The following is a 72,089-nucleotide window of genomic DNA, read 5'->3' on the forward strand; positions in this document are numbered from 1 at the left end:
AATAATTGTTTCTTTCCTATTCTTTGACAAATATTAATTCTTGAATTCCTGCAATAATTGTTACATGCTATTATATTTATGTGTATTAATTGCTACTTGACATTTAATATATTTAACATTAAACTGCCTATTTTCTTCCTGATTTCCTTAATAAATTGCTATTTGTCATTGTTTGTTTCATAATTAAATCATAATTATTGTATGCTTGTTGTCTTAAAAACTTTATATTAATAGTTGCATTCATTGGGGTAATTTATTCTATAAGAATTGGTTAATGAATATATTGGAGGATCGGGTTGCACGCCGCAATATAGTTGATTAAAATGAATATATTGGAGGATCGGGTTGCACGCCGCAATGGGGTATCGGGTTACACGCCGCAACAGACTTGATTGAAATAAATATATTGGAGGAGCGGGTTGCACGCCGCAATAGAATTGAATATGAATATATTGTGAGAGTGGGTTGCACGCTGCAACGGAAATTAATGAAAATGATAATTGGTTATGACTGTTGAGTTGGCTTCAATTATTATAAATGAGTTACCTGATTTATTTCTATTATTTGTTGTTGTTACTAATATTGCGTACAGGTTAATATAAGTGACCCTCCTTAGCCTCATCACTACTTCGTCGAGGTTAGGCTCAGCACTTACCAGTACATGGGGTCGGTTGTACTGATACTACACTCTGCACTTCTTGTGCAGATTTCAGAGTTGGTCCCAGTGGCGTATCATAGACTTGCTCGGATTTTAGCTACTCAGAGGAGACTTGAGGAATAACTGCACGGCGTCCGCAGTTCTGAAGTCCCCGTCTAATTTACTTTAGTTGTGTGTTTGTTTTTAGACAACTATATTTTATTCAAACCTTATTTGTATTATTCTAGAAGCGCGTGCACTTGTAAAAATAATTCTAGGATGGTATTTAGACACCGTTATTTTTTATGGATTATTCACTATATTTCAGACCTTACTTCCGCATTTGTTCCTTTGTTATTAATAAATTTAAAAATTGTTTTAAAATGGTTAATATTATACTAACGTTGGCTTGCCTAGCAAGTGAAATGTTAGGCTCCATCACGGTCCGAAGGTGGGAATTTCGGGTCGTGGCAGTTGGTATCAGAGCACTAGGTTACATAGATCTCATGAGTCACGAGCAAGCTTAGTAGAGTCTAAAGGATCGGTACAGAGACGTCTGTACTTATCTCTCAGAGACTATGAAGTTTAGGAACAATATCACTTCTTTCTTATTATGTCGTGCGATTTTATTCTATCATCGATGATTGAACCATTCTACTATTATTCTCTCGCAGATGGTGAGAACACGTAATACCTCTACCAATGGACAAGGACCAGAGCCCCCGGTGGCAACTATGGCCAGGGGTAGAGGTCGAGGTCATGCTAGAGGTCGAGGCAGAGGCAGGGGTAGAGCTCAGTCTAGAACTCGAGCAGCAACTCCTATTGTAGAACCTCAGGTGGACCTTCAGGAGGAGGTTCCAGTTCAGAATGTACCAGTTGGACCAGTTCCGGTCCCGGAGGGATTCATAGCCACTCCAGTGCTTCAGGATGCTCTAGTCCGGTTGGTGAGTCTTATGCAGGGCGTGGCCCAGAATGGTACATTTCCAGTGGCGCCAGCCGTCTCACAGATTGGGGGAGGAGCACAAACTCCCACTACTTCCGCTCCGCAGCAGATAGCTCCCCAGAATCAGGCTCCAGTAGCCCCGCCAGTTGGGGTAGTTCAGCCAGTTGTTTCAGCACAGACCGGTGATATACCCGCCATGTCTTTTGAGGCCTTATTGAGACTGGATAAGTTTATCAAGCTCTTTCCAGTTCACTTCAGTGGTACACCTTCTTAGGATCCATAGGAGTATTTAGAATGTTGCCATGAGGTGTTACAAGACATGGGTATAGTTGAGACCAATGGGGTTGATTTTGCTGTATTTCAGATGACGGGTTCCGCCAGGAGATGGTGGAGGGATTATACATTGACTAGACCAGTTGGATCGCCTGCACTTACTTGGGAGCAGTTCTCTCAGCTATTTATGGAGAAGTTCCTTCCTATCACACTGAGGGGGGATTACCGAAAGCAATTTGAGCGTCTACAGCAGGGCAATATAACTGTTACTCAGTATGAGTCTCGTTTTGTAGATTTGGCCTGTCATGCTCTCCTTTTACTACCTACGTAGGGAGAGAGAGTGAGGAGGTTTATTGAGGGACTCACTCACCCTATCATGCTTCAGATGGACAAGGAGACCGGAAGTGAGATTTCTTTTCAGGCGGCTGCTAATATCGCGAGGAGGATCGAGATAGTTCTTGCACAGGAGAGAGGGCAGAGGCTGATAAGAGGCCTCGTCAGTTCGGTGGTTTCAGTAGTGCCTCGTCTGGAGGCAGGGGTAATTTTGGTAGGGGTCATCCTCCCAGACCATTTCATTCAGCACTTCATGCATCTCACGATGCTTCAGGGAGTCACGGTCCTATTATGCCTTACTATGGGCAGCCAATATTTAGTGCACATTCAGCTCCTATCAGTGCACCGCCACTCCAGAGTTACTACAGCAGTTATCCGGCCCATTTGGGTCATCTTCAGCTTCAGCAGCTACGGCATCAGGATGGGTGTTATGAGTATAGGAACATTGGTCACATCAGGAGGTATTGCCCTAGGTTGTCGAGTAATAGATCTCGGCAGAATTCTCGTGCCATCATACCGGTACCGGTTGCTTCACCGACTGCTCAGCCAGCTAAAGATAGGGGTCAGGCAGCTAGAGGTGGAGGTCAGACCATTAGAGGTGGAGTTCAGACCATTAGAGGTGGAGGCCTGCTAGTTAGAGGCCGTTCTAGAGACGCAGTTCAGAGTGGTGGGGATCAGCCCCGATTTTATGCTTTTTAGCTAGGCCTGAGGCCGAGTCATCTGATGCTGTGATCACAGGTATTATTCCAGTTTGCCATAGAGATGCTTCAATTCTATTTGATCTATGATCTACTTATTCCTACGTGTCCTCCTATTTTCCTTCATATTTGGTTATGCCTTGTGATTCTCTGAGTGCTTCTGTGTATGTATCTACACCGGTGGGAGACTCTGTTATAGTAGATCATGCCTATCTTTCGTGTGTGGTTACTATTGGTAGTCTTGAGACTAGTGTGGATCTTCTACTTTTTGATATGGTAGATTTTGATGTCATCTTGGGTATGGATTGGTTGTCACCTTATCATGCTATATTGGATTGTCATGCCAAGACAGTGACTCTAGCCATGCCGGGGTTACCTCGGTTAGAGTGGAAAGGAACTCCTGGTCATTCTGCCAGCAGGGTTATTTCTTATATGAAAGCTCGTCGTATATTAGAGAAAGGGTGTCTAGCCTATTTGTCTTATATTCGTGATCCCAGTGCGAATGTTCCTTCTATGGACTCAGTACCAGTTGTTCGTGAATTTTCAGAAGTATTTCCTGCAGATTTGCCGGGGATGCCACCCGACAGAGATATTGACTTATGTATTGATTTGGCTCCGGGCACTCAACCCATTTCTATTCCACCATACCGTATGGCCCCACCAGAGTTGAAAGAATTGAAGGAGCAGTTACAAGACTTACTTGATCAGTGATTCATTAGACCTAGTGTCTCGCCCTGGGGTGCCAGTATTATTTGTAAAGAAGAAAGATGGTTCTATGCGAATATGTATAGATTATCGGCACCTGAACAAAGCTACTATTAAGAACAAATATCCGCTGCCAAGAATTGATGACTTCTTCGATCAGCTTCAGGGTGCCAAGGTATTTTCGAAGATCGATTTGAGGTCTGGTTACCATCAGTTGAAGATTAGGGCATCTGATGTCCCTAAGACAGCTTTTCGAACTCGGTATGGGCATTACGAATTCCTAGTGATGTCATTTGGGTTGACAAATGCCCCAGCAGCATTTATGGATTTGATGAATCGGGTGTTTAAGCCCTATTTGGATTCTTTTGTAGTTTTATTCATTGATGATATCTTGATTTACTCTAGCAGTCGAGAGGAGCATGAGCAACATCTTCGGAGTGTGCTTCAAACTTTGAAGAATAATCAGTTATATGCCAAATTTTCAAAATGTGAATTTTGGTTAGACTCAGTTACCTTTTTGGGGCATGTTGTATCGGCAGAAGGCATAAAGGTGGATCCTAAGAAGATTGAGGCTGTTCAGAATTGGCCTAGACCTACTTCAGTTATAGAGATCCGGAGTTTCCTGGGTATAAGAGGTTATTATCGTCGGTTCGTGGAAGGATTTTCATATACAACAAGCCCATTGACCAGACTGACCCAGAAAGGTATCCCATTCAGATGGTCATACGAGTGTGGGTTGAGCTTTCAGAAGCTCAAGAATTCTTTGACTACAGTGCCAGTGTTGGTATTACCCACAGGTTAAGGATCGTATACGGTATATTGTGATGTATCTCACATTGGGCTTGGTGTAGTATTAATGCAAGATGGCAGGTTGGTTGCATATGTGTCACGGCAGTTGAAAGTTCACAAGAAGAATTATACTGTTCATGACTTAAAACTGGCAGTCATTGTTCATGCGCTGAAGATTTGGAGGCATTACCTCTACGGTGTCTCGTGTGAGGTATTTACTAATCATCGTAGCCTTCAGTATCTGTTCAAATAAAAAGATCTTAATTTGAGGCAGAGAAGATGGTTAGAGTTGCTAAAAGACTATGATATCACCATTTTGTATCACCCTGGAAAGGCCAATGTAGTGGCCGATGCTTTGAGTAGAAAGGCTATGAGTATGGGCAGTCTTGCGTATATTTCGGTTGGTGAGAGGCCATTAGTTGCAGATGTTCAGACTTTGGCTAATCAGTTCGTGAGGTTAGATATTTCAGAACCCAGTCGAGTTCTAGCTTGCACAATCGCTCGGTCTTCTTTATATGAGCGCATCAGAGAGAGACAGTATGATGATCCTCATTTACTTGAGTATGATGCTCTGGCTCCCCTACTCACGCGATCACGAACATCCGCACGCGTTCGCAATGAGCAAAGCACGTGATCCAGCTTTGGTACACTTAACCCTACGTGATCACGACCTTGTCTCCGTGTTCGTGAACAACCACCTCACATCACTACGCGATCTCGAATCACCCCACGCGATCGCATATAAGGAAACCAGAACTCAGACACCCGAAAACTTCGGCAACCTCCTAAGTCCAAAAATCGATTTGTTGGGCGTTCAAAACTCACCCGAGGCCCCCGGGACCTCGACCAAACATACCAACCAATCCTAAAATACCATACGAACTTAGTCAAGCTCTCAAATCACATCAAACAATGCTAAAATCATGAATTAACCTCCAATCCAAACTTAAATAACTTGAAACTTCAAAATTCTACAACCGATGCCGAAACCTATCAAATCACGTCTGATTGACCTCAAATTTTACGCACAAGTCATAATCAACATTACGGACCTACTCCAACTACCGGAATCGAAAAACGACCCCGATATCAAAAATTCCACTATCGGCCCAAAACTCCAAAAAATCAACTTTCGCCATTTCAAGCCTAAATGAGCTACGGATCTCCAAAATACAATCCGGACACGCCCCTAAACCCAAAATCACCTAACGGAGCTAACGGAACTGACGGAATTCCATTCTGTAGTCATCTTCACACAGTTTTGACTATGGTTAAAACCCTAAGGCTTAAGCTCTCATTTAGGGACTAAGTGTCCCAAAACACTCCGAAACTCAAAACCAATCATCCCGGCAAGTCACAATAGCAAAACTAGATATGGGGAAAGCAATTAATAGGGGTTCGGGGATCTAACTCTCAAAATGACCGGCCGGGTCGTTACATCCTCCTCCTCTAAAAACAATCGTTCGTCCTCGAACGAGCATAGAGACATACCTGAAGTGGTGAAAAGATGAGGATAAAGGCTGTACATATCCTGCTCGGTCTCCCAAGTCGCCTCCTCGACCGGCTGTCCCCTCCAATGAACCTTCACGGAACCAATGTTCTTTGATCTTAGCTTTCTGACCTGCCTGTCTAAAATAGCCACTGGCGCCTCAACATAAGATAGATCCTTGTCCAATTGAACTGAGCTGAAATCCAACACATGGGACGGATCGTCGTGATACTTCTGTAGCATAGAAACATGGAATACCGGATGAACTCCTGCTAGACTGGGAGGCAGGGCGAGCTCATAAGCAACCTCCCCAACTCGACGCAACACCTCAAATGGACCAATGAACCTTGGGCTCAACTTGCCCTTCTTTTCAAACCTCATAACGCCCTTCAAAGGCGAAACCCGGAGAAAGACTCGCTCTCCAATCATGAATGCCACATCACGAACCTTCCGATCCGCACAACTCTTCTGTCTGGACTGGGCTGTGCGAAGTCTATCCTGAATCACCTTCACCTTTTCCAAGGCATCCTGAACCAAGTCTGTACCCAATAATCTGGCCTCGTCGGGCTCGAACCAACCCACTGGGGACCGACACCGCCTACCATACAGAGCCTCATACGGTGCCATCTGAATGCTGGACTGATAACTGTTGTGTTAAGCAAACTCCGCAAGTGGCAAGAACTGGTCCCAAGCACCCCTCTATCACACACGCACGGAGCATATCCTCTAATATCTAAATAGTGCGCTCGGACTGCCCGTCCATCTGAGGGTGAAATGATGTGCTCAGCTCAACCTTAGTACCCAACTCATGCTATACAGCTCTCCAGAACCGTGATGTAAACTGCGTACCCCGGTCATAGATAATAGATACTGGTATGCCATGAAGCCTGACGATCTCACAGATGTAGATTCGAGCTAGCTGCTCGGAAGAATAGGTAGTTATCACTGGAATAAAATGAGCCAACCTGGTCAGCCTATCCACAATCACCCAAACTACATCAAACTTCCGCTGAGTCCGTGGGAGACCAACAACGAAATCCATAGTGATCCGCTCCCATTTCCACTCCGGAATCTCTATCTTCTGAAGCAACCCACCCGGTCGTTGATGCTCATACTTCACCTGCTGGCAATTTAGACATTTAGCCACATACTCTACTATGTCTTTCTTCATCCTACTCCACCAATAATGCTGCCTCAAGTCCTAATACATCTTCGCGGCAACCAGATGAATGGAGTACCGCGAGCTATGTGTCTTCTGAAGAATCAACTCACGCAAACCATCTATATTGGGAACACACAGCCTGCCATGTATCCTCAATGCACCATCATCTCAAATAGTGACCTCCTTAGCATCACCGTGCTGGACCATGTCCTTAAGGACAAGCAAATATGGGTCATCATACTGACGCTCCTTGATACGATCATAAAGAGAAGACCGAGAGACCACACAAGCCAATACTCGACTCGGCTCAGAAATATCCAATCTCACAAACTGGCTGGCCAAGGCCTGAACATCCAACGCCAATGGCCTCTCTACTGCTGGTAGATATGCTAAACTCTCTGCCCGATGACTCAAAGCACCGGCCACCACATTGGCCTTCCCAGGGTGGTACAAAATAGTGATATCATAATCCTTAAGCAGCTCCAACCACCTCCGCCGATGTAAGTTAAGATTTTTCTGCTTAAACAGATGCTGCAAACTCCGATGATCGGTGTAAATCTCACAAGGAACACCGTACAAATAATGTCGCCATATCTTCAAGGCATGAACAATAGCTGCTAACTCAAGGTCGTGGACAGGATAGTTCTTTTCGTGCACCTTCAGCTGTCTAGACGTGTAGGAAATCACCCTACCGTCCTGCATCAACACCGTGCCGAGACCAATCCGTGATGCATCATAATAGACAGTGTAGGACCCCGAACCTGTAGGGAATACTAATACTGGGGTTGTAGTCAAAGTTGTCTTGAGCTTCTGAAAGCTCTCCTCACACTCCTCGGTCCACCTGAACGGAGCACCCTTCTGGGTCAGCCTGGTCATAAGTGCTGCAATGGATGAAAATCCCTCCACAAAGCGACGGTAATACCCCGCCAAACCAAGGAAACTGTGGATCTCCGTAGCTGATGACGGTCTAGGACAACTCTACACTGCCTCCACCTTCTTCGGATCTACCTTGATCCCATTACAAGACACTATATGGCCCAAGAATACCACTGAATCAAGCCAGAATTCACACTTAGAAAATTTTGCATACAACCTCTCCCTCAAAGTCTGAAGCATGGTCCTCAGGTGTTGCTCATGATCTTCTCGAGACCGGGAATATACCAGGATGTCATCAATAAATACAATGACGAAGGAATCAAGATAAGGCTGGAACACACTGTGCATCAAATGCATAAAGGCTGCTGGGGCATTGGTCAGCCCAAATGACATGACAAGAAACTCATAGTGACCATATCTGGTCCTGAAAGTAGTCTTCGGGATATTCGGCTCCCGAATCTTCAACTGATGATAACCTGAACATAAGTCAACCTTGGAAAACACTCTGGCACCCTGTAACTGATCAAATAAGTCATCAATACGAGGCAATGGGTACATGTTCTTCACTGTGACTTTGTTCAACTGGCGGTAATCAACACACATCCGCATAGAACCATCCTTCTTCTTCATAAATAAGACAGGAGCACCCCAAGGTGACACACTGGGCCGAATGAAGCCTTTATCAAGTAATTCTTGTAACTGCTCTTTCAACTCCTTCAATTCAGGAGGAGCCATCCGATATGGAGGAATAGAGATGGGCTGAGTGCCCGACAATAAATCAATGCCAAAATCAATATCTCTGTCGGGCGGCATGCCTGGAAGATCAGCTGGAAACACATCTGGAAAGTCCCTCACTACTGGAACTGACTCAACTGTAGGGGTATCAATACTGACATCTCTCACATAAGCTAGATACGCATCACAACCCTTCTCAACCATTCGTTGAGCTTTAAGAAAAGAAATAACTCTGCTGGGAGTATACTCTAAGGTACCTCTCCACTCTAATCGTGGTAAACCTGGCATAGCCAGCGTCACGGTTTTAGCGTGACAATCAAGAATAGCATAATGAGGGCGACAACTAGTCTATGCCCAAAATAATATCAAAGTCCACCATGCTGAGCAATAATAAATCGGCTCTGGTCTCAAAACCACTAAGATCAATCAAATACGACCGATATACGCGGTCCACAATGAGAGAATCTCCCACGGGAGTAGATACATAAACATGGAAACTTAAAGAATCCCGAGATATCCCCAAATGTGGAGCAAAATAAAAAGACACATATGAATACATAGAGCCTAGGTCAAATAATACTGATGCATCCCTATGACAGACAGGGACGAAACATGTGATGACTGAATCTGAAGCAACGGCCTCTGAACGGGCTAGAAGGGCATAGTACCTGGCCTGGCCTCCCCCTCTAGGGTGACCTCGACCTCCCCGACATCCACCTCGAGTTGACTGAGGAGGTGGGGTGGCAGCTGGGGTTGGAAGAATGGTCGGAGGACCCGGTGGAGCACGTGGAGGCTGATAAGTCTGTGGAGGTGCACCCCTCCTGGCTCTGGGGAAATCTCTAACCATGTGATGAGTGTCACCATACTCAAAACAACCTCTCGGAGGACGCAACGGCTGAGACTGACTCAGACCTGGCCTGCTGGACTGGCCGGTAATAGCACCTCGAGTAGGAGGCATACTGGATACTGGCGGTGCATAATAGGGCTCCTAAGGTCTAGGAGGAGCTGGAACACCGCTGGCTGCTGGAAGAGCTGAATGAACAGGGCGACTCACAAAATCCCTACCATAGTGTGCTGCTGGTGCACGAGCTCCTGAATAATGACCAGTCTCTCAAGACCTCTTGGCCTCTCTATCCTCTCTGTCCCGGGAGAACATGCCCTCTACTTTCCAAGCAATGCTCACTGCCTGCTGATAAGTGATGTCCATCTCCAACTCCCTGGTCATACTGGTCCGGATACTGGGGTGGAGTCCCTCAATGAAGCGACGAACCCTCTCTCTGACTGTAGCAACCAGAGCCGGTGCATGGCGAGCTAACTCACTAAAACGGACTGCATACTCCGACACAATCATAGCACCCTGATGCAGTTTCTCAAACTCTGCGCGCCAAGCATCCCTGAGGCTCTGAGGAACATACTCACGCAAGAACATCTCTGAAAACTGAGTCCAAGTGAGTAAAGCTGCCTCGTCCGGACTACTCAGCTCATAGGCATGCCACCACTGATATGCCGCTCCCCTCAGATGGAAAGCGGTGAAAGAAACCCCACTCGTCTCCACAATGCCCAGAGTGCGAAGAACACAATAACACTCCTCAAGAAAACCCAAAGCATCATCTGAAGCTAGTCCGCTGAAAGTAGGTGGGTGGTACTTCTTGTACCTCTCAAGTCTGAGCTGCTCTACCTCAGAAGCAGCTACCCTGGTCTCATGCTGAACCGGAGCCACTGGGAGCATAGGAATATACTCTGGGACTTGATCAACCTGGACCCTCTGCTCAGGAGTGCGGGCTGCAGGAGTCTGTGCCCCTCCTCTAGCCTGAGATGTAGCAGGAGCTATCGGAAATATTCCAGCCTGAGCTAGAGTGCGGGCTGTAGGAGTCTGTGCCCCTCCTCCAGCCTGAGATGTAGCGGGAGCTATCGGAAATATTCCAGCCTGAGCCAGAGTGCTGAACATGCTCATGAACTGAGCTAAAGTCTCCTGGAGGACTGGAGTAGCAATAGGGATCTCCGGTGCTGGCCCTCCAGCTGGAGCTGCTGGGGGCTCCTCTGGCGCAGCTCTTGCAGGTCTTCGGGTTGCACCGCGTGGTCGTTCTCTACCCCGACCCCGGCCTCTGACGGCTCTGACAGGGGGCTCGGGTGCCTGATCATCGGTCCTCCCGGTACGGGTCCTCACCATCTATGAGAAAGAATAGAATAGAATTTTAGAATTTTTGATGTCAATAACTCGCACGACAAGGAGATCAAAGAAATATGATTCTTCTTAACAGTTACATAGCCTCCCGAAGATAAGTACGGACGTCTCTGCACCGATCCGCGAGACTCTAATAAACCGATTTGTGAATCACGACACCTATGAACCTAAAGCTATGATACCAAATTGTCACGACCCAATTTCCCCTCCGTGTGACGTCATGACGGCACCTAGTCTCTACAACTAGGTAAGCCTAACATTTTGCGGAATAATGAAATAAAAATATAAATTTAACCAACTATTCAAAAATACACAATAAATCCCAAAACCCGGAACATCGTGAATCACAAACTATAGAAGGGAAGATCTAGTGTCTCTATACGTCAGAGTCTAACAAGGAAAAAATACAGAAGATAATAGACATGAAAAATAGTAGAAGGGGACTCCGAGGTCTGCGGACGCGGCAGATATACCTTGAAGTCTCCAAAACTGTCCCGGCTCACTGATAGTGCGGCTGATAAGGTGCACCTGGATCTGCACACGAAAAACATGTGCAGAGAGTAGCATAAGTACACCACAATCGGTACACAGTAAGTGCCAAGCCTAATCTCGGTCGAGTAGTGACGAGGTCAGGTCAAGGCCCTACCAGAGTAAATATAATAAATTAAACAGTAAAAGATATAAATAAAATTTATAGTAACACAGTTAAAGAAATTCTCAAAAATTTAACAGTTAAGGGAGCCCTCGGCTCTGAACAAGGTAAACACAATAGGGAATCTCTCGGGATACCGTCCCGTAGTTTCGAATGAATATGCAGTACAGGGGGATCTCCCGAAATACGTCTGTAGTCCCAAAGTAAATATGCAGTGCTGGGGGATCTCCCGAAATACGTCCGTAGTCCCAAAGTAAATATGCAGTGCTGGAGAATCTCCCGAAATACGTTTGTAGTCCCAAAATAAATATGCAAGACAGGGGGATCTCCCGGAATACGTCTGTAGTTCCAATTTAAATATGAACCACAAGATGAAATGATAGGTAAGGCATCGGGTTATACAGTTTATGCAGAACACAGATAAGGAAAATAGGGACTTAACTAAGCATGGCGCACAGAATGTCAAATAGGCAGTTAAAACACGTAAGCATGCTTTTCTAATCTAAGCTAAACAATTAAACATATTAGTACAATTTAATAAGAAAAACGGTTTATGATTTAGAAAGGAAAGACGGGATTTTTGCAATAATAGCCCATGTACGTACTCGTCACCTCACGTACACGGCGCCTACACATCAATTAATATCAAACATCCTAAGGGAAAAGTCCCCAACACAAGGTTAGGCAAGCCACTTATCTCGAACCAAGCTCAATTAATCGGTCACAATGCCTTTTCCACGAATATCCGGCTCCGAATGGCCCAAATCTAGCCAAAAGAAATTACATATCATAAATACAACCATAATAGACTCATCTAATTAATGAAATCAACACTTTAACAAAAATTTTGAAATTAACTCAAAATTTGTCCGTGGGGCCCACGTCTCGAAATCGGGTAAAAGTCACAAAATACGAACACCTATTCACTCACAAGTCTAACCATATAAAAATTTCTCAAATCCGACCACAAATCCCCTTCAAGACTCGAAATCTTTGTTGAAGAAATTCTTCCAAATATTTTCCAATTTACAACCCCAAAATCCGAAATCAAAGAGGAAATTAATGATAGATTAGTGGGATATAACCATAAAGGAGTTAAGAATCGTTACCCAATCGATATCTCTGAAAATCCCTCAAAATCTCGTCCAAATCTGAGCTCCCTATCTCAAGTTTTTGGTAAAATGGCAAAATCCCCATTTTTTGGAAACTTTAACACTGCCCAGCGATTCCTTAATCGCGATCGCGGAAATAGTCTCGCGATCGCGAAGAACAACTTTGCTGTCCCAGAAATTACTCTACGCGATCGCGTAAAACACCACGCGAACGCGATGCTCTGGCTCCCCTACTCACGCGATTGCGAACATCCGCACGCATTCGCGATGAGCAAAGTGCGTGGTCCAGCTTTGGTACACTTAACCCTACGTGATCGTGACCTTATCTCTGCGTTCGCGAACCACCACCTCACATCACTACGCGATCGCGGATCACCCCACGCGATCGCGTATAAGGAAACTAGAACTCAGACACCAGAAAACTTCAGCAACCTCCTAAGTCCAAAAATCGATCCGTTGGGCGTCCGAAACTCACCCGAGGTCCCCGGGACCTCGACCAAATATACCAACCAATCCTAAAACACGATACGAACTTAGTCGAGCTCTCAAATCACATCAAATAATGCTAAAATCAAGTATCACCCTCCAATTCAAACTTAAAGTACTTGAAACTTTAAAATTCTACAACCGATGCTGAAACCTATCAAATCACGTCTGATTGACCTCAAATTTTGCACACAAGTCATAATAAATATTACGGACCTACTTCAACTTTCGGAATCAGAAAACGACCATGATATCAAAAATTCCACTACCGGCCCATACTCCAAAAATTTGACTTTCGTCATTTCAAGCCTAAATGAGCTACGGACCTCCAAAACACAATCCGGACATGCCCCTAAACCCAAAATCACCTAACGGAGCTAACAGAACCGACGTAATTCTATTCCGGAGTTATTTTCACACAGTTCCGACTACGGTCCAAATCCGAAGGTTTAAGCTCTCATTTAGGGACTAAGTGTCCCAAAACACTCCGAAACTCAAAACCAATCATCCCGACAAGTCACAATAGCAGAAATAGATATGGGAAAAGCAGTTAATAGGGGTTCGGGGCTCTAACTCTCAAAACGACCGGCCGGGTCATTACAATTCTAGGTAGAGTTGTTTGGTCGTCGCAGTCCCTTGGAGTCTTTCTATTTTATTGTACTGTCAACTCTTATTCGAACAGTATTTTATATTTGATCTTTGAGATCATTGCATATATTCAGTTAGAGTTCGTGACTCAGTATTACCAGTCTTGGGAAGGTATTATAATTATTTCCGTTGTTGGTTTCGAAAAAAAATAACTTGAATTGTAATTGTAATCGGCTTATCTAGTCTTAGAGACTAAATTCCATCACGACACATGTGGTGGGATTTCGGGTCGTGACATAAACTGACTCGAAAGTTAGATGTCGAACCCACAGAGACTTAAACTAACCATTAACTAAGCAAACTAAAATCAATTTACTGTCCAAGATGATCAAAAGTTTAACTTTTTTATTACAACTACTATTGCGAAATTTAAACACGTAACCAAGGGAGATATAAATTCCAAGGTTGTGGTCGGTTTACCAATCCTATTGAGTTCATAATTACACCTGTTAATCCAAATTATCTATGATTGCTAGTTGACCGAATTGTTTATATAAATAGCATGTTCCCACAATACTATTCGTCTATCCATAATATATCAACCATATATTTCTATGGTCTTAAATCTATCATGAACGAATAAAATACGGTATTCAACTAAGCAAGACTGTTAGGTATATTCCTATCCTAACCGCGAAATCTTTCCCCGAGCCACGGGTTCAGAAATAAGCTTTCTCCAATTCTACTCTAATCTAAATACGGCTTTCCCAAGCATAGCATAGATAGTAAATAGAACTCAACTGTTGGCCAAATAATTAAGCAATTATGCACAGAATTAGAGAAACAACCAAAGATGATAACTCGAATTAACGGTAATATAATTAATAAACTTCAATATTCATGACAACCACAACCCTAGAACGTGAAATTTAGTTCCACATAGACATGGTAGCAAAATAACAAATCATCAAGAAAAAGTAAAGATTACTAAGTTTGATGGAAGAAAGATGGAATCTGATGAATTTTGGCCTCCACGGCGGCTCCGTGCTCTCCCTTCGTCTAAAGTCTGTCCAAAGTCGGTCTCCCCATAAAAATGGTGTTTAATGACTATTTATAAGTGTATGATACAAGTCTAGGTAAAATAACCCAATCCAAAATAAAAAAGGAGACAAAATAAGCTCGAAACTGGACCCGTGCGTCGCCGCGCGACACACCTCGCGTCAGGCCGCGCCTCGCGAGCTTAAACGCGAGATGAGAGACTCGCGTCGCCTAGCTACTTCATCAAATCAAATTCGTTGCCTGCCTCTTTATTCCTTGTAGTGTTAGACTGTTAGGCTACGTAACTTTTCTTTCCAAGCTTCTTATAATATCAAAACCAAAGGTGTTGTTTTTCCAGGTAAGTTCTCCCTTGATTCTTTTTGTTAATGCTTCAATAATTACATCTTCTTCAATTGTTTTGTGCATTTTGCTCCAAAATTTTATCTCCAAAGTATCTACACATAAAATAAACTCAATTAAGCACAATTATAGTACAATTTAGTATTAAAACCCCAAAATATAAGGTAAGTAATGCACTAAAAATATATAATTATAGCAAAACATCATCTAGTATGAAATTAAGTTTTAAAGGGTATACAAGACGAACGACATTTCGCAAAGGAGTTTCGTGATTTTAACATAGTATATAAATATATACTAGTAAGTTCTTTCACAATTACCTATTTTGCTCTCTCTCATAGGTTTAGTCATTATGTGGAATTACGTCTTGTATAAAAGTTAATAGCTTATTACTTCGATACATAATTCATAATGTTGCATTTCTTTCGAGATCGAGATCTTTTTATATGACTTATTCATGTTGCACTTGATTCATTAGCAACTTAGCGTATGGTTAGCATTTCCTGTTGTAGTTTGAGCGGAGGATATTTGCTAATGGGGTGAAAGGATCTTATTCTAAAGAGTAAGCTAGCATTTGTATATAGATTTAATTGAAATTTGAAGAAATTTTTTAAAAAAAAAATAAGATAAAAAATAATTTTTAGAAGTTGAAATTATTTTTGGACATTTATTTCACTTGAAAAAAAGTTGAAGTGAGTAGAAAACTTGAAAAACTAGTCTAAACCACTTTTTGAAACATAAAAAATTTATCTACAAAAACTGCCAAAAAATTAGTCACTTTTTATTACCATATAATATTATCAATTTTTTTTTGAAAAAAATAAAGAAATCTTATGACCAAACGGGAGCTAATTTGAATTTATACAGTGCTTGTGACCGTTTAAAGTTATAGGTTTTCTTTTGTTCTCAATGACAGGTAGTGGCAAAAAATCTGTCAATTTGTTTAACACTGTTAGGCCAAGCTTTTTTAAAGGTCAAAAGTATTTTTTTTCCCAAAAATACTTTTTTTTTTCAACTTACGGTGTTTGTCTAAGTTTTTTGGGAGAAAAGAAAAAATGATTTTGGAAAGAAGAAGAAGAAGAAGCAGTTTCTGAGAAGCAGAAAAAAGTACAAAATCATAAGTAGTATTGACTTTTCTTCTTATTAAAAATATCCTTAACAATATATAGTATATACCAAAATAACCTTACTTATTTTAAACCTAATACTTACGATATTAATATATGAGTATTTCTTCTTATTTTTAGGTTAGCTTTCTAATATATAGTGACTTCAGGGGTGAATATTTTTATATTTGTTGAATGATTTTATAATATATTTAAATCATCTAAAAAGAATTAAAGTAATTTTAAATTTTATTTTAATATTTTACTTCAATAAAATGAAAAGATTTCATTATTGTCTTTAATAACAAAATTTTGAGATTATTTATTTACTTATAATATTAACTATTAAGTAAATCTATTCATGTCCGTATTCATAATTTAATATTTAAAAGCACTTCTTGAAAAGCTTTGCCAAACACAAATTATTGTTCAAAAGTGCTTTTCAGATTGATTAGCCAAACACATATTGCTTCTCTCCAAAAATATTTTATCGAAAAGCATTTTGGAAAAAGTATTTTTCAAAATAAGCTGATTTTTTCAGCTTGGCCAAACAAGTTATGAGAACCTTTTTATCCAAGCTTCTAGAAAGCCAAAAGTACTTTTTTCTGTAAAAAAAAATAAAAATTTTGAGATGATTGGACAAAATAAAAAAGTACTTTTGAACAGCAGCATAAGCACTTTTTCTGCTTTTGGAGAAAAGCTAAAAATTCTAGCCTCTTCCAAGAAGCGGAAGCAAAAAATTATTTTATTGAGGACAAAAATATTCTTACAATAAATTTATATTTTTCAAATTATCTCTCATTAATTTAACTCTTTTTTTCCTTTTTTTTCCAATCGTACTGTTCTTCTCATTTCCGTCATATTTTTATTTTCTTTCTCTTATCCCGCTTTGGAATATTCTATCTACTATAAATAGATTTCTTCTTTTATTGTAATTTATAAGAGTATATTTTTAATTTATATTGAATAATATATTTTAATATATTTAAATTATTATGTACATAATAAGTAATACCAAATACTCAATGTTGCTTTAAAACAAGTATATTTTTCATTGATTAAAATTCTTAGTTTATATTTTTATTTTATGTTTATATTTGAATTGAAATCCTTTATAATAAATATTTAAATTTATTTATCTTTTTTAAATAATACTAATTGCAAGATGAACCTAAACTGTTCTTTTTCGTAATTTGATACTTAAAAATACTTTTTTAAAAGGTTAGCCAGATATATAATTTGCTTGCAAAAAATACTATTTAAATAAATTGGCCAAACACAAACTGTTACTTTGTAAAGTACTTTTTAAAAAAATACTTTTAAACAAAAGCATTTTTAAAAAAAGAGTAAATTTTGACAGCTTGGCCAAACGGGCTCTAACTATTAAACGAAGATCCATAATTTCATATGATTTGAATTATTTTCCTTGATATCTATACCGCTAGCCAAAGCAATAAAAATATGCCAATGGTCTAAAATTGCAAAGTAAAGTCTAAAAGTGTTATAAATAGAATTTTATTTAAGGTGAATGTCTATATTTTAGAGAGATCCTAGGGTTTGTTACTTTGTAGCTAAGTCATTTTTTCCCTATAAATAGAGCGGTTCTATTCCATTGTATTTCATTCCAAATCAATAAGAATTCTCTCTTCCTTTCTTTGTAATATTCTTTTTTATTGTTTTATTACACGTTATTTGCACGAGACTCTGCCATATCAAGAAACTCTTTGAAAATATTAAGTTATAATTTTTCTCCTCTTTTAATTATGACTGATATTATGAAAAGAAAGTTCGATACCCTCGAAATTTCGGGCAAGAACTATATGTCATGGGTGTTGGATGCTGAAATCCATTTAGATGCAATGGGTCTTGGAGACACCATTAAAGATAAAAATAAAGCATCCACCCAAGACTGTGCTAAGACCTTAATTTTCTTGCGCCATCACCTTGATGAAAGGTTAGAAATAGAATATCTCATAGTCAAAGATCCACTTGTTTTGTGGAATGACTTAAAGGAAAGATATGACAACTTAAAGTTGGCGACACTTCTACAAGCACGATATGATTGGGCTCATATGAGGCTCCAAGACTTTAAGTCTGATTCTGAATACAATTCTGCGATGTTCATAATTACTTCTAAATTGAAACTCTATGAAAATAGTATCACTGATTATGATATGCTTGAAAAACGTTCACAACGTTTCATGCCTCCAATATGATCTTGCAACAATAGTACCGAGAGAAAAGTTTCACGAAGTACTCTGAGTTGATTTCTCTTCTCCTTTCAGCTGAACGAAACAACGACTTGCTCATGAGAAATCACGATAATCGGCCCACTAAGTCTACACCATTGCTTGAAGTGAATAAGGTGTATTCCCGTTATGCTAAGCGTGGAAAGGTCGTGGCCCTATTTGTGACCGTGACCGTGTCCAAGGAAGAAATTTTTATGGTGTTAATCATCCTCCAAAGAAAAATAACCATCAAAAGTGGAAAGGGAAATATGAGAAACTAAAGGCAAAGGGTTCGGAAACTGAATGTTATCGTTGCGGTGGAAAAGGGTATTGGACAAATATTTATTGTACACCAAGACATTTGGTTGAGCTTTATCAAGTTTCTCTAAAGAATAAAGGCCCTGAAGCTAATTTTATCTCTTACAATGAATTTGACATCACTTACTTGGATGTGGCAGACTTCTTTGAGCACCCTGATGGAAAAATAAATCACTTAATCGGTGATGGATCAGTAGTTAAAGATAATTGAGTAGTTTAATTTTTAGTTTTATCTATTCGTAGTATTTAATGAATAAATATCATGTAATCATAATTCTTTACATGCGTAGTAGTCATTAGTATTAATTAGTATTTTCTTATTTTTATGTAATAGTGTTAGTTCGTTTTAATTAAATATAATTCTAGTATTCGTTTTAAATAATATTTCAGTTTGCTTAGACAGAAAATATTTTGTATTTATTTAAGTTAAACTGCCTTGTTTGTTATTATCATGTAACTACGTTACTTTTCAGAAGTCTGGCACTACTGGAAATACATAGGACAAAAGCAATTAGTAAGGAAATTTTGACATTAATTGAATAAGCAATTGAGTATATTGCATTAAAAGTTCATTATTGAATTATTGGTTTAATTTTATTTTCTATTCTCTTTCTCTGAAAATACTAATATTTATTCATATATTTCTTTTTATATGTCAAACCATGGGAAGCAAATATGGATATCCCACAAAGTAAATTTGGATCAAAGTTCAATTGTAAAAATATTTGTTTAATTGATTCATGTACGACACATATAATATTCAAAGAGAAGAAATATTTCTCTCATTTAAGTATGTGTAAGACAGATGTTACTATAATTTCTAGTAGTAGTAATCTAATTGAAGGCTCTGGAAGAGCTACTATAACTCTACCTAGGGGAATAATACTTGTCATAGATAATGCAATGTTCTCCTCCAAGTCCAAGAGGAACTTGTTGAGTTTTAAAGATATCCACCAAATTAGATACCATATTGAGACAATATATGAGAATAACTTTGAATATCTCATCATTACCAAGAATGTCTCCGGCCATAAAAGGGTTATTGAGAAGTTCCCATCTTTGTCTTGTGGACTATATTGGACAAGAATGAGTGCAATTGAGGCACATTCTATCGTAAACCAAAAGGTTACTGATTTCAATACTTTTGTACTTTGGCATGATCGATTGGGACATCCTGGATAAATTATGATGAGACGGATTATAGAAAACTCAGATGGGCATCCATTAAAGAATTTAAAGATTCTTTTAAATAATGAATTTTCTTGCACTTCTTGTTATCAAGGTAAGTTAATTATTAGACCATCACCAACAAAGATTAGGATTGAGTCCCCTGCGTTTTTGTACGTATACAAGAGGATATTTGTGGATCTATTCACCCACCGTATGGGTCGTTTAGATACTTTATGGTCTTAATATATGCATCTTCTAGATGGTATCATGTGTGCCTATTATCATATCGCAACCTGGCATTTGCAAAATTAATGGCACAAATAATTCAATTACGGGCATAATTTTCCGATAATCCAATTAAGTCTATCATACTTGATAATACTGCTAAGTTTTCATCCCAAATATTTAATGATTATTGTTTATCAATTGGGATAAAAGTGGAACATCCTGTAACTCATGTTCACTTAAAATGGCCTTGCAGAGTCTTTGATTAAACGTCTGCAATTGATAGCAAGACTGTTACTCATGAAAACGAGATTACTAACTTCTGTTTGGGGTCATGCCATTTTGCATGCAACAATGCTAGTTCGTCTCAGACCGAACAATTATCATAAATATTTCCCGTTGCAATTAGTTTTGGGTCATGAACCTAATATATCTCATTTAAGAATTTTTGGGTGCACAGTTTATGTGCCTGTAGTACAGCCGTATGGCACCAAGATGGGTCCCCAAATAAGGTTAGGAATATATGTTGAGTTTGAATCGCCCTCAATTATTCGCTACCTCGAAATATTAACGGGAGATTTATTCACTGCTCGATTTGTAAATTGTCGATTCGATGAGATATTTTTCCCAAAATTAGGGGGAGAAAATGGTGAAACCAAACGAGAAATTTTTGTCACGACCTAAAATCCACCTAGTCGTGATGGCACCTAACCCAACCCGTTAGGTAAGCCAATTAATAACTATCCAATTCAATTAATATTTAACTGACTCTAATACACTCCCCAAGGACTAGTAGTACAAATCATGAGCTTATAAGATTAGAATTTACAAAATTGGTATGAAATAAATACATCATCTGTTCGAAATGTTCATAAACAGATTCTTATAAATCTAAGGCTAACATTAACAAGAGGCAGCTACGACCGGAACACAGGTACGTCTTCAAATTCGGCTCCCATCGATCACAACAACATCAACATTCAATATATGTACGCAAGGTGCAGAAGTGTAGTATGAATACAACCGACCCCATTTACTCAATAAGTAACAAAACTAACCTTAGGTTGAAAGTAGTGACGAGCTTGCATCAAGGTCAGAGTCAACTCCAATAACCAATAACAACTCATAACAATACAATTTAAAGCAACACAAGTAATAACTCAATAATAGAATGCTCAGCTCGTATACAATTCCGTAAAATAAATATTTTCTTTTCAAGTATAACAGTAAAACTCAAATCCTTTGCCGAAAATCACCAAAAATACGAGTAAGTCTAAAAACTATGATTTTTCCCAAAAACTTTCAACGGGTAAATATTTTATTTTTAAATGGCATGAGGAAAAATGCATCTCTATGCATGTATGTCAAGTGTGCATGTCAATGCGATGTAACTCAGTGATAAAACCATATGCATACTCTTAGAGTATCATTTCACTCAGTCCTCCCAGTCACTCAGTCCTCCCAGTCACTCAATCCTCCCAATCGCTCGGCACTCGCACTTGGCACTCGCACTCAGTAGGTACATGTGCTCACTGGGGGTGTGTACAGACTCCGGAGGGGCTCTTTCAGCCCAAGCGCTATAATCTGCACGGACAACTCATGTGCTGCACGGACAATTCATGTGCTATAGTATCAATATCTGGATCCGCACAGACAACTCACGTGCTGCACAGACAACTTACGTGCTATAATAAGCCAATCTGGTCTGCTGTGGCATGCAGCCCGATCCCATAATTATCCTCACAATCAGGCCCTTGACCTCACTCAGTCATCAATCTCTCCAGTCTCTCGGGCTCAAAATGTCATGAAACTAGCCCAAAATAATAATATGATGTATCAATAAATAACAACAGAAAGTGAGATATGATATGCAATGAATGAATATGACTGAGTATGAAATTACAGTTTAAACATATAATTAGATAGTAGAAATGACCTCAATGGGTCCCAATAATACCAACATTTGCCAAAGCATGATTTCTAACATGAGTCACAGCTCAGTTTCTCTAACACATAAAAATACATAAAAAAAATACAAGTTAATTGACTATACAGCTCTACGGATTCAGCCGAGTCTCAATTTCTACGGTGCACGCCCATACGCCCGTCACCTAGCATGTGCATCACCTCCAAATAATTCACAAAACACGTATAATCATGGTTCATACCCTCAACTCCAAGATTAGAGATGTTACTTACCTCGAGCAAGCCAAATCCAATACCGAGCAAGTTGTACAATACTCCGAAAATTCCATTCCGCGCGTATCAACCTCCATACGCCTTCCTATATCCTCAATTCAAGCCAAACGATTCGTATCTATTCAAACAACGTGCAAATTAATCACAATTTACTCTAATGCTTACAATTTAACAATTTACAAAAATTTCTAACTCCGCTCGAAAAATTGACAGTGGGGCCCACATCTCGAAATCCGATGAAACTCACAATATTTGATAACCTATTCAATTACGAGTCCAACCATACTAATTTTACTCAAATCTGACTTCGAAACAATGTTCAAATCTCGAAAATTCATTTTATGGAATTGTAGAAAATTTCTCCGATTTCTCTTGAAAAATCAATAATCTAATGCCATAAATGAAGATTAATTCATGTAATATAATCACAAGGGAGTCAAGAACACTTACCCCAAGTTGTGTGGTAAAATTTGCCTCTGAAAATCGCTCAAACCGAGCTCCCCAACTCTGTTTTTGTCAAAAATGGCAAAAACTTCCAGTTTATAGGGATTTTTGATGTTTGAGCGCCACAGGTGGCGTGGGGCACTGCCTGTGAAATAGTTTACAGCATCCCAAAAATTTCAAGCGCCAGGGCTAGCGCCCCACGCTACCCTAGGCGCTGGCGGCGACGGAAAAACCTTTCTGACACGGAAATGGGCATAACTCTCTCATACGATGTCCGAATTCGACAATTCTTTTTGTTATGGCTCCATAATTTTAATACGGATCTAATGCTTCAATAAAAATTGAATTTAAAGTTCATTTGATTAATGTGATACCACTTATACTTGAAGAAACGACGTCGAAACATTTTGGAAATATCCAAATTAAATTTCGTTAACCATCTGAAATCCACCCGAGGCCCTCGGGACTTCAACAAAATATACCAACAAGTACTAAAATATCATACAAACTTAGTCGATGCCTCAAATCATATCAAACAATACTAAAACCACGAATCATACCCCAATTCAAGCTTAATGAACTTTAAATCTTTCAACTTTCAAATCTCGCGCCGAAACATATCAAATCAATCCGGAATGAACTCAAATTTTGCGTACAAGTCATAAATGACATAACTAAGTTATTCCAATTTCCATAATATGATTCTGACCCCAATATCAGAAAGTCAACTCCCCGGTCAAATTTTCAAACTTTAAATTTCCTATTTTCGCCATTTTAAGCCAAATTTAACTACTGACTTCAAAATAAATATCCAGACACACTCCTAAGTACAAAATACCATACAGAGCTATTGGAACCATCAAAACTCTATTCCAGAGTAGTTTGCACAAAAAGTCAAATCAGTCAACTCTTTTCATTTAAGCTTCTAAACAAGGATTGTTCTTTCAATTTAATTCTGAATCATCCGAAAACCAAAGCCGATAATTCACACAATTCATAATACATATTACAAAATTGCTCAAAACTTCAAATTGTAGAAAGGAGCGTAATTACTCAAAACGACAAGACTGGTCGTTATAATTTTGTAACGACCCTACCGGTCATTTTGAGATCTAGTGTGTTGTTCGGCGATTTGAGGCCTCGAGTAGCTTCACTTCATGTTTTATGACTTGTAAGTGTGGTCAGAATTTAATTTCGGGAAGTTTGGAGTTGTTTCGGAAGGAAAATTCTCAATTCGCAAGCTTTAAGTTGGGAGAGTTGAACGAGGTTTTACTTTTGAGCAAACGACTCAGGAATAGAATTTTTTTATGATTTCAATAGTTTCGTATGGCGATTTTGGATTTAGGCATATGTACGGATTTGGATTTGAAAGTTTGTAGGACAATTCGGCGCATTTTGGCGAAAAGTTGGAAAGTTAAAGTTTTAAAATATTCATAAATTTGACTGGAAGTTGACTTGGTTGATATCGAGCTAGGATTTCGATTTCGTAAATTGGAACATGTCCATTATGTCATTTATGACTTGTGTGCAAAATTCAAAGTCATTCCGGATTGATTTGATACGCTTTGGCGCAAATTATAGAATTTGAAAATTTCATAACTCATAATTCGATTCGAGGCGTGATTCATAGTTTCGGCATTGTTTGATGTGATTTGACACCTAGACTAAGTTTGTATCATGTTTTGGTACTTTTTGGTATGATTTGACGGGGTCCCGAGGGACTTGGGTGTATTTTAGAATATTGGTTGAGAGATTAGTAAAGTTAAGAAATTTGGAGTTTGACCATGGTGAATATCGGGTAAAGACGACCTCTTTTTAGTGTTTTGAGTGTGCGAGCAGGTTTGTAGCGTGTTTTATGATTGAAATTCATATATGGTTTGCGTCCGGGGGGTTCCGGATGAGTTTCGGGGTGGTTTCGGATCATTTCGGAGAAGTTTAGATTTGCTGGTTTCTGGCGAGGCACTGTTCATTCACAATTGCGAACACTGTTCATTCGCAAATGCGAAGTTTTTGTCCGCAAATGCGAACCTGGGCAATAGACTTAAGGATCGAAACTTGGTCATTTTTCCATTTTCGTTTTGGATTTTGGAGCTCGATTTTTGGGTGATTTTGAGGAGTTCTTCACGACTTTGATTTGGGTAAGTGTTCTATATCCGAAAATGATTATATTTCAGGATTCCATGGTTATATTCATCAACTATTAGTGAATCAATTGGAAGAAAATGAGATTTTTGGCAAAATCATTCAAAAATGAAAAAATGAAGATTTGGAGGTTGATTCGTTAACGGAATTCGATAAAATTGGTATGGTTGAACTCGTATCGAAATTGATTATCGGATTTTGTGAGTTTTATTGGGTTCCGGGGCACGTGGGCCCGGGACTTGACTTTATTAACTTTTCGAGCGGAGTTGGAAATTGTTATAAATTGATTTATTATGAGTATTAGAGTATATTTTTATTGGTTTGCACATTGTTTGACTAGTTTTAGAGCGGCGGGCATCGGTTTGAATTGTCAGAGTGGTGTTGGAGCCGGTTATGGAACTTCGGAGCGAGGTAAGTCTCATGTCTAACCATGTGAGAGGGAATTTACCCCGTAGGTGTTATATTTTTATGTGCTACATGTTGTGGGAGCTATGCACGTATGAGGTGATGACTGTACGTGCGTATGTTAGAATTCCTGATTATGTCCGTGTAGACTTAGGTTCACGCCATGCTATAATTGTACTATTTGAGTCATCTTTGCTCGTTTAATTCCTTTATTTCGAGTTACGACTTAGTACTAGACTTGCATAGAGTGATAGACTCGCTATTGTAGAGATGTGACAAGCTACTTGATAATCCGCAGAATAATTTGTGCTTCCCTTATGAATTCCTCCCATGTTGTGCGTTTTCATCGCAAAGCTTTCCTTAAAGTTCATAACTCACACGCTTATTCGTGAGTGGGGTCAAGGACCCGTTAAAAATTCTTACTCTAATGGGATCAGGCCGATTGCCTTGGCAGAATTTTTTACCACACTCTTATGGGAGCGGGTCGTTCGCCTCGGCAGTATAATAGATGCATCTATGGTTTGTGCCGCTCGACCCGAGGCAGTGTACATATTATTATGGGATCAGGCCATTCGCCTCGGCAGTATCATATTCCTTATGGGATCAGGTCGTACGACCTTGGCATAATCATACGTTATATCGCTAGCAGTTCGAATATTCACGAGATTTTTCCTTCGACTAATGCCTTGCATTTTATATGGTATTTCTTATTTATTTGATATTGGCACTCGATATTTTCCGAGCTGTTGAGATAGGATACGAGATTGAGAAGTTTATATCGTTAAAAGGAATTTTTAAAGATTATGCTAGTTACCGCTTCATCCCACTATTACTGTTGTGCTTCATATCTGTATAGGATTTAGTTGTAACGATCCGACCGGTCATTTTGAGCATTTGCACTTTATTTGGTAGTTTTAGGGCACGATTATCTCCGCATGATGTATTATGATTTGTGTGAATCATCAGTTTTGATTTTCAGGTTGTTCAGAATCGATTTGGAAGAATAAATTTTATGATTGAAGCTTTAAATTGGAAGAGTTGACCAAGTTTGACTTTTGTGTATTTGATCCCGGATCGGAGTTTTGCTGGTTTTGTTAGGTCCGGATGGTAATTTTGGACTTGGGCGTATGCCCGGATTTGCATTTGGATGTTTCTTGCATTTTGTGTTATGTGTTTGCTGTTGAGGTGACGCACACGCTAGGTGACTGGCGTGTGGGTGTGCATCATGTGAATTGTAACTCTGCTATTTCTGTGGTGCTGTGTATTTACCTGAACTTATCTGTATTGATGAAAACTCTACGTACTAGAGTTATTGAGCTGTGATCCATGTTAGAAACCATATCTAGGCTACATGCTTATTCTGTTGGGACCCACTGAGGTCATTACTGTTGTTGAGTCATTTGCTTACATTGCAATTTCATACTCAGTCATGTTCATTCATTTCATATCAAATCTCAGCCTCTGTTGTTATTTATTGATACATCATATCATCATTTTGGGCTAGTTTCATGACATAGTGAGCCCGAGAGACTAGAGAGATTGATGACTGAATAAGGCCGAGGGCCTAATAGTGAGGTTATTGATACTATAACATATGAGTTGTCCGTGCAGCACGTGAGTTATCCGTGCAGATTCAGATATTGATACTATAGCACGTGAGTTGTCTATGCGGATCCAAATATTTATATTATAGCACGTGAGTTGTCCGTGCAGCACGTGAGTTGTCTGTGCATATTATAGCGCTTGGGCTGAAGGAGCCCCTCCGGAGTCTGTTCACACCCCAATGAGCGCAGGTACCTATTGAGTGCGAGTGCCGAGTGATTGGGAGGACTGAGTGGATTGATACTCTGAGAGTATGCATATGGTTGTTCACTATGTTGTACTGCATTGACATGCACACTTGACATACAATCATAGAGACGCATTTTTCCTCATGTTGTACGGTATCACAACATTCATGACTTCTCATACACATTGACATGTAGGCATAGAGATATAATTTTCCTCATGCCATTTGATAATGAAGCATTTACCTGTTGAAAAGTTTTGAAAGGAAAAATCATGATTTTTACAAACTTACTCATATTTGTTTTGGTGTTTTCGGTAAAAGATTTGGGTTTTCACTGTTACACTTGAAAGGCATGCCTATTTTCTGGAACTGTGAACGAGCTGGACATTTATTTCTGAGTTATTTCCTGTACCACTTTTATTATATTGTTATGAGCTGTTGTTGGCTATTGGTGTTGGACTTTGACCTGTGTTCCAGCTCGTCACTACTTTCAACCTAAGGTTAGGTTTGTTACTTATTGAGTACATGGGGTCAGTTGTACTCATACTACACTTCTGCACCTTGCGTGCAGATGTTGGATGCTGATGATGCTGTGATCGATGGGAGCTGGATTTGAAGATGTACCTGAGTTCCGGTTGTAGCTGCCTCTTGTTCATGGTAGCCTTAGATTTATAAAAATATATTTATGTACATTTCGAATAGAGGATGTAATTTTATTTCTTTTCATAATAAATCTCATTTGGATTGGTTAGTTGTTAATTGGCTTACCTGATGGGTTGAGTTAGGTGACATCACGACTAGGTGGATTTTGGGTCGTGACATTAGCATACTGCTTTATTGGACCTCTAGTAAGTGTCGGCATTGACCCCTCGTCACTACTTCTCCGGAGTTAGGCTAGATACTTACTGGGTACGCATTGATTTACTTACTCATGCTGCACTTCTGCACTAAATGTGCAGGATCTGACAGGTTCATTTGGTGATCATCCTGGCGCGTAGGCGCAACTGTTAAGGAAACTTTATGTGAGTTGCATTCCAGGTTACGCACCGAAGTCCACAGAGTCCCCATCGTACTATTCACCTTGCCATGTCTTATTTACATTTCAGACAAATGTTTTATTATTATTATTGTACTCCTTAGTAAATTCTCATGCACTTGTGACACCGGGTTTTTGGATATACTAGTTGCTGCTTACGGTTCTGTATATTATCATCACCTTTAATTTCTTTTATAAACTACTAATTTTGTACGTTTTCGTGGATTTAAAAGTGTAAATTTTCTTCCTTATTAAATTTTATGATTTCGAAAGTAATAAAATGAACAATTAATGAGATAGTTCACCGTTGGCTTATCTAACGGCGACGTTGGGTGCCATCACGACCTATAGCGGGTTTTGGGTCGCGACAAATTTTGTGGAAAAATCCATCATTATCTCATCTTGATCCACATGCCTCTATTTGTGAAAAAGAAGTGTAAAAAATTATTCATTTGTAGAAAATTGCAAATCAAATGCTAGACCTATTTACGGATCTGAAAAAGATAATAAAATCACATATCCTTGCAGAGAATGTTCCAATCCGTATTGATGTCCCCGTTGGACAATCTTCTAGTGTCATAGCTAACGAGTCAAAAGCACGCCTAAAGTGTGGCAGACCATTGGGTTCTAAGGATCGAAATTCTAGAAAAATAAATAAATGATGAAGATGACACTACGAAAGAATCTCATAAAGAAACCTATGATTTAAACAATCTTGAGATTCATGAGGAAATCACCGAGCCTGAGACTCAAGAAAATAAGGAACTATCAATAAACCCAATCGATATTTAGATGAATTTGAATCGATTGGATATAATGGAGGATTATGTCTTTGCATATAGTGTTACATCTAGCATTATGCAAGATAATAAGGATCTTGAACCTCAATCTCTTGGAGAATGTCGATAAAGATGTGATTGTCCAAAATGGTAAGAAGCAATCCAATCTGCATTGGATTCATTTGCGAAACGTGAAGTTTTTGGGCTTGTAGTCCATATACCTCATGGTGTTAAGCCTAGTGGCTATAAATGGGTCTTTTTACGTAAGAGAAATGAGAAAAATGAGGTACAAAGATATAAGGCACGCTTTGTTGCACAAGAATTTTCACAAAGGCCTGGTGTCGATTATGAAGAGACATATTCACTTGTTATGAATGCAATAACATTTCGTTATCTCATTAGTTTTGCTGTCCACGAAAAGCTTGACATGCATTTAATGGATGTGGTTACCGCCTACCTTTATGGCTCACTTGATAATGAGATATACATAAAAAATTTCGAGGGATTTAAAATGCCTGACGCACATAATTCAAAGTCCCGGAAAATATTTTTAATAAAATTGCAAAGATCTTTGTATGGTCTAAAGCAATCAGGACGAATGTGGTATAACCGCCTTAGTGAGTATTTATTAAAGGAAGGTTATATAAATGATGCCATTTGTCCATGTGTGATTATAAAGAAAACAACGTCGAAATTTGTTGTACTTGCCATATATTTTGATGACATAAATCTTATTGGAACTCCTATAGAACTCCAAAAGGTAATTAATTATTTAAAGGAGGAATTCGAGATGAACGATCTCGGAAAGACAAAATAATGTCTCGGTTTGCAAATTCAACATTTGGCAAATGAGATTTTTGTTCATCAATCTGCTTGCAGAGAAAAGGTATTGAAACAGTTTTACATGGATGGAGCACATCCATTAAGTACTCCGATGGTTGTTCAATCATTTGATGTGAATAAGGACCCGTTCCGACCTCAAGAAAAGAATGAAGAGCTTCTTGGTCCTGAAGTATCATATCTTAGTGCAATTGGTTCACTAATATATCTTGCTAACACTACAAGGTCTGACATAACTTTTTCAGCTAATGTCTTAGAAAGATATAGCTCTGCTCCTACAAGGAGACATTGGAATGGAATCAAACACATATTGCGGTATCTAAAAGGGACTACCTATACGGGCTTATTTTATGAAAATAATTGCAGTCCTAATCTTGTTGGTTATGCTGATGTTGGGTATTTATCTGACCCACATATGGCTCGATCTCAAACATGCTATGTGTTTACATGTGGAGACACTGCCATATCTTGGCGATCGACTAAGCAATCAATCGTGGCTACTTCATCTGATCATGCGATAATTGCTATTCATGAAGAAAGTCAAGAATGTGTATGGTTGAGGTCTATAATACATCTTATTCGAGACAAATGTGGTTTGAAGTGTGACAAACTACCTACGATTTTGTATGAAAACAATGCAGTATGCATAGTCCAATTGAAAGGAGAATTCATAAAAAGGAGATAGGACAAAACACATTTCACCAAAGTTATTTTTCACACATGATCTTTAAAAGAATGGTGATATCAATGTATAACAGATTCGTTCAAGTGATAATATGGCTGATTTGTTTACCAAATCTCTACCGACGTCAACCTTCAAGAAGCTAGCGTACAAGATTGAGATGTGAAGGCTCAAAGATATCAATTGATGCTCCCATCAGGGAGAGTGAATACGCGTTGTACTCTTTTCTCCTTACATGGTTTTGCCCCATTGAGTTTTCCTTGCAAGGTTTTTAACGAGGCAACCAAAAGGTGTATTTCTAAATATGTGTACTCTTTTTACTTCTCTAGATTTTTTTCTCACTGAGTTTTATTTTAGTTAAGGTTTTAATGAGGCACATTATCTATTGAATAGACATTCAAGGGGAAGTGTTATAAATAGAATTTTATTTAAGGTTTATGTCTATATTTTAGAGAAATTCAAGGGTTTGTTGCTTTGTAGCTAAGTCACCTTTTCCCTATAAATAAATGGGTTCTATTCCATTATAATTCATCCCAAATCAATAAGAATTCTCTCTCCCTTCTTTTGCAATATTCTTCTTTATTATTTCATTACAAAAAGAAAATTATATCTAAAATTATAGTAGTACATCTTATTGGTTAGGTAGTTTTCATTTTTTTTGTTTAGCATCAAAATAATCCAAATATTATCCATTTTTTCCACTCTGTCTTTTACTAATATTTAGGTGCAGTAGGATCAACTGAATCTCAACTTATTCTGCAGTAGTATCAAATTTATTTGTCGAAAAAGAGATCATAAACCAAATTTAAAATTTTAAAAATAGAAGCAAAAAATAAATAAAATAGGCGCTACAGTGTTGAAGAAAAGGAACGGAAAAAACTAAAGGGAACGGAATCGTATATTAATCGTACCGGAGTTTCTCTTTTCTCCATAGTCCATTCCTCCGATTCCTTCTCATCGAATCTAATTCGCATAGCTTTATTATCCAATCCCCACCAAATAAATGTGGCATAGATCAGCTTCGTTCATTCTTGACGAACGAGAAAACGACGACGTTCTCAGTTCAGAGAGCCGCCGCATGTCTTCATTGTTAATGGCCGCCGAAACCCTTCAACAACCTAACCCTAATAATCCCAAAATTTCCGCATACTATCAGACTAGAGCCGCTCACCATGGAGTTGTCACCAGTGACTGGCTTGCTCAGGCTCAAGCCGCCGTCGGCCACAGCCCTGACGACGCTGTCCCCAAAAACTCATTGTCAAAAACTGTGGATTCTGGGAAGACGTTCAGTGTCATTGATGAGTTCAATAATTGGCGTAAACAGCCTGATTTGGCGGAAGCTGTGGCTGCTATTAGGGCTTTAGCTTCTGTTATTCGGTCAAGTGAAGCTACTACGATGATGGAGCTTGAGATTGAGCTCAAAAAGGCTTCTGATTCTCTCAAGGTTCATTTTTTGTTTTGTTTTCATCTACACTTCGATTGATTTTTGTAATTTCCTTTGGTCTTGCAGTGAATTGAATGTTATACTTTGTATTAGAACACTGGACAATATTTAGGCATCGAGGCGCGTAGAACACTTTCTTTAAGATATTAATTTCCCTGAACGGTTGTTGTTGGGGGATCAGCAATAAACCTTACAGGATACAACAATGCCTCCAAAACCTCCCGGCAGCAATTCCTGAAGATTTTCTTTCGGAACTTCTTTTAAGAACGTATAGGTTCGCGAGTAAAATTCTGAATGAATGGGAGAAAAATATTAGATAACCTTCAAAATTGATTTATAATTCTAAATAGAGAGGAAGTTAATACTGTTTGCTTTGCTCATGTTCTGACAGTTATTTGTGTCTTTTCTGAAAATGGCACTTGTTTGAACAAGCCATGACTGCTCCTGTCTTTTGATTTAACCTATCCCAGATGATGAGCTAGAGACGGTTATGTGTGGTTTTTCTGGTTCGAGCCTGGAATGAAGGTTTAAAAAACCAACTGACTATCACTTTGTTGGAACTTTGACAAGCTTATGCTGATAAAAGGTTCAAGGTTTAAACCTAACGATATCTTTCTTTATGCGTACAACCATGTCGTTCCCTTTTGTATTTCTAAAATTTGAAATTGTACTATCTTCCGCTTCGGTTTTCTAGTACCCTGTCGTGTTACTGCTTGTTGCTATTACTACTGCTTTCTTCCATTTGTTTTTCTCCGGTTCTTACATCGCTGGTATCATTTTCCTGGCCTTGTTGTTGTTATTTACTTGTTCCTATTCTTACTCTCGAGTCGAGGGTCTTTCGAAAACAACCTCTTTGCCCTCCAGGGTAGGGGTAAGGTTTGCGTACACATTACCCTCCCCAGACCCCACTTGTGGGATTCCACTATGTTGTTGTTGTTGTTATTGTTTTTGTTGAAACTACACATTTAATATTAGTCTCATGCCTTTTCGAAGTAGTTAGGTTCTTTCACGAAAGATATCAGAATGATGTGACTTTTCATGAAAGAACGCGTCTGTCGAAAAGTAACCGTTCATAAAGATAAGACTGGTGATGCATGAGTCTTTGTTGGTCTATAAATAAGAGGACAACTGAATTTTCAATGTTATAATGAAAAGTTTGCAGTAAATTATTTCCAGATATACAAAGTGAATTCAAACATAGAATAAGAGTTTTATGGAATTCTTCAGTGTTGCTAGTTACAGAATTCACAAGGCTTTATTGTATCTTGCGAGAATACTTGTCATTAAAGCGATAGTAAAATAGGGGTGGCAGTAAATCAAACTTACAAATCTGCATACTTTTTTGATTCATTTTCTTCTTTCCCAAAGACAACACATTATTGTTTTTAATGGAACTCTTTCATTGGTTTAATCATGTGGTTGGTGGTGCCACGTTTGTGCTGGAAAACCAAACCAGAAGATGAAAACCAGAGAGGATCAGGTTTTAGAAGAGAGGGCCATAATTTGAAATTGATGGGTGAAAGGTGTGGTATTGTCCGTTTGATACTTTGATTATATATAAGAGTGAATTTGTCTTCTAATTTCAATTCAGAAAGAAAGGTTGTTTGGAAACTAGATACCAACCAGTTATGCAACCATTTACACTCTTTCATTGCTTATGTGCTATGGCAGTCTTGGGACACGACTTCCATATCTTTGACAGCTGGTTGTGATTTGTTCATGCGATACGTAACAAGAACTTCAGCATTGGAATATGAGGACTTCAATTCAGCTAAGTCTCGCCTTCTCGAACGTGCAGAGAAGTTTGGAGAGATATCCTATAAGGTATACCTAAAAATGACAGTTTCACTTGTCCATGAAAGACTAGAAAGTATTAATGCATTGCTCATCACACTAATATAGATGTTCTCTGAACTTTGCATTGCAGGCAAGGAAAATTATTGCTATGCTCGGTCAGGATTTTATTTTTGATGGTTGCACCATCTTGGTACATGGTTTCTCACGAGTGGTTCTGGAGCTGCTGAAAACAGCAGCTCAGAACAGAAAGGTCTTTCGGGTTCTCTGCACTGGTGTGTACAGAAAAAGTTCCATTGCCGTTGATGGCAAATTGATTGTTTCTCTCTCTCTCTCTCCCCTTCACATCTTCTTTTGAGGTTTATTGTATCGTGTATGGCTTCTAAGAATGGAAAGAAACTAGAAAGAAGTTGACTCTCTTTGCCAGATAAAAAGTCAGTTAGGTTGATTGATTGAATTAAATTAAGAAAATGGGAAAGTAACTATGTTTTGCTCATTTATATCTTTCTGGCTATTTTAGAGGTTTCACATGGGTGGTAGAGGTCAAGCTTTTCTGTTATCTTGTGTCACAAATTTAATTTCTCTTTCTCCAAGTTCCACACTAGTATAGTCTGGTCAAACATTATTGCTTTCTTTTTAAACCTTACCATTTTGGTTGTTTTACTTATTGGCTGAGGATTGAATTAGCTTTAGATATGCTGACATTCATGCCCATTAGAGGAGACCCGATTCCATCTTGTGATTATTGGTATTTATTATTTTAAATGCAGAAGGAAGGCCTGATAGGAGTGGATTACGATTTTCCAATGAGCTAGCCAAGCTTGACGTTCCTGTGAAGCTCTTAATAGACTCTGCTGTAGCATATAGCATGGATGAAGTTGATATGATTTTTGTCGGGGCAGATGGTGTGGTTGAAAGTGGCGGTATTATCAACATGATGGGGACCTACCAGATTGCTTTGGTAGCCAAGAGCATGAATAAACCAGTCTATGTGGCAGCTGAAAGCTATAAGGTTGGTAGATACCAAATTTCTTCATCACATTGATGGTGATTGATTGAACTCCCTTACTGTATACATGATTTGAAAAAATGCTCCCACCTTCTTGATGTTGCTTTTTGTATAAACTGCTCCAAAGAGGATGTTTAGTGAGTGCAGTCCACCACATGATTGATTTGCCTGATAATTTCAAATTTCTTTGTACAGTTTGCTCGTCTCTATCCATTGGATCAAAAAGATATGGTGCCAGCTTTACGTCCAATTGATTTTGGGGTACCAATTCCATCCAAGGTGGAAGTTGAAACTTCTGCTCGTGATTATACACCACCTCAGTATCTTACACTACTATTTACAGATTTAGGTGTTCTGACTCCATCTGTTGTAAGTGATGAGCTCATACAGTTGTATTTATAGTGCGAATGAAGTCTAATTATTCGCTAGGTGTACCAAGCATTACATGTATGGATTTCTTTCTCCCAATTTTACCTACAACCTTACATTGTTGTGAAATTTTGCAGTATTATCTCTTTAATGTTTTATATGGTATGCACTCCTTGGGTTTCTCCATGTGGCCTATGGGGATATTTCTTTGCCTTGTTGGCATACAATGAACAACATTTATATGTTAATATTAATGGAAGAAGATACACTGAGGCATCCTTTCTTGGGGTGGGAAATTTGTGCATGTATCATTTTTTGAATAGCGAGTCCTCGGAAGCAAGAATTTTAGCCTGGCGTTTGACATTGGTATTACTCATGATCTTTCAGAGCCAGTACACGGGTCCCTAATTATGACTTATTAGCAGAGGAATGGAGCGCTAAGAGTATTTTGGTCACCAATGAAGCGTTACTGCTGTGGGTATGATCTTTTGTAAGGGTCAAGGTTGATTAATTGAATGTCTACTATTATCTTACAAGCTATATGAGACCCTGAATTTGGATGGTCAAAAGTTGGGGCAACTTGACTTGCATACAGATTAGAGTAAATCAAATTGATGACAAAATAAGCAGGCAGGTTCTGTGAAATGGTCTGATGGATCATTGATCATTCCCCTTCGCAACAAACATATAGAGGAGAGAAGATAGTAGAGAGGAATGTAATTTCAAGTCAATTAATGTTAGGAACAAACAGAGGGAAACCATAGAACTTCAGTTCCATTACCAAAAGTTGGGTAACCTTCCTAGTTCTTGCACTCTCTATTAAGTCAAGAAAGACACCACAATGAATTGGTAATGCTTTTTGTAAACCTGACATTACGAGTATCCTTTAGATTGAAATATCAAGTTATATTGCTCAACGTCAAGAATCCGAAATAGATTTAGGACAAAAATGAGATCAAGTTACATTGTTGTGCTAATGTAAAGTATGAGGAAATGGGTCTTCATGGCTTTTCACAATGTTGAAATTAAATGGGTGTTTGAACATAAGAATTTTAAAATTCCAAAAAAAAGTGAAAATGGTATTTGAAAATGAAAGTTGTGTTTGGACATGAATATAATTTTGGGTTATTTTTTATTTTTGTGAGTGATTTGAGTGAATTTTGAAAAACAGTTTTTTGGAGTTTTTCACATTTTCGAAAAATTCCAAAATTCATCTTCAAGTAAAAATTGGAAATTTTATGGCCAAACACTGATTTCAAAAAAAAGTGAAAAAATTCGCATGTCCAAACATGCTCTTATAGAAAGTATCTTTTTTAGATCTAAGAAAAGTATATGGAAGTACACATATATGATATAACTGCTGCGTCCCATTTTAGGAGAATTATGCTGATGAGTGATGAATGCATGGCATAATGTGGTCAAACTTTCTTATATGGCCATATTATTTTTGTGATCCCTTGCTACCTCATGTTTAGCTTAATGGATTTGTGCCCTTTCTGAACTAAAATTTTACTTATCCCACACAGAAAGAAATTTTAAAAAGGTTTTGTTGAATGGAGATGCGGGGGATCGAACCCCGTGCCTCTCGCATGCAAAGCGAGCGCTCTACCATTTGAGCTACATCCCCGTTTGCTAAACTACAACATCATGAGCAATTATGTACTCCCTCAGTTTCAATTTATACGAACCCATTTGTCTGGGAACGAAGTTTAAGAAAATATAGAAAACTTTTGAATTTGTGGTGTAAAATGAGTCATATATATTTTGTGTGGCTATAAATCATTGTATAAAGGTAAATTATTTCCAAATAAGAAAAGTGATCATTCTTTTTTGCACAGATTAAAAAGGAAATAGGTTCACATAAATGGAAACGGAGGGAGTATATATTTTCCTAAGACGTGAAATCTTATGCTAGACACTAGAGTATTGAGCTGGGTAGCATGATTAATTTAGCTTTACAAGCTCACTAAACTATATGTTAAAAACTGAAACCAACAAAAATAACACAATTTACTTCTACCAAATTAATACAAATTATTATAGCAATAATAACTACGCCTCAAGTCCTAGTATGTTGGGTCGGCTTGTTTAAGTTAAAATTAAGTGTTCAACACATTCAATATATCTTTAAGAATAAGGTTATTACAATTTTTTTTAGTTATATGATTGTTTTAACTATTTCGGAAATATGATCATTTAAAGTGTTATTGTACTTTCTTAATTGTTCGAGTTTCTTTCTACATATTTCCAATTTAGGGTTATAAATTAATGTTCCGAAAACAAGAGTACTTTTTTTTAAATCTCCAAAATATGCAATGTGGAACTAATAGTCGTGCAAATTGGGTATTTAAAATTTGTGAAATTTTGTTCCCTTACAATCTACATAAAGGATAATAGGTTCTAGAAATCAAATTGGAGAATGAGAAGGTTCAACTTTAATTAATAATTAGAAAATCTCAACTTAGTTACTCTTTTCTGTATGTACTAGACACGCCTTCAATGCCTCAAATTGTCCACCTCTAAATTCTCATTCTCAATTAGTACTCAACTTGGTTTAGTCATTACTCATTCATGTTCCCCCTAAATGTTTTTATTCCTGGACTTTGTGCTACTTAAACAGCTTTTACCAAACCACATAGTTACATATGATACTACATTCAAATAAGAAAATACAACTACTGAGTTCTACGGTGGTAATCTCAACAGTTACAATGATCATTTTACAGTAAAAAAAAAAAAAAGTTAAATATGCTCATTGGATAATATTTTTTAAAGTACTCAATTTAGATGAGATGAAATAGATGATCAAAAATTGAATTTATGTGACACAATAGTGTGAGAGCTATAACTAAAGAGTTTAACTTAATTGTGTGCATTAACATTGTATAAATTTTTTTCCACTAGTAGATTAGGTTGACTTAGAACAATAGAAAAGCATTTATAATACGCTTAACTTGTTGGTATTGATAATAAGGTAATTAACCTACTATAAAAATTAAACTTTGTGCAAAATATATTTAATCTATGAGTGCGTAAATCTATATGACATGTTACATGAGTAAAGCTGCTTCGTTCCTCAATTATTGATAGTGATGTTCGATCGTCGTTGATGGAAAATGATATTTACAAGTTGCAAACCAGTCAAACGAAAAATCAATGACTCTTTACAGTAAACAAACGCATCTTGGTCGAATTATTATAAGTATGAGATAATAAATGAGTGCTGTCCGAGTGGGATCCATCATATGCTAGTTGAATGTTAAATTACATAATAATATCCATCTAAATACATAAAAAGCTGGGAATTTATTTCTTCGCCAATAGAATAAATATTGGGTCCACAAAGAAGAAAGTTGATTTAGGAAACGAGCAAGTTGAGTAGAAGCACAGTTCTTTTATTGGCATAAGTTGAACAAGTTGCTGATTAAGGGCATGGCGTGGGACGGAATCAAAGTTCATTCAACTTTTTGACAAGCTGATTTGGATGGTTTTTAGGGAACTACCACCTTTTTTACTTTCAACTCTCATCTTTTAACTAATCAATACCCAAGTTGATTTGAGTGGCCACTTGTTGGCCCTCTTATATTGTCGTTTCCTTAGTATGTAAATATAGAAAAGGAAAGAAGAGGAGAAACTTTTAAGGAGACTTACACCAATACATCAGTGTGTGTACGTTGAAATCCACGTTTAGAGTTTGTAAGTGTGGCAAACAGTCGGGTCGAAACAGATATGTAGGGTTTAGAAACAATGCAAAAAACGTACGGATAACCAACGTATGATAACCATATTGGTCTACTCTCTAATATTTGTTAGTGAATAATATATATTCCATCATCAACATTACATGATATAAAGAGGGTGAAAGAGAGTTGAACATACATTCTCAAGTTTAAGCAAGAAGAGGCAACTTTATTGCACATGTTATAAAATAAAAGCAACTTAGTAAAACATGAACAAGACATGTTGTTATAAAATAAAAGCAATTTAGTAAAACATGAACAAGAAATGGAGATAGAGAAGAAAGAGATTTTCTTCTTCAATTGTGTGTATTTTCCTATCTATTACAAGGCCTTTATATAGGCATGAAAAGTGAAGAAAAATATGTCATTGAATATGTCATTAAGCAAAGAAATATGTCATTGAATATGTCATTAAGCATTTGAGAAGATCATGGAGGAAGAGTAGACACCCACCATAATTTAATTTTTCTTATAACACTCCCCCTTGGATGTCCATAGATAATGTGCCTCGTTAAAACCTTATTAGGAAAAAATTCTATGGGAAAAAAAATCCTAGTGAAGGAAAAAAAGTACACATGTTTAGAAATACGCCTTTTGGTTGCCTTGTTAAAAACCTTGCAAGGAAAACCCAATGGGACAAAACCTTGTAAGAAAAAAAGAGTACAACGCGTATTAACTCCCCCTGATGAGAGCATCAATTCACACCCTTGAGCCTTCGCATCTCAATCTTGTATACTAGTTTCTTGAAGGTTGACGTCGGTAGAGATTTGGTGAACAAATCAACCATATTATCACTTGAACGGATCTGTTGCACATTGATATCACCATTCTTTTGAAGATCATGTGTGAAAAATAACTTTGGTGAAATGTGCTTTGTCCTATCCCCCTTTATGAATCCTCCCTTCAACTGGGCTATGCATGCTGCATTGTCTTCATACAAAATTGTGGGTAGTTTATCACACTTCAAACCATATTTGTCTCAAATAAGGTGTATTATAGACCTCAACCATACACATTCTCGACTTGCTTCATGAATAGCAATTATCTCAACATGATTAGATGAAGTAGCCACGATTGATTGCTTAGTCGGTTGCCAAGATATGGCAGTGCCTCCATATGTAAACACATAGCCTGTTTGAGATCGAACCTTTTGTGAGTCATATAAATACCCAGCATCGGCATAACCAACAAGATCAGGACTGCAATCATTGCCATAAAATAATACCATATCGGTAGTCCCTTTTAGATACCGCAATATATGTTTGATTCCATTTTAATGTCTCCTTGTAGAAGCAGAGCTATATCTTGTTAAGACATTAACTGAAAAAGTTATGTCAGACCTTGTAATGTTAGAAAGATACATTAATGCACCAATTGCACTAAGATATAGTACGTCGGGAACAAGAAGTTCTTCATTATTTTCATGAGGTCGGAATGGATGTGCTTTATCCATATAAATTAGCTTTAAAATCATTTTAGTGTATGCTGATTGATGGACAAAAATTTTATCTTTCATATACTCAATTTGTAAACCAAGATAAATTTTTGTCTTTCCAAGATCTTTAATTTCAAATTCTTTCTTTAAATAGTCTACTACTTTAGGAAGCTCTACTGCTTTAGGAAGCTCCCTAGGAATTCCAATGATATTTAAATCATTAACATACACGGTGATTATAACAAATTTAGATCCAGATCTTTTTATAAAGACACAAGGACAAATTGAATTATTCTTCTACCCTTCTTTCAACAGGTACTCACTCAGGCGATTATACCACATGCGTCATGATTGTTTCAATCCGTATAAGAATTTTTGAAGCTTTATTTAATAAATTTCTTGGAAACCTTAATATGCTTCAGAACAATTTAAATCCTTCAATGATTTTCATTATCACGTTTTTCTTGTATTGCCAGATTAAAATCTGAAATGACGACATCCACCACAGGAGAACGTGTCTCTATATAATCAATGCCAGGATATTTACAAATCTTCTTGTGACACAAGTCGTCTTTATGTCTATCGGTTTGACCTTTTTTTTTCCGCACAAGAACAAATTTATACCTCCACTGGCTTTATACTTTCAGGTGTTGGGACTATCCGTCCAACTTCATATTTTTCATGTGAAATCAATTTTCATTGCATATTTTTTATTTGGCTAATCATTTATCTGTCCAAATTTTATGATAGATTTGAGCTCAAGATCCTCGTCAATATTAATAATATTGAGCGCTACATTATATTAACAATATCGTCGACGATCATTTTATATCGGTTCTACTATTACCCAATAAAGACATAACTTATTGAGATCTCTTTATCTTATAATTTTCAGGTACCTGAGCCTCTCCCATGAGGTCTTATGAAGTGTTATGTCGTGGTGCTCTTCTAGAGCACTTGCCTCCTTATTATGATCATATTGAATATTTGCTCATCTCTTTCTTCAAAGAGTTTTATCTTTGGAACCGATTAGTCTATTATGTTTTATGCATGCCACAGACTCTATTCATTATGAACTTTATTTTATTTGGAGCATTAGCAGTTGAATATGACATTTAGCTTTGGGTCAGCAAATACGCCTGGCAATATTTTGCAAATGAATTATCACTTGAACTTCAAGTTCACATTTTCTCGTACGAGGATCTCGATGTACTCATAATAATTAATTACATACATTACTTTTTCAGCTGCCCATTTTCTCCCCCTATTGTTGGGATCACCAACACATATCTCTAGTCTTATTTGAGGATCTATCTTTGCACATTGTGGTGGAATAATTAAATCATATAGCACATTCATATTTCTAGATGGAAATTATTTGGTTCCTGACCCTGAACCGATTGTGATAGGGAGAACTTATCATAACTTGGTTAGATGCGTACAAGTGTTGTTGTATATTAAATAATACATCACATACCAAATTTTATTTTGACAATTTTGTTCTCATAACCAATGGTTTAGATATAATTGGAGGCATACAATTTCTGCTAAACCAACTTGGATTTAAACCAGTATTATCAAGATAAATCATCATAATTTATATTCTCGAACTGTGCTCTAATAATTTGAGCAATCAATCTTGCAAAAGCCAAACTACAAGTTGATAACAAATGCACATGTGACCATAGAATAGATACATCTATTAAAATCATATAATAGTAACGGTCCACATGGAAGGTGACTGGGCCCATATATTTATCACCTTTTATTCGTTCAGAAATTAAGGGATTCAATCCCAACCTTAGCTGGTATATCATGAGAATAAGCAGCACAAGAGAATTCTTGAAGAATCTTATATTTCTTCAATATATGCCAATTTAATTCTCAATTAATTTTTTCGCATCATAATTGAACCGAGATGGTCAACCGGTCATGCCAACTAATATTTATTTCAGTAAACCTCTAGTTTACTTGTGGCTTGTGATTGCATCATCATGCTTATACTTGTGTAGTACAAATAGAAGAAAAGTAGGTAACCTTTCATATTTATCCGGTATGATTATAGTAATATAAAGATATTCAATCTTCTTTTCATTTATAGTCTCAATATGCCAACCACTTTGGCTAATATATTTGTAAATCAAAATATTTCTTTTGAGACTTACTACAATATTAATGTCATGAACAATTTCATTTATCCAGGTAGTAACAAATTAGTTCTTTCAGAGCTCTTAACTGCTTTTGTACTACAAGATCTTTTGTCACACCATCCATATAATGAATGTCTCCTTCACAAAGAGAATCATATCATAATAATTGTCATGTTCAAAATCATCACAAGCAAAATAATTTCTTGCTTTAATTTTGCTTTTAATAACTTTCATAAGGCATGACAAAATATTTTTGGCGTATCACATGCATGCGACCAATGATATATTCATGTAACTACACAATAATATTCATTATCTTTCTTTGTCTCAAACCTCCCTTAGAGGTGAGTTGTAGTATTTATCCAACCATGCACAAGTACATTATTATGCATAATCTTTATCACATATATATTTTCATATTCACTTTCAGGAATGAGTATGCAATCTCAATGTTTATCACAAGTCACATTCTCTTCAAAGAATTTCTCTCTTTTTATAATTACCATAGTGATAACTATTATTATTTTGGCCTTTCGCACGCCCACATTCATTGGTCAACCACTTGTCCTTATTTAGACTTATCATGCACTGCTATCACATTCACTTTAAGAATGGAGCAAATCAAGTGGGACAAGCTTCATGCTTTTTCATGAAAATAACATTATTTTTCTTTAGTTATTATTATTATTATTATTATCAATATGGTGCATTAAGACTCAAACCCAATGCCTTACCCATATAAAGGCATGCTAGGCCATAATGCGTTGGAACTTGAATCCAACGTCTTTTCATCAACATAGTGCGTTGGGACATGAACCCATCGTCTTACCCTCAATCTTTGGCATAATAGGCCAAAATTTACTAGGACTCGCACTCGAGCCTTTAAAATATTATTACTTCATAATTATAGGCATAAGTAAATTAACTTTCAAGAAGACATATATAACTATTTCAATCTTGAAACAGTTCCTCTGCAACAAAAATGCTAGTTAGGATATATGCCAATTTTGCTTTCAATGAAATACATCATGTTATGGTAAAAATATTATTACTAAATTACCTTAATAATTATCTATCATAGTATGTAAAAGGTCAGAACATATATATACGTTGGAATATTATCTTTGTCCTATAAGAGATGTAGCAAATAAAGACATACCTTTCCAGTTCTTTATTTCACTGGATACAATTAAAAAAAATATTTTTACTAAACACTGCACATAAAGTTAATGCAAAGATATGAAAGTATGAATGAGTTTAGATGGATGTAAAACTTATCTTTGTATTATCATCCAAGACATTTTTCATTGTACTTGATCTCATTGTCTGCTTATAATTTACATAGTCTTAACGTAGAAGATCATGAAATGAGCAATTCGTGTTTAGTAAAACATGAACAAAAAATGAAGATAGAAAGAAGAAAGAGATTTTCGTGTGTATTTTCCAATCTATTACAAAACCTTTATATAGACATAAAAAATAAAAAAAAATATCATTGAATATGTCATTAAACAAAAAAATATGTCATTGCATATGTCATTAATCATTTGAGAAGATCATGGAGAAAGAGTAAACATCCACCATAATTTAATTTTTCTTATAACAGCACATACTATTATTTGTTGCGTCTTCGTTTTTTGAGTTTCATTACTAGAAGTTCAATACTCGAATTCAATACTCTGCAGACACACTTGTTCACATGACCAATTTTTGCATATTTCGTTACAATATGACATCGTTCGCCTCCAACACAATTTTGCAATGTTTTCTGTTGCTGTAAAACTAATTTGCCAACAACAGCATCCCATAAATTAGCAAAAGGGTCAAAAGCCAAAGCATAAAAAAAAGCTTGTTACAGGATGCATCCAAAATTTTAAGGATGTAACTTACTGGCAATAGCCACTGGAACCACTTAGCTAAGGCCCTAAATTCCGTAAAAGCCACCTTCACCAACCAAATATTTATCTAGCGCCCACTTAAATAACTACAAAAGCTTCCAAATACTTAGATTTTAATTCAGGGCTAAGATGCAAACCAATTAATTAGGTTGTGCTACGTAATCTATTTCTTAGGATTAGAAACAATCATTGAATCAAAAGCTCTCCCTTGATACAACCCTTTGCCTTTTGGCGTCCCTCGTATTACCTCCGGCCATTCCCGGTATTTTTCCTCCGGCTCCTTTCTCTTTCCTGGCATTTTCCGCCTGTACTACCTGTCTTCAAGTATAAAAAACAAACACACAAATTGAAAACACAACCGACGAGAAAATAAACGGTAGAAAGATAGACTATATTTCAGCAGAAAGGAAAAGGAACCAACCCCTACACAAAATCCTTGGAACTGGCAAGAATCATCCTTTACACTACCCGAGCTCATCTCAGAAGAACTCCTTTTGTTGGAGAAGCTTAAAAAAGGCTCACTGAATGATGTAGATGATGAAGTTGAACACATAGAAGGAGTTTCACTCCGACAAGAAGAAGAAGAAAATGTCCCAACATCGCTTTGGAACATTTCCTCAAACAGATCCTGCAATTCCTCGAAGGTTTCTCCCTGATTTTCCTGTCAATTCACACAACTACATTTGAACACCATTGCCACCTCTTAGCCACTTGTTTATGTTAAAAAGAAGATAGTACTACTATACAAACAAATCTGAGCCAACAAGCCCAAGTATTAGGTTCCCCACCTAGACTTCAGTTTTAACAGCCAGCAATGTGAAAATGATGTCGCGATTTGTTCAACAAACATCTTAAATTTTATGAATAGAAGAGTGCACACAGTCTCTTACTAGATTATAGCAACAAAAATTCGTACTCCCCATTTTCTTTATCTTTTGAGGGAGTTTCTCAATGTAAATATAATGAAGAAGAAAAGGGAAAATGGAACTCACATTAGACTTATTTTGGTTCATCATAGCTGCCATTTCATTCAGAAAATCACCCATTCCCTGCACAACAATATCCACTTAAAATTGAGCATGCAGAACCTGCTTGATCCAATATCATATAAGTTAAACTAAATATTTTGGGATAAAGATCAGAATCTATCATCAATTGAATCAACGACACATGATTAGAAGAAACTAATTTTTTCATGTTCAGCCCTCAAAGTAGAATTATCTCCTTTCCCCTGGAATAATGGCTGTCTATGACCTTTTTTATGAAACTCAAGATACTTTTGCACGGTAACACAAAAAGAACACTAAAAAAGCACCTTTTTCTTCTTCGTCCTAATAGCCCTGACTTGATTAACACCAATAATATGTTAAATAATCTAATGTGAGCCCATTTCTTGAGATACAACATGAACATCACATGTAACCCTCTCAAATGTAAAAACAAACGGAACATGAAAATGACCAGAGTCGACATGAAAATGCCTGTTACAAGCATGAGAAAAAATTGGAAAAAAATAAATAACCCCGCCCCCCAATTTTATCAAGTAACAGGCAACATGACTTGAACCTTAAACACGAGATAATAATAAAAGAAAGAGTGATTACATTTTGGTCGTCATCATCACCAGAGTCATAAACTCCTACATCGTACAGAAACCTTTTGTTGGCATCCGATAGCACTGCAAATAATTGAATTTTAGTAACTCCAATTCTCAGAGGTCATTTACTATTAGCTAGCACTAGCAGGACAAAACATTTTGATGAACAAAGTACAAAAATGTACGGCGCAACTAAAAAATGCATTGCAATTACCAGAATAGGCTTCTTGAATGGCCTGAAATTTCTTCTTAGCCTCATCCACGAACTTCAAATTCCCTGATGCTGAGTATCGATCTGGGTGCCATTTCTATAAAAACAAGAATACAATTTTACCTGTTAGAAAGAAAAATTTCGAAACAGACTAACTGCGTATTACTAGTCAAATAAGTATCAATGGCTTGATAAAAGAATAATGACTTCGACTACTGGGAAAATTGGCTGGTAAAATACATTCTACTCATATATAATCTCCCATAAATCATAATGAATAATCTCGGCCAAACCAGCTCCTTTAATTGATAACAAATAGGCCACGACAATTTGGACATTTTGTAAAACGACATGTAACGGTACATTGCAGGACTAATAGTTATAGCATGCAGAAAATAAAAATCACATTTTTGTAATGTCGATTGACTCTGTTTCTTGATCAAGATTCAATTTTTTTTTCCAGGACTAATTAAAAGGGAAATAAAAAAGAGGAGAGAGAGTCTAGAGACCCTACTGATTGTTGAAAAGATAAAGGAGCAACACAAAAGAAGTGGATTTTTTTTTTCGGTTCAAAATCTGACCAGTGCAAGTTTCTTGTAAGCGTTCTTAAGCTCTGTTGCAGTGCATTCCTTCTTCAACCCCAAAACTGCATAAAAATCATTGCTTTTCTCTTCACCTGCCATTCTGAAATTCAACACTTGCACCTTATATGTGCAAAACCGATCAAGAAAAACCGAACTCCAGAAAATTTTCTGTCTTTGTCGACGAATTAAATACAAAGCTCAGCCTTGTACCAAAAATCCAAAACCAAACCCCTTTAATACAAAAGGGTAGTATTAGATTTATGTTCAAAGTAAGAAAATATGAAAAAGATATGTTTCTTCAAAAGAAAAGAAGAGCACTGTTTCGTCGGGACAAGGAACCTTAGCATTATTGGGGCGGAGAGAGAGGAGGAGGAGTCCGAGAAGAGATGAGCAACTCTCTCTTAACGCTAAGGTTGAAGAAAGAAGTCTCCAGAAACGGGCTTTCCATTAAATACGCTTGGGCTTTCCTATGAATTAAACATAATAATAAATATTCTCAATTTTCTCTTCTAGAAAATGAGCGGCTTAGATAAGGTTTAATTAGGGGATGAACGGCTTGGATGAAATGGTGGAGCGAGATATTTTGCCCAGTGTTGTCTCCAGAAGCTTCTGTGATCTTCTGTTCCTCGCTTTTTGTATAATAAACTGTTTTTAAGGATGAGAATGAGAAAGAGTCGCTTCTACTTTATTTATATTGTGGGCTGTAAAGGTGGGGCCTACCTTGAGTTTAACACCAAAAGGTTCGGGCTGGGCCCACCATTGCAAATGGGCAGCGGTATTCGGAATATTTACCATCTAGCCCTTGCTAGTTGCATGTATCTTTTGGCAATAAAGTTGCAACTAGGAATTACAAAATCCAAATAATTCAAAGTAAAAGAAATTGCAAGTAGGAAAACAGTTGCATTTCGTTGTGGTAAGCAGTATGCCTTTGAATCGGTAAATTCTTTCCTTTTCTTCTTTAAAATTTTGTAGCAAACGTTTACTATTAAAATTTTTATGTTTTCAAAGTTTGAACTTAGAATTTCTGATTAAAAATAAATTAATCTCATCTATTAACACACCTCTTGATGATTGAGTAAATTCGCCTTCGAAATCCTCTTTAGAGAACTTTTGAAGTTTAATGTTGATTTGTAAAATTGTTTTATTCTGAGTGACCACATAAAGATTAGGATATAGTTACGGGTTCAACCGAATCTATAATTTTTGACACGAAATATAGATTTATATGTAAAAATTATTAAATTTTAAGAAATATTAGATTTGAATATATAATTTTATAATACGACGAGTTCAATACTAAAAATCTTAAAAACTAAACCTATTAAATTTAAATTTTGAATCCGCTGCCGAATAAGAGACAGAGGAAACAACCGAAAGACAGCAGAAGCTGTAGGAGGAGAAGACTAGAAGCTACTGTTTTGGATTCATAGCACTCTCCTAATTCACTATTCTCCAAAATAAATTTATTCCTAACCCACCAATTGCATGTGTAACGCAATTTGTAGTCTCCAGTCTCCTGGCATGACCCACATTTCCCTACTCAAAGCTTATTAAATCATGCAACCTTAACTAGAGGTGAGTATAATATTAAAACACTATCCTTTCAATTTGTAATTTTAAGTATATCATGTATATATAACAATAAGTAAAATGAAAATGTTTAAATTACAAACTTATAATTAGATATAAAAATCCGATATTTTCTTTAATTGAAATGGAGGAGGAGTATTAATTATGAAACCCCTACCAATTAACATATCAAAAGGCTCCCTATCCCCATATATAAGTATGTTTTTTTATTTATAAATATAGTAGTAGTGGTATATATATTTTGGAAATCAGAGTGATGTTCTAGCTTTTCTTCTTCTTCGTGCTCAGTTTAGGATATAACATGGTTGTCAATCACATAATCCTCATCTCTGTTGTGCGTTACGTGGGCCTAGCTTCATGAATTATGTATCATTACAAAAATAGCTTCTAACTTTGCCAAATAAAGTGAACTGTTGGTTTCTGAGGAGTCAGCTACCCTTACATTATTATGATACATGCTATGACATAGACTATGACGTTTTAATTTTTGTTTCCACGCGAGGTCCAAATGCTTTCTCTGAAAAAGATTGACGTGCTTTTCAGTTTCAGACACAATGCACTGGAACTCTCTGCAAAACACTCTAAATGAATCATAAATCTCATTACTAACAACTACAATATAATGTCGATATTTTCTCTAATTTTCCAACTAATTGGAGCAGCGTTTACAACTATATAAGTTTCCATTGTAAGATTTTTTTTTTCTAACTTGTTTGGATCTTAGACATAGTTATTGTTGTTTTTTATTGGCGCTTACAACTATATATCCTTATGTGGCAGCTAAAATGTGCTCTTTAGATGGAATTTTGAGTTCATTTTGTTATTTAAAATGAATATGGGCTTACACCAGTACAGAGAGTTGACTTGGACTTCTTTAAGCCCGTGGTAACATGTCTTGTAATTGAAAGAAATGAATATGGATTTCAAATATTCTTGGGCCTTGTTTGGACCCTCTGATAACAGCTCATAATCAATCACAAGGCTTATCTTCCTTACTACCAAAATAATGTACTACGCAAAATATTGGAATTTTTACATTCCTATATACTATTTGAAACTTTATTACCCTCCCTACTCAAATTTCAATTTAATTACATCCTATATACAAATTTACCAATTATATACACTTTAGAAATTAAATGAGTATCCCTTTATATTAGGAATCAATTATTTCTCATCCTTATTCTCTCTCCTTCCTCTCTCTCTCTCTCTCTCTCTCTCTCTCTCTCTCTCTCTCTCTCTCTCTCTCTCTCTCTCTCTCTCTCTCTCTCTCTCTCTCTCACAATCCAGTCTCTTTGACGTTGACGATGTAGTAGAGAGCAACAATTTCACCATTGACAGTCATTAAAAAGCTTTGAAGTTTTGAATTTGAATTTGGGTTTTCAAAAAATATTATTTGTTTGAATTGAGTGTTGCTGCAAACAATTGGGAATTTGTAACGACCCAATCGGTCGTTTTAAGTGTATTAGCCCTGATCCCCTATTTACTAGTTCTCCCGTATCTGTTTTTGCTTAAGTGACTTGCTGGGAGGTCTTGTTTTTGGTTTCGGAGTGTTTCGGAACACTTAGTCCCTAAAACGGAAGCTTAAGTCTCAGGATTTTGACTGTAGTCGGAAGTGTGTGAAGACGACTCCGCAATGGAGCTCCGTCAGTTCCGTTAGCTTCGTTGGGTGATTTTGGACTTAGGAGCGTGTCCAGACTATGAATTTGAGGTCTGTAGTTAATTTAGGCTTGAAATGGCGAAAGTTGAATTTTGAGAAGTTTGATCGAGGGGTTGACTTTTTGATATCGGGGTCGGATTCCGATTTCGGAAGTTAAAATAGGTCCGTAATATTGAATATGACTTGTGTGCAAAATTTGAGGTCAATCGAACGTGGTTTGGTAGGTTTCGGCGTCGTTTGTGGAATTTAAAAGTTTAGAAGTTCTTTAGGCTTGAGTCCGGGTGTAATTGGTGTTTTGATGTTGTTTTGAGTGATTCAAAGGCTCGACTAAGTTCGTATGGTATTTTAGGATTGGTTGGTATATTTGGTTGAGGTCCCGGGGACCTCGGGTGAGTTTCGGATGCTTAACGGATCATTTTGGACTTGGCTTGACAGCTGAAGTTCTGGTTTCAGCAGGTTCTGGTTTCCTTGTACGCGATCACAGGGAATCATTCGCGATTGCGTAAGCTTATTTGGGGCAGAGGTGAGTTTTTTCTATGCAATCGCAGAGTTAGAAACGCGATCGCGTATGTGTGCGAAGATGTGCTTCGCGAACGCGTGGCTAAGGTCGCGTTCGCGTAGAAGGATTTGAGCAGGAGGGGAGGTGTGGCCAATGCTCTATGCGATCGTGTGAGGCAGGATGCGATTGCGTAGGTATGAGAGGCAGTGATCCGCGATCGCGTGGGTGATTCCGCGTTCACGTAGGGTAAAAATGTGGGGCAGCATAGTTGTGCTTCGCGATCGCGAGGAATGTTCCGCGATCGCGATGAAGGATATCTGGGCAGGTAGTATTAATTTCAACAACGAGGGTTTGAACCCATTTTGCATATTTTGAGCTAGAGAACACGAAATTGGGCGATTCTTGAAGGGATTTTCGTGGAGTTGATTGGGAAAGTGATTCTTACTTGATTTTGGTGAAATTCCATGATTTCATCTTTAATTTTATCCTCTAATTTGTGATTTGGGGTGTGAAATTAGGAAAAAAGAGAAAAGAACTCTTGAGTTGGGATTTTGAGGTTTTGAATGGGATTTTATAATCGAATTTGAGTAAATTTGGTATGGTTAGACTCGTGAGTGAATGAGCTTTCGGGTTAACTGACTTTTGCCGGATTTCGAGACGTGGGCTCGGGGGCCGAGTTCAGGCCAATTTTGGATTTTTGACTATAATTTAGTACTTTTCTTGTGGAATTGATCCCTTTAGCCTATAGTGATTGTATTGTTCTACTTGTGGCTAGATTCGGGATGTTTGGAGACCGGTTTGAAAGGCAAAGGCATTTCGGAATAGAGATTTGCTCGGTTTGAGGTAAGTAACAGTCTTAAATCTGGTTTTGAGGGTATAAAACCCTGAGAATTTGTATGATGTGAATAATTGGAGGTGACGCACATGCTAGGTGACGGGCGTGCACCGTGAGGGATTGTGACTTGGTCCGTCCCGTGAGACTGTAAAGTCGAATAGCCATTGTTGTTACTTGTTTTCCTCGTCTTTGAGCAATTGACTACCTTTCATGTTAGAAACCATGCTTAGGCCATATGATATTACTGTTGGGACCCACAGCGGTCATATACTTATTGAATTGACTGCTACTTGTTGTCTTTTACTCAGTCACAGTCTTACTTGTGTGTTATATCTCTGTTTCCTCTCATTTCTTATTGACACTTGTTGTATTTTCTGCTTGGGCTGGTTATTATGATATTCTGTGAGCCCGAGGGGTTGGAGAGGTTAGTGACTGAGGTAGGGCCTGAGTGCCGAGCTGCGAGCTGTGAGGTATATGGATCAGGTTGCACGCCGCAACAAGCCTTCGGGATATATATATATATATATATATATATATATATATATATATATATATATATATATATACGGGTTTGCACGCCGCAACAATATTGGATCGGGTTGCATGCCGCAATAATATTGGATCGGGTTACGCGCCGCAGCAATATAGCGCTTGGGCTGAAGGAGCCCCTCCGGAGTCTGTACACCCCCAGTAAGCACAGGTACCTATTGAGAGTGTGTATTGAGGGCTGAGAACCGAGAGTATGAGCTGTTGAGATGAGTTGAGTTACTGCTGCCTTGAGAGGTTGTACTTGCTTTTATTTATTATTGCAGTTAGTCGCAATCCGATGTTTGTAAGGACCCGTAAAAAATTTTAACCAAAAACTCGGGGTTTTGTGGTGCCAAGTTAGATTCCTGCGTTATTATAGTAGAAATTCTTCGCGGCGAGCAAGCTCGCAGCGGTTCGGACTTTTTGGATTGAACAGTACCCCTACGGACTGAGAGGAAAATATTTCGCAGAAGAACGCATTTTTGCGGCCCATTATACGGCCGCATAATCACTCTGCGGACCGCATAATGGTCGCAGAGTGAAGCAGTAAGTTTGGCCAATTTGAGGTCAGTTTTGCGGTCGATTATGCCACCGCATAATCGATATGCAGACCGCATATCGATCACATAATTCCTCTTAGGTTTCTGCGGAGGGAGTTCTGCGGTGCATTATGCGACCGCAGAATAAGTATGCAGACCGCATACTGGTCGCACACCTGAGCCGAAAGTTTAGGCCCCTGAGGGCCATTTCTGCGGTCATTTTGCGGACCGCATAACCATTATGCGGTCGCATATGCGACCGCAGACCTGTGTCGGGGCACCCATTTTCTTAATTTAAAACCCGACCCCCATTCCGTTAAAACACCCCCTTTAGTCTATTTTGAGCTCATTTTCTGATACTATAGAGTGAGAAAGTAATCCTCATCAATTATTCTTCAATTCTTGCTTGAAACTTTGAAGATTATCAAGGAAAGCAATCTAGGCCTCCATCCTAGAGGTAAGAATCTATACCCTAGCCCTAAATTTTTGAAACTTATACTGTAAATGAGTAATTAATAAGATGGTCCATGGGTATGAGGGTTGTTTATCTTGCATGCATGTGTGGTAAAAGGAGTGTGGAAAAGGGAACTAGAACCATAAATGTTTTTATAATTTTGGGTTCAATTTGTATATTGCTAAAATAGATTGAGGTTGCTAAGGATTCCGGATAATTGTAGAGTCTAAAGAAGTGCAATTGAGGTATGTATGGCTAACTCTCTTCTTTCTAGAATCGAACTCCTGGTGTCCGAATATTTGGTGTAAGTTCCGACTTGATCATACTAGAATTGTTTGTCTTAGTGTGTTGGGTTGGAAGATTCATGTTCCCTAATTGTTTTAGATCTTTACCATGTCATCATGCTATTTGAGAACGTGACTATGATTTTTCAAGCTCCTTCTCTTATGTGTGAAATGCCTTATGTGATGGTACTTATCGACATGAATGATGACGTTACTTGAACAAATAAAAAGGGAAAGACTTGAATAAATGAGGTTGTTTGTGCCATGTAATGAAGATGGGAAAAAAATGTGAATTGAGTGGACAATTGAAAGAGGTTATGTCGCAAGTGAGATGGCTTAGCCGATCGGGCCGAGATCTGATGCCATGCTGTACACATGGTGGCATTTGTATTGGAATTATTGAATTACATTGGGGATATGGATATGTCTTACTTGAGATGGCTTTGCCGGTCGGGCCGAGACCTGACTCCGTGTAAAAACACGGTGGCATTGTGAGTTGTGGCTTGGCACTAAAGATTATTAATCTAAAAAGATGGAAAGATTAAATTGGAAACTATGTGATCCTTACTTGGTGTTTTCTTTGTATTTCTATGAAGTAATTATTGATTATTATGATTGCCTTCTCTTTGTTTCACTGTTCATTCTACTAAGATTAGTGTTTGCCTTACATACTAGTACTATTCGACTGTACTAACGTCTCTTTTGCCGGGGGCGCTACATCTTTGAATGGATGTAGGTGGTTCCATCGCAGATAGTGCCGATCGCAGATAGTGGTACTCTCTTTCTCTCCTCACAGCAGTTTTGGTGAGCCCCATTTCTCCCAGGGGGTCATGTAGTCCTTCTTTTGTATAAGTTTTCACATTTTGAGGTATAGCCGGCAACTTGTTGCCGGCATTGTCATGTTGCTCTTTTGTATCCTTAGAGGCTCCGTAGACGTTTTTGTGGGTCATGTATATATGTTGGGGCGGTCGTTGGATCGAGTTGTATTTTGGAAACTTAACTATGGCATAATGCATATAATGAAAAAAAAAGAAACTAGCAATGTTTATATATTTATATAACTAATCTCTCCCCTATTTTACAAATGGTGACGCATTCCCTTTTTGGATCATGAATGAGTCGGGTAGGAAAGGTTTACTAGGCTTGCTCGACCGGGTTTACTCGGTTGAGCGCCGGTCGCGCTCCTCGAGGTTGGGGCGTGACAAACTTGGTATCAGAGCCTAAGGTTTTAAAGTGTCCTAGGATGTCTCGGAGCCGTGTCTAGTAGAGCCTTTCTTATCAGTGTGTTGTCGACCACATCTATAATTAGGGGGCTACTTGGACATTTAAGAATGATACCCTTCATTGTTGTTCTATATCGTGCGATAGAGCGGAACGTGAGGTTGTTTTCCCCTAACTCGTGTATTGTTCTAACTTTTAGTAAATGGCACCTAAGAAGAGAACGCGAATTGGCCAAGAAGCTAATGCCACACCAGGAGTGGCTGTTGATCCCTTACTTGATAATGGGGGTAAGGATAATCCCCCTACTATCACACTGCCTGATTCGTCTACTCCAGAACAGACTACCCCAGTTCATACACCCGCGGAGGGTGCCACAATCCCTCCCGCCGATATACCTGTTCCACCTCCAGCCCCAGCTCCAGGTCCCGGTATTACTGATGGGGATCTTAGGGGAGCTATTCAGATGCTGACTCAGTTAGTAGCTTCTCAGGCCCAGAGGTCAAATGTTGCACCCACCTTATTTAGCTCGCAAGAGGATTCTTCTAGTTCTAGGGTACACCGGTTCCTTCAGTTAGACCCTCCAGTGTTCACAGGTACTGATCCCGGGACAGACCCTCAGGATTTCATTGATGAGATGCATAAGACTCTCTGAGTTATGCGTGCTACTGAAGTAGAGGGAGTAGAGTTGGCCTCTTATCGACTGAAAGGGGTGGCATATTACCTGGTTTGAAATGTGGGAAGATTCCCGTGAGGAGGGGAGCCCTCCGGCAAGATGAAGTGAGTTCACGGATGCCTTCATAGACCATTTCTTGCCTGCCGAGACTAAGGCAGACCGTGCTGTGGAGTTTGAGACCCTTAAATAGGGTAGTAGGAATGTGTGGGAGTATCACATGGAGTTCGTGCGCCTGTCGAAGTATGTTGTTCATATGATGCCGACTATGGAGGCAAGAGTGCATCGATTTGTGCAGGGCCTTAGCCCTTTGGTTATTAATAAGGCTGCCACAACTGCTCTAAATTCTGACATGAACTATGGAAGGATGGTGGCATTTGCCCAAGCTACGGAAGCTCGAAAGTTAAAGCTCAGGATGGAACAGGAAAGTAGTAGTAGGGCCCGATCAGAGGGCAACCTTGGGGACTCATTTGGAGGTGGGAGATCAGCTTTTCGGGGAGGATCATCAGAGCCATCCCAGTCTTATGCTCAGTCTTCAGCTAGTGCCCCGTCATCAGGGCACGGTCAGCAGCAAGGGAGTCGCTTTAGGCCCGGTCAGGGCAGCAGGGGGTCCCACCATCAGGGCCGATCAAGAGGGAGATTCCAGCAGCAGCAGAGGGTCCTATGCCCTAAGTGTGGGAGGATACATTCGGGAGTCTGCTACCTGGATATGCCAGTATGTTACAGATGCGGAATGAGAGGCCATATTCAGAGAGAGTGTCGTGCATCCCGTCAGGGTGCAGGCAGGGGCACAACTCAATCATCCAGTCCTACAGCTGCCACATCTTCAGCACACCCTCCAGCTCGAGGCTCTTCAGCACCCGCAGGGCGTGGTGCAGCTAGGGTGGTGCACAGAGTTCGGGAGGACCCAGCCGATTCTATGCTATGAGTGATCTACAGAGTGCGGAGGCTTCCCTTGATGTCGTCGCAGGTATATTGACCGTTCAATCTTATGATGTGTATGCCCTTATTGATCCCGGATCTTCTTTGTCCTATGTTACTCCTTGCCACGAGCTTCGGGGTAGAACCGGAACAGCTTTATGAGTCGTTCTCTGTATCTACCCCAATTGGCGAGTTTATTACGGCCGCGCGGGTTTATAGAGATTGTGTTGTCACGGTGCATGGTCGGGATACCATGGCCGATCTTATTGAACTAGGGATGATCGATTTTGATGTAATAATGGGAATGGATTGGATTTATTCATGTTTTGCCAAACTCGATTGCCGATCCAGAATCATGAGGCTTGAGTTTCCTAACGAGCCAGCTGTTGAGTGGGAGGGGAATAATGTTATGCCAAAAGGTAGGTTTATTTCTTACCTTAAGGCCACAAAGATGATCAGGAAGGGGTATATTTACCAATCGGTCCGAGTTACGGACACCACTGCTGAGGTGCCTACCCTTGAATCTGTACCAATTGTGAATGAATTCCCCGATGTATTTCCGGATGAGCTCCCTGGAATTCCTCCAGACAGGGAGATTGATTTTGGGATTGATGTGATGCCGGGCACGCAACCTATATCCATTCCACCTTATAGAATGGCGCCGACAGAATTAAAAGAGCTAAAGGAACAACTAAGGGATTTGCTAGAGAAAGGTTTCGTCCGACCGAGTGTGTCGCCTTGGGGCCCACCGGTTCTCTTTGTCAGGAAGAAAGATGGATCACTGCGGATGTGTATTGATTACCGGCAACTCAACAAAGTCACAATCAAAAATAAATAACCATTTCTTAGAATAGATGATTTGTTTGATCAATTACAAGGTGCTAAGGTTTTCTCCAAAATTGATTTGCGGTCCGGGTACCATCAATTGAAGGTAAGGGAGCAGGATATTCTGAAAACAACTTTCAGAACTCGGTATAGGCACTTTGAATTTTTGGTAATGTCTTTCGGGCTAACAAATGCCCCGACAGCTTTCATGGATCTAATAAATCGAGCCTTCAAGTCGTTCCTCGACTCTTTTGTGATAGTATTCATTGACGTCATCCTTGTGTATTCACGAAGTCGAGAGGATCACGCCGATCACCTCAGGGCAGTTCTGCAAACTCTTCATCAACACCAATTGTATGCAAAGTTCCCGAAATATGAATTTTGGCTTGTATCTGTTACATTCCTAGGTCATGTCGTCTCCGGAGAAGGAACTAAGGTTGATCCTCAAAAGATTGCAGCGGTGAAAGAATGGCCTAGACCTACTACTCCAATAGAGATTCACAGTTTCTTGGGTTTGGCCGGGTATTATAGGAGGTTCGTGGAGGGGTTATCCACTCTTGCCTATCCATTGACTAAATTGATGCAGAAGGCAGTTAAGTTCCAGTGGTCCGATGCTTGTGAAAGGAGATTCCAGGAATTGAAATCAAGATTGACTTTGGTGCCGGTATTGACCCTGCCAAAGGGTACCGAGGGGTTTGTGGTGTATTGCGATGCTTCAAGGATCGGTCTTGGGTGTGTATTAATGCAACATGGTAAGGTTATAGCATATGCTTCAAGGCAACTTAAGAATCATGAAAAGAATTATCCAACTCATGACTTAGAGCTTGCGGCGGTGGTTTTTGCATTAAAAATTTGGCATCACTATTTGTATGGAGTCCATATAGATGTATTTACAGATCACAAGAGTCTTCAATACATCTTCAAACAGAAAGAATTGAACTTAAGGCAGAGAAGGTGGCTTGAGTTGCTCAAAGATTATGGCATCGACATTTTATATCATCCGGGGAAAGCTAATGTGGTGGTGGATGCTCTTAGTCTGAAGTCTATGGGTAGTTTGGCTCACTTGGAGGCATGTCAAAGGCCCTTAGCCCGGGAGGTTCACCAGTTGGCCAGTTTGGGAGTTCGTCTTGCGGACTCTAATGAAGGAGGAGTGATTGTGCAGAATAGGGCGGAATCATCGCTTGTGACGGAGGTCAAGGAGAAGCAATACAATGATCCAGTGTTGGTGCAACTGAAGGAGGGGATTCATAAACACAAGACTACGGCCTTTTCTCTTGGCGTAGATGACGATACATTACGGTACCAAGGGCGACTATGTGTTCCAAACATAGATAGACTTCGGGAAATAATCATGGCAGAAGCTCATACTTCTAGATATTCCGTGCACCAAGGTTCTACAAAAATGTATCATGACCTGAAGGAAGTTTACTGGTGGAATAACATGAAGAGGGGTGTGGCGGACTTTGTGAAAAAATGTTCAAACTGTCAACAAGTGAAGGCCGAGCATCAAAGGCCCGGTGGGTTAGCTCAGAGTACAGAAATTCCAATGTGGAAATGGGAAATGATCAACATGGATTTTGTGGTAGGGTTACCGCGCACTCTGTGTAAGTTTGACTCAATTTGGGTGATCGTAGACCGACTCACGAAATTTGCACACTTTTTACCAGTTAAATCCACCGACAATGTGGAGCAATATGCTCAGTTGTATATCAATGAAATAGTCAGGCTTAATGGCACTCTAGTTTCCATCATTTCCGATCGAGGGGCCCAATTCATAGCTAATTTATGGAAGAAGTTTCAGCAAGGTTTGGGTACGCAGGTAAATCTTAGCACGACTTTCCATCCACAGACTGACGGGCAAGCAGAGCAGACTATTCAGACGCTTGAGGACATGTTGCGTGCGTGTGTGCTTGACTTCAAGGGTAGCTGGGATGATCATTTGCCGCTCATAGAATTTTCTTATAACAACAGCTTCCATGCCAGTATTCAGATGGCGCCGTTTGAGGCCTTGTATGGTAGGAGATGTAAATCGCCGATTGGGTGGTTCGATATTGGAGAAGCTGAACTAATAGGACCAGACCTTGTGCATCAGGCTATGGAAAAGGTTAAGATCATAAAAGAGCGGTTGAAAACTGCTCAGAATCGTCAAAAATCCTACTCGGATATTCGTCGCAGAGACTTAGAGTTCAAAGAAGATGATTGGGTGTTCTTGAAGATATCTCCCATGAAGGGGATCATGCGGTTTGGAAAGAAAGGGAAATTAAGTCCGAGGTATGTCGGGCCGTATAAAATCATTCAAAGGATAGGTCAGGTGGCGTACAAGCTTGAACTACCACCTGAGATATCATTAGTACACCCGGTATTCCATGTGTCCATGTTGAAGAAGGTAGTTGGAGATCCGTCCGCTATTGTGCCGGTTGAGACCATCGAGGTTAGTCAAGAATTGTCATATGAAAAAATTCCGGTTGCTATTCTTGATAGGCAGGTCCGAAAATTGAGAAACAAAGAAATTGCATCCGTGAAGGTGCTATGGCGAAACCAACAAGTCGAAGAAGCTACTTGGGAAGCCGAGAATGAAATGAAAGAAAAGTACCCTCATTTGTTTGAATAGCCATGTAATAGTTTTATGAAGTTGTTTCCCCTAAAGTTTGTGTCGCTTGTTCAGATGTATCGCTTGTTCAGCTAATATAAAGACACTCCTTTCTAGTTATATGTCCCCCATGAGGCTTCGGTTGGTGTTATTTTGCATTCTGTTATGTCATTTAATTCTATATATGTTGCTAAGGTGTGCTTTCGGGGCTCTCTGACAGGTGGATAGGCCTAAATACAAAGGAAACTCTGGAATGTGGCATGACTGAAATTGTGTTAAGTGAACCTTGATCCTCATTTAAGGACGAATAATCTTAAGTGGGGGAGGATGTAAGGACCCGTAAAAAATTTTAACCAAAAACTCGGGGTTTTGTGGTGCCAAGTTAGATTCCTGCGTTATTATAGTAGAAATTCTTCGCGGCGAGCAAGCTCGCAGCGAATCAGACTTTTTGGATTGAACAGTATCCTACGGACTGAGAGGAAAATATTTCGTAGAAGAACGCATTTTTGCGGCCCATTATGCGGCCGCATAATCACTCTGTGGACCGCATAATGGTCGCAGAGTGAAGCAGTAAGTTTGGCCAATTTGAGGTCAGTTTTGCGGTCGATTATGCCACCGCATAATCGATATGCAGACCGCATATCGATCACATAATTCCTCTTGGGTTTCTGCGGAGGGAGTTCTGTGGTGCATTATGTGACCGCAGAATAAGTATGCAGACCGCATACTGGTCGCACACCTGAGCCGAAAGTTTAGGCCCCTGAGGGCCATTTCTGCGGTCACTTTGCGGACCGCATAACCATTATGCGGTCGCATATGCGACCGCAGACCTGTGTCGGGGCACCCATTTTCTTAATTTAAAATCCGACCCCCATTCCGTTAAAACACCCCCTTTAGTCTATTTTGAGCTCATTTTCTGATACTATAGAGTGAGAAAGTAATCCTCATCAATTATTCTTCAATTCTTGCTTGAAACTTTGAAGATTATCAAGGAAAGCAATCTAGGCCTCCATCCTAGAGGTAAGAATCTATACCCTAACCCTAAATTTTTGAAACTTATACTGAAAATGAGTAATTAATAAGATGGTCTATGGGTATGAGGGTTGTTTATCTTGCATGCATGTGTGGTAAAAGGAGTGTGGAAAAGGGAACTAGAACCATGAATGTTTTTCTAATTTCTGGTTCAATTTGTATATTGCTAAAATAGATTGAGGTTGCTAATGATTCCGGATAATTGTAGAGTCTAAAGAAGTGCAATTGAGGTATGTATGGCTAACTCTCTTCTTTCTAGAATCGAACTCCTGGTGTCCGAATATTTGGTGTAAGTTCCGACTTGATCATACTAGAATTGTTTGTCTTAGTGTGTTGGGTTGGAAGATTCATGTTCCCTAATTGTTTTAGATCTTTACCATGTCATCATGCTATTTGAGAACGTGACTATGATTTTTCAAGCTCCTTCTCTTATGTGTGAAATGCCTTATGTGATGGTACTTATCGACATGAATGATGACGTTACTTGAACAAATAAAAAGGGAAAGACTTGAATAAATGAGGTTGTTTGTGCCATGTAATGAAGATGGGAAAAAAATGTGAATCGAGTGGACAATTGAAAGAGGTTATGTCTCAAGTGAGATGGCTTAGCCGATCGGGCCGAGATCGGATGCCATACTGTACACATGGTGGCATTTGTATTAGAATTATTGAATTACATTGGGGATATCGATATGTCTCACTTGAGATGGCTTAGCCGGTCGGGCCGAGACCTGACTCCGTGTAAAAACACGGTGGCATTGTGAGTTGTGGCTTGGCACTAAAGATTATTAATCTAAAAAGATGGAAAGATTAAATTGGAAACTATGTGATCCTTACTTGGTGTTTTCTTTGTATTTCTATGAAGTAATTATTGATTATTATGATTGCCTTCTCTTTGTTTCACTGTTCATTCTACTAAGATTAGTGTTGGTCTTGCATACTAGTACAATTCGACTGTACTAACATCCCTTTTGCCGGGGGCGCTACATCTTTGAATGGATGTAGGTGGTTCCATTGCAGATAGTGCCGATCGCTGATAGTGGTGCTCTCTTTCTCTCCTCAAAGCAGTTTTGGTGAGCCCCATTTCTCCCAGGGGTCATGTAGTCCTTCTTTTGTATAAGTTTTCACATTTTGAGGTATAGCCGGGTCCTTGTTGTCGGCATTGTCATGTTGCTCTTTTGTATCCTTAGAGGCTCCGTAGACGTTTTTGTGGGTCATGTATGTATGTTGGGGTGGTCGTTGGATCGAGTTGTATTTTGGAAACTTAACTATGGCATAATGCATATAATTAAATAAAATGAACTAGCAATATATTTATATAACTGATCTCTCCCCTGTTTTACAAATGGTGACGCATTCCCTTTTTGGATCATGAATGAGTCGGGTAGGAAAGGTTTACTAGGCTTACTCGACCGGGTTCACTCGGTTGAGCGCCGGCCGCGCTCCCCGAGGTTGGGGCGTGACAATGTTGTTGTGAAATATCTGGAAGATTCATATCTGTCTTACTTGGGCTCGAACTGATTTGACTTACACCACCGGATTTGAAAGCATGTTCACTCTTTACTGAAAACTTTTGAAATGGTCTGTATTACTATAGCTCGTCACTGCTTCTCAGTTCCTTATTTAATTATGTTACTTGTTGAATTAGTTGTACTCATGCTACACCCTGCACTTCATGTGTAGATCCAGGTGTGTACGGTTCTGGCGGTCGCTGAGTTCGTGCGCGGGCTGATTATCAAAGACTTACGAGGTAGCTGCCGGCGTTCGCAGTCCTTGTTTCTCCTTTCTTATTATCTTTTATCTCTTATATTGCCATTTGGCATAGACTGTAGTAGACTCTATTTCTAGATTGGTTATTAAATGCTCATGACTTAGTGACACTCCGATGTCGGGCTATTTTTCTGCACTTATGTTTTATTTAGGTTTTACCCCGTTTTATGAAAAACTCTGATTATTTTAAATGTCTTAATTCATTTATGTTAAATTTTGAAAGTGTTTTGGGAAGGTCGGCTTGCCTAGCACCACGATAGGCGCCATCACGATGGGTTAGGTTTTGGGTCATGACAAGTTGGTATCAGAGCCTAGGTTACATAGGTCTCACGAGTCATGAGCAGGTTTAGTAGATTCTTGAGGATCGGTACGGAGACATTTGTACTTATCTTCGAGAGGCTACAGAACCCTTAGGAAACTCCACATTCTTGAATTCTTGTTGTGCGAATCTGTTGATTCTAGTAACTAAACATTTGTTGTTTCATTCTCTCACAGATGGAGGTGCTCCGACTACCGCTGCCCGTACACCAGAGCATGTGGTATAGGGATTCTAGACACCCGGGGCACCACCAGCCCAGCCAGTTGCAGCTGCTCAGGCCTATGTGGTTCCTACTATGCCTGAGGATGAGCAGCGTAGATTGGAGAGGTTTGGGAGACTCCAACCTCCATCTTTCAGTGGTGTAGTAGGAGAGCATGCAAAGGGTTTCTTGGACAGGTGTCAGAGGATACTCCGTACAACAGATATTCTGGAGACCAGTGGGGTCTCGTTCACTACCTTTCAGTTCTCTAGGCTGCATTCAGTTGGAGGGAGGCTTACGAGAGGCGTAGGCCAGTCGACGCAACGCCCCTTACCTGGCAGCAGTTTTCCATTATCTTTCTGGAGAAGTTCGTGCCTCAGTCCCGCAGAGAGGAGCTGCGCAGACAGTTTGAGCAGCTTCGTCAGGGTGATGTATCTGTGATGCAGTATGAGATGCGATTCTTAAAGTTGACCCGTCATGCTATCTGGTTGGTTCCCACAGACAGTGAGAGGATCGAGAGGTTTATAGATGGCCTCATTTATCAGTTACGATTGCTTATGACCAGAGAGAGAGTGTCTGGTGCTACTTTTGATAAGGTTATCAACATTGCTCGTCAGATTGAGATGGTTAGCAGTCAGGAGAGGTTGAGAGGGAGGCCAAGAGGCCTCGTGGACAGGGAGGATTTTACGGTTCTCCTTTTGGGGGTCAGTTCCAGCACGGTAGAGGCCGTCCTTTCAGACATGCTCAGACGGCTCATCCAGGTCACCGTGGTGCATCATCTGGCCATGGTTCTCATAGTTATCAGAAGGGTCGTTTATCTCTCGGTGCCCTCCCAGTGCAGGGTTCGTCCTGTGATCCATCGAGTCAGGGTTTGTCTATGCCAAGTCCATCTGCCAGTTATCCCGGTGCTCGGGGCTCCCTTCAGTCCACTTCACCAGCACCGGGGAGTTGTTATGAGTGTGGGGAGTTTGGTCACATGAGGAGAGAGTGTCCCCGTATAGTGGGAGGTCCAGCTCCGCAAATGAGCCAGTCTACGTCATCAGCACCAGCCACTCCACCACCCGCTCAGCCAGCCCAGGGTGGAGCCTAGTCAGCTAGGGGCTGCCCGAGAGGGGGAGGCAGATCAGGGGGTGGCCAGACCCGTTTCTATGCCCTCCCTGCCATACCAGATACCATTGCTTCATATGTTGTGATTACAAGTATTGTCTCAGTTTGCCACAGAGATGCCTCTGTATTATTTGATACTGGTTCCACTTATTCATATGTTTCCTCGTATTTCGTTCATTTTTTGTATATGCCCCGTGAATCTTTATTTTTATCTGTTCATGTATCTACTCCTGTAGGTGATACTATTATTGTGGACCGCGTATATCGGTCATGTGTGGTGACTATTGGGAGTCTGGAGACCAGAGTGGATTTTTTATTGCTCAACATGGTCAATTTTGATATGATATTGGGTATGGATTGGTTGTCTCCATGTCATGTTGTTCTAGATTGTCACGCTAAGACTGTGATATTGGCGATGCCGGGGTTGTCGAGGGTTGAGTGGAGTGGTTCTATAGACTATGTTCCTAGTAGTGTGATTTCATACTTGAAGGCTCAGCTGATGATTGAGAAGGGTTGTCTATCCTATTTGGCTTTTGTGAGGGATGTTACTGCAGAGACTCTTGCCAATGATTCTATTCCGGTGGTGCGTGATTTTTCGGATGTGTTTCCTGAAGACCTGCCGGGCATGCCACCTGACAGGGATATTGACTTCGGTATTGATTTGATGCAGGGTACGCAGCCCATTGCTATTCCAATGTATCGTATGACACCGGTGGAGTTGAAGGAACAACTTCAGGAACTCCTTGATAAGGGGTTTATTCGGCCTAGCGTGTCACCTTGGGGTGTACCGATTCTATTTGTAAAGAAGAAATATGGTTCTATGAGGATGTGCTTGACTTATAGTGGACTGTTTTGTGGGCTGTATCGTGTTGCTTTTGGGCTGTCTATTTTGTTGTTGTTTAATAGAGTTTTTGGAGGAGAAATAGTGTGTATAAACACCACATAATGACGGAATGGTGGGCTGGTCATTCGTCGTTACATACTTTAGGTTAATTGACATTACTTTGGTTGTCGTTTTATGTATGAAGTGATTAGGGTGTGTGGGCTGTTTTGTGGTATATTGTGATGGAGATAAGGTTGGAAAATGATGCTTACATATTTTTATTGTTGTGTTCTTTTTGTTGTTGGTATATGGTATTGGAGGAGGGCCTAGTTACAGGGGAGATGCTGCCCAAATTTACGTAAACAAGCTACTAGTTTAAGTTGCGGACTTAGCCTTTACTCAGCACTAATTTTGAATCTCCTTATGCTATGGTAGATTGAGTTGAGTTGTTTGAAGAATTTCTTGGAAGGTATTAAGGACTCAACGGAGTTCAGGTATGTTAAGACTAAACCTTTCCTTCATTTTGGCATGATCCCGTAACTACATATGTTTGATAATGAGACATAAAGAGAAGTTCATATTCATGAATTTATTCACATTATCCTAGTCTCGGAAGTTAAAGTATTCTCCCATATCGGGACTTTATATTTAGTTAAGTATTATTTTATTGTAGTCAAGAGAGCAGAGGGTGTATATATACAGTATTACAGTATTTTCACCACTATCGAGCTATAATCGATGGACAGGCCCCTATTGGGCAACCTCTGATCAGATAGTAAATTATATACCGAGCCTACTGTGGCCGAGCGCCTATGAGCGAGCCCAGGATGGCTGAGATACAGAGCTTAGTATGGTCGAGCGCCTATGAGCGAACCTACTACGACAAAGCAGTTACACATTTTCAGCCTTATAGGGTTAGACATATATCTTACTTACTATATTGAGAGAGATGAGTCAGTATTAGCAGGCAAGCATATCTTCAGATTATCCTTCGACTCCCAGTTACTTTCAGTTATTATATTATCAGTTCAGTTTCAGATTTCAGTTATTCTGTTGCCTTACATACTCGGTACATTATTTCGTACTTACGTCCCTTTTGCTGGGGACGCTGTATTTCATGCCTGCATGTGCTGATAGACAGTTAGATAGACCTTCCCAGTAGACAGAGCCAAACATCAGCTTAGTTGGTAAGCTACACTTCCCCGGAGTTACCAGATCTAGACCTTGGAATCCATTTATTTTTTTATATATAGGTTTTATGGGTAGGTCGAGTCCCCGACCATGGTACAGTTCAGTTATCTCTAGAGGCTTGTAGATGAGTCCTGTATATTTTGTATATCAGTAGATGTTCATGGCGGCTTCGTCGGCCTATATATATATATATATATATATATATATATATATATATATATATATATATATATATATATATATATATATATATATATATAATAGCTTTGGGTATGTTTACCCCACATATGAGAGAGATGTTATTTTCAGACGATTCAGAATATGGCCTCATCGGCCTAAGTTGAGGGTTACCCTTCCAGAGTTCACAGTTACAGAGTGGTACACTCAGGCCGAGTATGGCACCGGGTGCCGGCCATGCGTCATCAGGTTTGGGGTGTGACAAACTTGGTATCAGAGCAGTTCTGTCCTAGGGAGTCTACAAGCCGTGTCTAGTAGAGTCTTATTTATGGGTGTATTGTGCACCACACTTATAAGCAGGAGGCTACAGGGCATTTAGGACTGTCACTCTTTTTTCTTACTCTAGATCGTATGGTAGAGCTCAGTTGTAAGAATTCAAACTCCTAAATTTTATTTTATTCGTAATACAACGATACCTACATCCAGAAAAATAGTTGGTAAGAGATTGAATGTGGTTGTGGAAGAGTTGAGTAAGAGAAAACTCGATTTTGCATCATGCTTATGATGAGTAAATGTAAGGTCTTCAGCAAATCATATGTATACTAAGGTGTGTAAGCTTTTTTTATAAGGATCCCTAAGGCAAGAATATCTATCCACCCATATGGTAAAAAAATAAGAGAATCAGAAGGTAGATACAAGTTTCGGCAAGTAAAAGAAGCAAGATGAAGAAGGGCACGAGGTACCTAGTTAATGAAGATTATCAGTATTTGCAATTCAGACAGAGAAGTACAAGCATTATGAGTTACTTTCAACAGTAATAGAGTTATATACAATTGGCCACACTCATCTTAATTATGCCCTATGGGGCCCAACAAATATAGTTTAAGAGAAGGATAGGATATCAGAATCCAGCTGGGGTTAGAGTAACCCAAATACAGTTGATAGATTGTTATCATTAGCTAACATTTTTGAAGATAGTGCAAATGTGGTAATAGATCTTCTTGTGAGACACCCAGATGGTGAACTATAGAATAGTACAGTTGGATATGAATACTAAAATTTTCAGAAATTTCAGAAGATAGGCAGTGGAATCCTAGAAGGGATAAATATTTACCTTAGTATGACTCCAGCCCTGAGTAAACAAAAAGGAGAATGTTAGGCATTCCAAAGATCCAGTGAGATGAAGAAAGGGAGCTAAAAGTGAAAGAACGTTTTGTTGAAGTTTTCAGAATAAAGTAATAGACAAAAATATTATCCAGAAAATAAGAAGGGAGTAAATGAAGCATTATGAGTATAATATGATATATATGGGTGATAACGTTAAATAAAAATATGACACGATGACAGAGTCTATAGTCAAGTGAAGGAAAAGACAAGAAGAGACATGCCTTAAAACAATAGAAGAGTATAAGCCATAAAGTAATATCCTTCTTTTGAGAAATAAGTTGGTGACTCCAACGTGATTGCCATAAGGAGAGATAACCAAGGCTAGGAAATAAAATATAGCAATAGTGGTACATTCGACAAATTACCAAGAAAAGAACTTCAGTACACCTATATATGCCTCGAGGGACATCTTGTCATAGTTATGTATATGTTCACAAAGTGAGGCCAGGAGATTCACAAAAAGATAAAGAAAAAAAGAGAGAAGATCCGCACATAAAAGGACAGAGTCACACATGCTGCATCATAGAAGGTAGTCAAAGTTACGAGATTGGAAGAATTCCGATCACAAGTCGTGATGTGAGAAGAGGCCTATAGGGGAAATGCCCTGGTCTTCGATTTTATTCACATAACAATTGCCTAGATGGGAAGGACAATATTAAAGTATTCGCAAGAGCTATAGGTTATGAGACTGATAAATACATCAGTCAATATTCGAGGACGAATGTTCCAAAGGGGGGAATGATGTTACACCCCATGTTTTTGTACGTGAAAGTACGTCGTAAGTTAATTGATGTAAGTTTGAAAATGAGATCATCTTTGAAATTATATAAAGTAATTTAACGATATTACATCCCATTTTCGCAAGCCTTTAAGAGTTATTATTAGGGAAAAAATGTTTCTAAGGGGACATTTTGTTACACCCCGTACTTCAGACGTCACTGTCATCATAGGATTATCTAATCTGAGCTCAAAAAGGACGAATTCCTTCTACAAGGATAAGAAAGGTTTACTGCAGTCTTAAGTAAGTTAAGATGAATATGAGATTTTTTAATAATGAATTAAATAAGTTTAAATTCATGATATGACTATATATGATGTTTGGATATAAAATATGAAGTTTGGGAAAAATCGGATTTAAGTTGCAAAAAAACCGACTAAGGATTTGCCTTGTAATGCAACTTTTTGAGCAATACATTTCGTGTGCTATATGAGGTCTTTTTGGGATATATTATATACCAAATTAAAGGTCTTGGAATCTAGTTTCCAGCGCTCTTAACTGTCTATTCATACGACGTATGTATAAAAAGATATAAGCGTATGAAGAAGGGCTATTCATAGGGTGCCAAGTAGCACCTTTTTGACTTTTTAAAAAATGGGATATTTACATCCCATATCGTCTCTTTCGCCATTTTCCCAGAGAGCACGCCCAAATAAAACCCCTAAACTTACCCTTAAGCTCTCTACAAGTTCTTCAAACAAGATTATCATCCCGGGCACGAAATCAAGTAGCGATAACATTAAAATGATCCCTACGAAGTAAGTATCGCTATATCTCTTTTTTTTTTTTTTTATAGTTTGAGTTTTGGAATGTATTTAATAGTTAATAATATGCCTACTTTCTGTATTTAAGCTTTTAAATATCAATAAAGGTTGATAAATTCATTTCCTGATAGTTAGAACTCACGGGACAGTGATCGGAAGCCGTGAGTTCGAGTTATTTGACTTGACGTGGACTGTTTTGTGGGTTGTATCGTGTTGCTTTTGGACTGTCTATTTTGTTGTTGTTTAATAGAGTTTTTGGAGTATAAATAGTGTGGATAAACACCACATAATGACGGAATGGTGGGCTGGTCATTCATCGTTACATACTTTAGGTTAATTAACACTACTTTGGTTGTCGTTTTATGTATGAAGTGATTAGGGTGTGTGGGCTATTTTGTGGTATATTGTGATGGAGATAAGGTTGGAAAATGATGCTTACATGTTTTTATTGTTGTGTTCTTTTTGTTGTTGGTATATGGTATTGAAGGAGGGCCTAGTTACAGGGAAGATGCTGCCCAAATTTACATAAACGAGCTACTAGTTTAAGTTGCGGACTTAGCCTTTACTCAACACTAGTTTTGAATCTCCTTATGCTGTGGTAGATTGAGTTGAGTTGTTTGAAGAATTTCTTGGAAGGTATTAAGGAATCAATGGAGTTAAGGTATGATAAGACTAAACCTTTCCTTCATTTTGGCATGATCCCGTAACTACATATGTTTGATAACGAGACATAAAGAGAAGTTTGTATTCATGAATTTATTCACATTATCCTAGTCTCAGAAGTTACAATATTCTCCCTTATCGGGACTTTATATTTAGTTAAGTATTGTTTTATCCCAGTCAAGAGAGCAGGGAGGGGGGGGGGGGGTGTGTATATATATATATACAGTTATCTAAGAGAGCAGAGAGTTTATATATATACAGTATTACAGTATTTTCACCACCATCGAGCTATAATCGATAGGCAGGCCCCTATTGGGCAACCTGTGATCAGATGGTAAGTTATATACCGAGCCTACTGTGGCCGAGAGCCTATGAGCGAGCCCAGGATGGCTGAGATACAGAGCCTAGTATGGCTGAGCGCCTATGAGCGAGCCTCCTACGATAGAGCAGTTACACATACCGAGCCTTATAGGGCCAGAAGCATATTTTACTTACTATATTGAGAGAGATGAGTCAATATTAGCAGGTAAGCATATCTTCAAATTATCTTTTGACTCTAAGTTACTTTCAGTTATTATATTATCAGTTAAGTTTCAGATTTCAGTTATTTTGTTATCTTACATACTTGGTATATTATTGCGTACTGACGTCCCTTTTGCTAGGGACGCTGCATTTCATGCCTGCAGGTCCTGATAGACAGCTGGATAGACCTTCCCAGTAGACAGAGCCAAACATCAACTTAGTTGGTAAGCTCCACTTCCTCGAAGTTACCAGGTCTAGACCTTGGAGTCCATTGTTTTTATATATAGGTTATGGGTAGGTCAGGGCCCTGTTCCGATCACAATACATCCATCAGTAAAGGCTTGTAGACGAGTCCTGTATATTTTTTATATCAGTAGATGTTCATGGTGGCTTCGTCGACCTGCACAATTATATATATCAGCTTTTAGGTATGTTTACCCCACAGATAAGAGAGACGTTATTTTCAGACGATTCAGAATATGGCCTCATTGTCCTAAGTTGAGGGTTACCCCTTCCAGAGTTCACAATTACATAGTGGTACGTTCGGGCAGAATATGGCACCGGGTGCCGGCCACACCTCTTCAGGTTTGGGGTGTGACAATCCTATCAACACCTTATCATCCCAGCGGGAACGGGCAAGCCGAATCGACCAACAAAACCATCATCCAAAATCTTAAGAAGAGATTGACCGACGGCAAAGGAAAATGGAAAGAAATACTACCCGAGGTCCTATGGGCATACCGCACAACATCGAAATCCAGTACCAGAGCAACACCGTTCTCGTTGGTTTATGGCGACAAATCTCTGATCCCAGTCAAGGTCGGAGAACCTGGCATCAGGTTTCAATATGCAATAGAGGAGTCGAATAACGAGACCATGAATACGAGCCTAGAATTGTTGGACAAAAGACGCGAAGTCGCTTTTGTCCAATTGGCCGCCCAAAAATAACGTATCGAAAGGTACTACAATCGAAGAACCAATCTTCTACATTTTAACATCGGGGACTTAGTACTAAGAAAAGTCACCCTCAACACCCGAAATCTGAATAAAGGGAAACTGGATTTAATCTAGGAAGGACCGTATCAGGTTCTCGAAATCAACGAAAAAGGATCCTACAAGCTCGGCATATTAAACGGCAAACAACTACCGAGCAATTGGAACGTATCGCACCTAAAACGATACTACTGCGGTATCTTTGATCTTGCAGGTGTTCGACTAGAAACATCGATGGAGTATTCAACACGAAGCCTTTAGGTCTGAAAGCACGCGTTGCACTCTTTTTCCCTTAGACCGGTTTTTGTCCCAAATGGGTTTTCCGGCGAGGTTTTTAATTAGGCAATTATTGATCGTGCTAACTTAGAACAATTCAACAATATCCGAGGCCTCTTTACAATCAACCTCGAATACTGGGGGGCATTGCCCTCAAATATCAAGTTTGATGCGAAGAAGTTACTTCATGGCAGTAGGGTCTCGATAGGAAAATTTTGTAAGGGCCAAACAGTCAAACAAACCATGCCCGCGTAGTTTGCTCAAGCCCTGGCACAGAACATATATGCATGTATAATGATTTATAAAGAGAAGTATTTTTCTTTACCGATATCTCGTACCTTAGAAAAGTTTTTCTACTTTACAATTTCATATTCTCGATCTATTATGTAAACATGCTTAAGGGCCGACCATGACCGGAGTTCAGATGATTACCCCCACAATCGGGGACTGCCGTCCGAAAAATAAACGAAATCGAATTATATAAAATCCGAGATCATAAGACCTTTTAGGCAACCCTCGATTTTATAGGCCACAGACACCCCACTCGAGGACTGACACTTCGGGCAAGCTCGAAGTAAAATGTGAAAATAAGCCCAAGAGGTAAATCCTTAACTAAATAGGCTACGGCCGAATTAACACGGGTCGGAGACGTCCGAGTTCCGTAACAAAATAAGCCTTTGAATTCTTTCATAAACCGGTTAAAAAGGCTACCCCCGGCAAAATCATAAAAGGCTTCGATAATATCAAGCCTCAAAAACTCTAATGAGTACAAAATTGTTCAAACTCTCGAACAATTCCTTATTTCATGCCAAGGCATTACAAGTTTCGCAAATACAAATGATAAGAAACTTTTTCAAGCTAAAAAGGGGACAAAGCCATAAACAATCTTTTTACAAAAGCCTAAGGGTTGTTTTTTGCCTTGAGTTCGAGAGACCATCCCCGCTCAAATAAAAAAACTAAGGGTTACCTTACTTCGAGTTCGAGCAAGCACTCACTCGATCATAAAGTCTAAGGGCTATACTAATTCAGTTCCAATC

The 72,089-nt window shown here is 38.9% G+C and overlaps 2 protein-coding genes and 1 non-coding gene across 4 annotated transcripts; 1 reads left to right on the forward strand and 2 right to left on the reverse strand.

The window, feature by feature from the left end:
* The first annotated feature begins 31,281 nt into the window (after nucleotides 1-31,281).
* Nucleotides 31,282-35,226, forward strand: LOC107780329 (uncharacterized). The gene is made up of 5 exons (XM_016600854.2): nucleotides 31,282-31,868; nucleotides 33,540-33,692; nucleotides 33,796-33,937; nucleotides 34,433-34,674; nucleotides 34,867-35,226. The coding sequence occupies exons 1-5, from the start codon at nucleotides 31,428-31,430 to the stop codon at nucleotides 35,071-35,073; spliced, it is 1,185 nt and encodes a 394-aa protein (XP_016456340.1). The 5' UTR covers nucleotides 31,282-31,427; the 3' UTR covers nucleotides 35,074-35,226.
* A 1,368-nt stretch (nucleotides 35,227-36,594) lies between these two features.
* On the reverse strand, nucleotides 36,595-36,667 carry TRNAA-UGC (transfer RNA alanine (anticodon UGC)). Its single transcript has one exon. It is a non-coding gene; the product is annotated as a tRNA-Ala (tRNA).
* Nucleotides 36,668-44,151: 7,484 nt separating this feature from the next.
* Nucleotides 44,152-47,307, reverse strand: LOC107774035 (uncharacterized). 2 transcript variants are annotated; one of them, XM_016593476.2, is made up of 6 exons: nucleotides 46,653-47,307; nucleotides 46,075-46,168; nucleotides 45,868-45,941; nucleotides 45,256-45,312; nucleotides 44,685-44,924; nucleotides 44,152-44,577 (listed from the first exon to the last, which is right to left on the reverse strand). In XM_016593476.2, exons 1-6 carry the CDS (start codon nucleotides 46,752-46,754, stop codon nucleotides 44,458-44,460), a joined length of 687 nt encoding a protein of 228 aa, XP_016448962.1. In that variant the 5' UTR covers nucleotides 46,755-47,307; the 3' UTR covers nucleotides 44,152-44,457. The 2 variants fall into 2 exon arrangements, with proteins under 2 accessions (XP_016448962.1, XP_016448963.1); XM_016593477.2 differs by having other exon boundaries at nucleotides 44,152-44,581.
* Nucleotides 47,308-72,089: the final 24,782 nt, after the last annotated feature.

This window comes from Nicotiana tabacum, chromosome 4 (genome assembly GCF_000715075.1).
Source record: "Nicotiana tabacum cultivar K326 chromosome 4, ASM71507v2, whole genome shotgun sequence".
Lineage (NCBI taxonomy): Eukaryota > Viridiplantae > Streptophyta > Magnoliopsida > Solanales > Solanaceae > Nicotiana > Nicotiana tabacum.

Coding starts and splice junctions, on each gene's coding strand:
- LOC107780329 (XM_016600854.2), top strand. CDS start 31,428: ATGTGGCATAGATCAGCTTCGTTCATTCTTGACGAACGAGAAAACGAC. Junction 31,869..33,539: donor AGGCTTCTGATTCTCTCAAG/GTTCATTTTTTG, acceptor GTGCTATGGCAG/TCTTGGGACACGACTTCCAT. Junction 33,693..33,795: donor TTGGAGAGATATCCTATAAG/GTATACCTAAAA, acceptor TTTGCATTGCAG/GCAAGGAAAATTATTGCTAT.
- LOC107774035 (XM_016593476.2), bottom strand. CDS start 46,754: ATGGCAGGTGAAGAGAAAAGCAATGATTTTTATGCAGTTTTGGGGTTG. Junction 45,313..45,867: donor GTGATGATGACGACCAAAAT/GTAATCACTCTT, acceptor ATTGTTGTGCAG/GGAATGGGTGATTTTCTGAA. Junction 44,925..45,255: donor TGAACCAAAATAAGTCTAAT/GTGAGTTCCATT, acceptor GTGAATTGACAG/GAAAATCAGGGAGAAACCTT.